The sequence below is a fragment of the Temnothorax nylanderi genome, unplaced genomic scaffold, assembly GCF_030848795.1.
Source record: "Temnothorax nylanderi isolate EJ_2023f unplaced genomic scaffold, tnyl_v1.0 TNYL_tig0289_pilon, whole genome shotgun sequence".
NCBI lineage: Eukaryota > Metazoa > Arthropoda > Insecta > Hymenoptera > Formicidae > Temnothorax > Temnothorax nylanderi.
In genome coordinates, this window is record NW_027249351.1 from 4,052 (window position 1) to 75,639 (window position 71,588).

At 48.2% G+C, this 71,588-nt stretch overlaps 4 protein-coding genes across 5 annotated transcripts; 2 read left to right on the forward strand and 2 right to left on the reverse strand.

Annotated features, from left to right (window-relative positions):
- Positions 1 to 16,637: 16,637 nt before the first annotated feature.
- Positions 16,638 to 19,791, reverse strand: LOC139780647 (uncharacterized). The gene is made up of 4 exons (XM_071719369.1): positions 18,958 to 19,791; positions 18,598 to 18,876; positions 17,670 to 18,291; positions 16,638 to 17,455 (listed from the first exon to the last, which is right to left on the reverse strand). The coding sequence occupies exons 1-4, from the start codon at positions 19,789 to 19,791 to the stop codon at positions 16,638 to 16,640; spliced, it is 2,553 nt and encodes an 850-aa protein (XP_071575470.1).
- Positions 19,792 to 27,848: 8,057 nt separating this feature from the next.
- LOC139780631 (uncharacterized) lies at positions 27,849 to 29,744 on the reverse strand. Its single transcript, XM_071719353.1, has one exon. The coding sequence runs from the start codon at positions 29,742 to 29,744 to the stop codon at positions 27,849 to 27,851; it is 1,896 nt and encodes a 631-aa protein (XP_071575454.1).
- Positions 29,745 to 33,622: 3,878 nt separating this feature from the next.
- Positions 33,623 to 36,967, forward strand: LOC139780646 (uncharacterized). 2 transcript variants are annotated; one of them, XR_011720302.1, is made up of 6 exons: positions 33,623 to 33,891; positions 33,979 to 34,190; positions 34,263 to 34,838; positions 35,051 to 35,275; positions 36,261 to 36,683; positions 36,757 to 36,967. XR_011720302.1 is itself a non-coding variant. In XM_071719368.1 (6 exons), exons 1-3 carry the CDS (start codon positions 33,829 to 33,831, stop codon positions 34,720 to 34,722), a joined length of 399 nt encoding a protein of 132 aa, XP_071575469.1. In that variant the 5' UTR covers positions 33,623 to 33,828; the 3' UTR covers positions 34,723 to 34,838; positions 35,051 to 35,275; positions 36,261 to 36,683; positions 36,757 to 36,967. The 2 variants fall into 2 exon arrangements, 1 of the variants encoding a protein (XP_071575469.1); XM_071719368.1 differs by having other exon boundaries at positions 33,979 to 34,298; positions 34,707 to 34,838.
- A 13,918-nt stretch (positions 36,968 to 50,885) lies between these two features.
- LOC139780632 (uncharacterized) lies at positions 50,886 to 52,782 on the forward strand. The gene is given in 2 exon segments (XM_071719354.1): positions 50,886 to 51,767; positions 51,769 to 52,782. Coding segments are annotated over 2 exon segments (1,065 nt in total). The 5' UTR covers positions 50,886 to 51,138; the 3' UTR covers positions 52,205 to 52,782.
- The last annotated feature ends 18,806 nt before the right edge of the window (positions 52,783 to 71,588 follow it).

The following is a 71,588-nucleotide window of genomic DNA, read 5'->3' on the forward strand; positions in this document are numbered from 1 at the left end:
TCCAAACGTTGTGTTGGCGTACGGATTGTACGTGTGTGTCTCAATCTTGACGACGCTGTCGTCAAAGATCGGTTCACCTCCAATGTTTAAGATATTAGCCATTTCGTACGACGAAACCCAATGATTTCAGAAATTCAACGTTCGACGCAGTGAGTTTCTTCTTTGGCGATCGGATTGTCTCTCTAATTTTGTTTCTCGTCTGTTGCACCTGCTCAGCTTCGTTCAGTACGAGCATCTCACGTTATCGCTGTCGTCTTCGTACATGCAGTCTAACGGTGATCTCCTCTCCACGAAAATCAATCAATCGGCCGTCCTGATCCACGACGCGAAGCGTCAAGTCCGAAATGCTCCGTACGATGATCGGAAGGTAAATGATCTGTGCCGGCGTTTCCGATATCTTATATCCTGGAGGCACACTCGGTGAAAACTCGTGTATCGTGTGCACGTACTTGTCGTTGCTGTACGCACCCGCGGTCACGTTACACTCTATGCGAATGATGTTTACGTTGATGATATTTATCGGAACATCCGATTCGTGCCATTGTCGCGACTCCAGCACGCGATTCGCTGAAAATCCCAGCAGCGATCCAATGTTGTTCGGTTTGGTGAAATTTATCCGATAAGCGCACTTGATCTCGCTCTTCATCGTATTGTTATTAGCCCGAATAATCAATGGGTGCGGTTCATCTTCGTTTATCGAGACATTATTGGATTGATCCCATAAAAGAGCGCGTTTCAGATACATGTCTATATCACGCAGTTCGTACGATCCTTCGGGAATGGTAATCTCCTTGTCGTCGTCATAGTAGAATTTATTGTTCGACGAATTTACATTCGGTATCGTGTGATAGGTTTCAAAATCTGTCAGACCGAGCTCGTAATCGCCATCGCTCAAATCCACGGCGGGAAAGTAGCTTACCGCGAGGATGCTGCTCTTGCCGGTGAGCGTAAATGTCAGTGACATGTTTGAATGAATACTGAGATTAAACAGCGTAACGCCGGTCTTTAAATTGATTGTCAGCCGACTGTAGAAAACGCAGACACAGTTGTCCACAATTGCTCTGATCGTATCGCTGATATGGCGTGCGATTGTACTCTATTACATTGTTCTTTAGATACTGCGCCAATTCTCTCGGTGGTCGAAGATTGCCAAAACTGTCGAAATATATGGCACGATCTCCCCTCTTCGCGTACGCCACCCAGTGAGTACCCGGTCCCTCAGTATTATCCAAATTCACGATACCGCTTTCGTTTCGACGTACACCGCCGATCGGTAACGAGTCGCGCATGAAAATACCTCTAAAATATGGAATGCGCATACGTTTTGCCAATTGTTGCAGTTGTACGTTGGTAGTTACGCCCTTGGGGATTTTTAGCGTCTCTTCGACGTTTTTTTTTTCTCGAGACTCCCCGTCCGCGTTTGTATGGAGGCGAGATAAAGTCCGTGACCTTCCCTGGCGCGATTGTGACGTTGCATCTCTTCCAGCTGACGTCGCGCAGGCTTTGTTATCGTTCACGGCCTTTGCGACTTCCGCCGCTCCGCCGACCAACGAACCGAGAACCCTAATAACGGCAGGATCGGTAGGATACCACCGCGTTTCGCTATCGGAGTATTCGCTTGTTCTTCTTCTTTTTCTTCGTTTTCAAACCCATACCGAGTTTCGTTTAGCCTTCATGGCCCCCAGACGGCTGTAGACTGCAGCTCTCTCTCCGAGAGTCGAATCGTTCGCGGTGACACGTTTCGCGCTTTTCGCGGCAAGTATATTGTCTGCCACGTGTCGTTTCTGCGAGATCGCTGCTACGCGAGTAGGCTATGTCGTGCTCGCGACACGCTGCGTCCAATGGATTAATACCCCGATCACCTCTTGCCAATCGTGTTTCTAAATGAGTTCCCGGACCGCAAAAATTGATAGCCGGGAATGTGTAATTCGATCGGAAGCGCGTTTATCGCGCGATTCAACAGACCTCGACCTATCTTCGGCGGCATTCGCCACAGTTTTTTATCAACGGCGGCGGACCGTCGATGTGCGTTTGCTGACACGACAAATTATAATGTATTAAACAGCGACGGTATTGCTGAACCTCCGAATCTGCCTTGATATGTTCGGGAAGCTTATCCCACAAATAATCTATATGATTATAAAACTGCCGTAGTAGAATGACCTTTGGTATATACTTTAACTGCTCGACGGTTAAATCGTAAATATCGCTGTTATCCGACATGAGCAAAAACATTTTAAAGACTGAGCAATCTCAGCTCTACGCGCCTCTATAAATAGGGCCAGCTTTCTCGATACTGTTTTTCATTCGTTGTGGAGGGGAGGTAAAATGCGGTTTGTACGACAATCGCGGACGATCAAAGTGACAAACTTTGACGATAGGATACAGTTAACGAAAGAGGTACGCAAACATAGAGACATGCTACCGATTTCTATACGTGGTATCATCTGCGGTCCGTCGAATTGCGGCAAGACAAACGTCTTGATAAGCTTGCTGGAAAGTCCGCACGGTGTACGTTTCGAGAACGTGTATGTGTACTCGAAATCGTTGCAACAGTCGAAATACCGATATTTGGAGAATATACTAACACCGATAGAAGAAATCGGCTACTTTACGTTCTCGAATAACAGTGACGTCATTCCACCGAGCGAGGCGCTCCCGAATTCTATTTTTATCTTTGATGACGTGGCATGCGACAAGCAGGATACGATAAGAGAATACTTTGCAATGGCCGGCACGCCGACGTTGACTCCTTCTATCTTTGTCAGACGTATGCAAAGATACCGAAGCATCTTATACGCGACAACGCGAATTTATTGATTCTGTTTAAACAGGATGGTACCAATCTGAAACACATATTCAACGATCACGTAACACAGATATGTCATACGATGATTTCAGCAAATTGTGTGATACATGTTGGCAACAAAAGTATGGATTCGTGGTGATAGACAAGGACAGCGCGATTTCGAATGGTCGATACAGAAAAGGATTTACGACTTTGCGATACCGAAACGCGGTTAGTTGTGTCGACGCGCCGATTGAACAACGTTATCGCAACATGGACAGCGGCGAGGAGATTAGAGAGCGCGAGAGAATAGCAAATCAAATTGCGAAAACGAGCGATTCGATTCGCAAAAAGTATCACGCCTTGAAAACGGGCAAAATGGAGGAAGATATCGCGTTGGAGAGACACTTTAAGCCATCATCGAGCCTCTAAGGCAGATTGCCGAAAACACCGTTGGCAAAGAATCTGACGTGTCAAAGATTGAGAATGAAACGGCGTGGGAAGACGAAGAGCCAAAGTTCAAACGAAAACGACCAAACGCCTCGTTTAACGACTCTGTAATGGCTTCAACTCCGGTTACGTTGAAACGATCGATAAATGTGCCATCTAATTTGAGCGAAATAACCAAAATTTTACAACCGCATAAATCGAAACGATCGACAGGTCCATTGAATGAACCACCGATAACCTCTGCGCCTTCCGTGCGGCCACAATACTCGAATCACTCGCAAACGAAGATGTTTTCGAAACCACGGATGACTCACTCGTGACGTCCGTTCGACAGCAGTTGCAAACATCTGAAGGTCGAGAAACGTTGCGAGATCACTTTGGTCTATTGGGTCAAAAGTACGTCGGGGCAGTTCTGAGCGGCGATCAAGAAAGCGGTATAGACACCGTATACGGCGTTTATTTCAGCAACGATGGAATGATGCTCGGTAATAAACGTTTTGACGTGAACAACGCGGACAACATAATTATCGACGGCATACGATACGCTGGCACACGCGGTCTTTACGAGTTGATCTTTAAGAAATTTCCCAATGACGATATCTACACGGTGGACGATATGCAAACATACAGAGCATTCTGTTGACGACGAGTGCTCATAAGCGCAATTATGATGCTCACGCTCGAATAAATGGCAACAGGGGATACAAGTACACACAAATAATCGCACCGTTGATTTCGGGTAAAAAAGCTGGAAAAGGTATACCGCGTGCCATGACATTAAACGGCAACAAGATCGACCATATAATTGCATCGTCGATTTCGGGTAAAAAAGCTGGAAAAGGTATACCGCGTGCCATGACATTAAACGACAACAAGATCGACTATGTTTCATTGGGACGATCCCAACGAGCTTGTAGATCGTCTCCGATTGCTCGAAGCTTCGCGCCTAGCGGGTCACACCGGTCACGATAACGAGATCCTGTCGATTATCGAGGAACTTCGCGAGGCTGGACTTATTATAAATTAAACCGCGCGTCGGCGAGTCGTTCAATCAACATCGAAATGCCGATCAACAAGTTTGGTATATCGCTCGGAAGAGGCGGTGCGGAACCGTACTATCAATGGAGCAGATTAATCAGAAATTACGTGCGCGATAACGCTCTTTGCATGGTCGCCACCGACTTTGACGCGAAATCGCGCAAGATTCGACGGATAGCGCCGCCTGTAGATGATGGCGATGCCGCCAATAAACGTTACGTGCAGCAGAGCGTGCAAATTTTGAAAGATCAGCAGGATGAAATCGAGAGAAAGATGGCCGCATTCCAGAATAACGTGCAAATTACCCTAAACGAACTTCAAAAGATGATTCAAGATGTAATTGCGAATCATCGCGATAGATAAGAACGTACATCTGATCTCTGCGTCAGTTGCGCGTCAGCGTCATGGCTAGTAAGAAGCAATCAACTGAGAAACGGAGGCTGGTGGAAGAACTACACGCTCCTGCGAGAAGAAATTTTTCGCGAAGACGCGTCATAGTGCGCGGATACGATGACCTGTGGCAGGCGGATGTGGTCGAGATGCGTCCATACACGCGATTCAACAGAGGCTACTACTACATACTCACCGTTATCGACGTGCTGAGCAAGCACGCATGGGCCGTACCGCTCAAGGCCAAGAGCGGAACCGAGGTTACTACGGCGATAGCGAAAATAATTCGAGACGGCGGAAGATGTCCGAAAAATCTGCAGACTGACAAGGGCAAAGAATTTTACAACGCAAACGTGCAGAAACTCTTGAAGAAACATAATATCAATCACTATTCGACCTATTCCGTAATGAAGGCATCGGTCGTCGAACGATTCAATCGCACGCTCAAGAACGATATGTGGAAAATGTTTACGCTCAACGGAAATTACAAATGGATCGACTCGCTGCCGGGTCTCGTATCGGATTACAACGCGCGAAAGCATCGAACTATCGGTATGCGACCCATCGATGTTACCCCCCGCGATCGCCGACAAGCTCCTAACAACGGTGTACAGCCACGTAAAGATCGCTGCTCCCGCGCGATTCAAAGTGGGCGACTCGGTACGCGTGAGTAAATTCAAGACAATCTTCGAGAAAGGATACACGCCAAATTGGACCACGGAGGTGTTTAGAATCGTCAAAGTGCAGAAAACTAATCCCGTGACGTATCTGTTGGAGATTCCTGCGGAAAACCCGTCGCCGGCGGCTTCTACGAATACGAGTTACATTGCGTTGCCAATCCCGACGTGTATCTCGTTGAAAAAGTTTTGCGCAAAAGGGGGGATGAGGTTTATGTAAAGTGGTTAGGATTTGATAATTCACACAATTCATGGATACACAAGAATAATGTATTGTAAAATTTTATTACAATATAAAAACATATTATACATACAAATGAGTCATTTATTTACATAAATATCTAAATGTATTTACAATTGTATTTTACAGTGGTATTTTATAATGCCCCCATGGCAGCGTCTCGGTAGAACCGGGTATAATGTATCGTTTATCATCGTACGGACTTAGAGCTATTTTCGTTTCGGACACGGTGTATACCTCGTGCTGTTTGGATCTTATGCAGGTCTGCTGTCGTGTCATTTCAATTTCGTCGCGCAGGACACCGCGTGTAATCGTCGAATGTTATCGACCTGGCTACGACGTTACTCTTAACACCTTTAGCTTTTTTCGTATCTTTCATACCGTCTACTCGCAAGGCGTACATCTTTGCTCTAAGCCCGACGAATTCGGTCATTATCGCACCGTTATTTTCGTCTTTCATTAAGCCCGGAACTTTTTTATTGGCGAGTGGGATACCGTACGCATTATCGACCGCGTAATCGCTTGTGTCAAATCTAATAATGTGGCGCTTCATGGTGTCATACACATCTTCGCACTCGATGTGATAAATGAGACTGTCAGTATCGGTGTACGTGACTTTACACTTGTCGCAATACAACGGTAACATGTACTCGTGATGAAATTCGTACAAACATGTCTTGGATATATCGAGGATGCACATACCCACGTAGATTGGTTGTCGAACTTCACCTCGAGTTTTCGCATTTCTATTGCTACTAAATTCTCCGAAAAGACGCTTCGGCTATGAAAATTTGGTTTCGCGATCAATGCCTCCGCGCCGTATCTACCCTCCCAATGAGTCACGAGTCGCACGTCAACGTGATTGCGCACATTCTCCATGGTTTTGCCAAACACAGCATTGTTCATCAATTTGTATAATTTTTCTCGAAATCATTCTTGGCCAATGTTCTAAATTTCGTATTAAGTTCTATATAATCGCGAAGCCATGGAGATTGCGCGAATTTCAATATGCGGTGAATCTTTGATATACGGAGACCGTGACGAGTACACTGCTGCAGGTTGCGATAATGTATTACATAACGTTTCTTATCGTATAATGTTGCGAGGAGCTTGTCCTGCCGCTTACCGGGTGGTTTATCACGCGTCGGACAGAATGGTAGGTCAGTGTGCGCGTCGTGAAGATGTTGCGGATATTCCAAGTCGACTTCGAGAATGTAGCCTATCGTGGAATCCACCGCAACATCCATAACATTAAAATCGGTTACGTCGTCGACCCATTGAAAATCTGCGTAAGGCAATGGTTGACACATTGCCCAGCCGTATAAGTTGTTTACGTCAAAATACATCAGATATGACGACGGTTTCGATGGATCGTACGACTGCATGTACTTGTTGTTGGCCAGCGCGTATCTGTTTGAACATTGACTCAAACCGCCGCGTATACCGCGTTCGATAAACATGACCATGTCAATGTCGGTGAGCAATTCGAAATTGATACGCGTATGCTTCAACATAGCGTCCCACGTAAAACCTGGTAGAGTATAATAATATGCCGGATCGAGTCCATAACTCGCGACGCAGCTATCGCGAAAATTTTCAAAGATATCGGCCAACAGCAAGACATCGGTTTTGAGATATAAATCGCTGTAGTCACCGAGCGTTCGAATGGAGAACCGCTGCCAGACGTTGACGGCGTGCGCGTAATCGCTCTCGGATACGGTGTCACCTGTCAATGAACTATAAAACGAGTCGCGCGGTGGTAAACACGAGTCCTCCAACTTTTCGACGCAGTCAATGTACTCATACGGAAATACGCCTTTTCGTGTCAGCAAATCAAAATTTTCTGCGGATATTTTACAAAATTCGCGTTGCAATATTCGCAGTTTATCCTTGCTTAGATAAGATGCCAATTTGTTGAGACTAGCGGTGAGAAACTTGTACGAATCGATAAATCGCAATTTGACGCAAGTTTTCTTATCTTTATCTTCGGTGCTTTTAACGTTTTTTGTAAATGAAATGTATTTCTCTTTTGTAATTGGGAGCAAGTCTACATGTCCTTCGTACGCTGTTGCTATTTCCGTTATAATAAAATGTGCGTCGTAGCCAGATAAATTATGAAAAACTATGGGAATGCAATGCGAATCTTTGTAGTTTAGATTACAGTTTGAGTGCGCGGGACCTCTGTACTGACCGGTCAGATGACAATGATCGCGTACTCGCACGTCGTCTGGCTCGAACGGTTTTTCGCACACGTGACAGTGCGTTGCGCTGTTAAACTTTTCCCACTCGTCTCGCGTGAAATTCGCCATGGGTATATTAGTGGACAAGATTGTCTTTACGTCGTGAGCTAAACGTCTTAGCTCCTCAGCGAACCACGCGACGCAATCCTTATCGCGACGAAACCGATACATTGATAGCGAGTCGTCGTACGAGCAGCGCACGTAGTACCCTATGCTAAACACGCGATGATGTTGATATGTGTACCTGGACGTTTCCGGATCCGCTTCCATCTTCTCCAGGGTACATTCAAGGTCGGCGTATACGATAAACGGAACTCGTTCCTTCCTGCCGTGATTTTTAAAGGCCAACCACTTGTCGTTATCGCTCGGTAACTTGATCGCGCAGTCGTTCATCTCCTGGCAGTCGACGGTGTGGGCTTCCAATTTCTCGCTGGAGCTGAAGTAGTGCAAGCATCTGTAAATAAAGAATTTTTTTTAAATATATTTTTACGTAAAAATTATTTTTATTATTTATTAGGATGTATACTCACCTATCGCAAAAGTATTTTTTGTTCTTTTTCTTGCTCAATTGCGAGCTCACGATGCGGGACAGGTTCTTGATCCATGCAAAATGTCCCACGTTGTCGTCCTGCATGTACAGCAGATTTACATGTCTGTTCATCTTTCGACCAGTAACCCGTATTGGCAAGATCGCAAGTTCCTTGTTTTTTTTCTCGATACCGTACACATTGATGGAGATGTCGTTGTGATCTTCAAACCGTTTAATTTGATCCAACGTCATTGGAAATTTAATGTTTGTAAGATTTAGCACCGACGTGTAATGAGGATACGACGATTGCAGATCTGCATTTCTTTGGGTTGGATGCAGAGCAGCCACCACTGACCATGCGAAACATGCATTGCCCATTGATCGCACGTTTATCACCGCTCTCTTCATTTTAATTTCTCGCGGTATTTCCACAAAACACCCCGCGTGCAATGGATTATATTTGTTTATGTTAACTGTCAAATTAAGTATACGCGACAACGCCCATCCGCTATCACGTTCCTGGAATTCCTCCAGCGATGCTAGGGTAGGCTCGATGACGTGTCGCTTGTACCACTCACACAGATCGGACTCACGAAAGAGTTCATAGTTTCTCGTTGCGATACTTTTATTCGCGCGTTTGTCACCCGCAACAAATTCACCATTAAACATTGTGTTTATTTTTACATTGTCATGTCGTTGCATGACGTTCCGCACATGAATGAGTACAATGTCTCTCGCATCTTTGAGAAATTGATGAGGGTCGATGTGTTTGGAATTTATTACCACACCGGTCAGTATACGACTTTCAAAAGCCGTATCTATCTCGCGCCATCTGAGTCCTGTCTCACTCGCACTGTATCCTGCACCCACATGCACAAAACGTTGACGTACCGAGTCTTTCAGACCTTCGAGTCGTGCGATACAGGCGACCAACGACTGTTTGAGACCGATCGATAATCGTGGCCGTTTAATTCGGCTTTGTTCTTCCAACGATTCGATAAACTCGTCGCATCGTTGCTCCCACGCGGCAAAGTCTTCCCTCGAATTTAAAAGGGTGGATTGGTCCAACAACTCTTGCTCCATGTTCCTCTTTCTGACACAATTTGTTGCACTCGCGACTTCCAGTCCTCGACTACTAAGCGTATCACCCAGATTCATCAATTTATATTCTACTAATGATGCATCGTTTGTTTTTTTATCATATCTAATTTTATCTCAGCATCCGTACATTTACGCCTTCCGAAAAATCTACGATTTGCAGTTTTGCACGTGTGCGATGAAATCATTGCGAGACACGTATGTTCATGAAAACGATATCGCGCCATTGACTTTTGGTGATTTGATCTGTATCAATGCAGCAGCCGTACATCGGCGCTATTTGCAAAATTTGCAGTTTTGCACGTGTCCGATGAAATCATTGCGAGACATGTATGTTCTTGAAAACAATAACGCCCCATTGACTTATGTAAAATTGCAGAATTTGCAGTTTTGCACGTGTTCGATAAAATCATCGCGAGACACGTCGCGACATGTTCTTGAAAACAATATCGCGCAATTGACTTATGCGAAATTGCAAAATTTGCAGTTTTGCACGTGTTCGGTGAAATCATTGCGAGACACGTATGCTTTTGAAAATAAATCATATTTGATGCTATTGCCCGATGAGGTGATCTCATCACGAATGTTCTTGACAAAGATATCTCATTTAACATATATGTGGTGGTAGTCACCATGCAGCAGCAGCCGTACAATGGCGCTATTTGCAAGATTCGCATTTTTGTACGTATAAATAGTCTACGAGGATTCTAGAGCGCAGTCAAGAGTTTGATACGGTTCGAGTACGTCGCAAACAGCCTCCAGTTACGATGTACACTCATGGTGCGAACTACTACGTTCCGATTCAGGATGAAACGTGCGAGAAACAGCACAATGAGTAAGTACCGCTAATTTTCGTATATGCTTGTGCAAAAAAAAAACTTTTATAAACATAATTGTATTTTTTCAGTTTTGATAAACCCCGCTACACGCCTCGTATTTTGGGAAGGAGATTTGCCTTGACATCGACAGCGTATAAATTTTTGGATGTCGGAATCAACGCGGGACCTATGTCCTCTGTGGATATACATATTGGTGATAACCGAGGCAATCGGATAATTCTGCCTCATGCAACGTGGGTGACATTCATCGAAAAACGTGCAGATATTCAGCGACTCGTGCAGTCATCGGCGCCATCATCGCTAGCGTTTCGAGATCTGGAACTCGTTAAAATACGTGACGCAGATATTGTAAAGTTGACATCGTGCGACACCAGCCTGTACATGAAACCGTCAACCGTACTCTTCCTGTTCGAACTAGAACATTGCGTCGAAAATGTATATTTTTAACTATGTCAAAATGTTCACGGCGTAAGTGAAAAATTTAAACAATTTGTAACAATTTTACGTCAAAATTGTATTACCGATAAATGTAATGCAGTTAGAAGCTTGCATGAAGTTTATGATAAAAATTCGCTAATAGATTGCGAACTGTTGGCGTATGCTGCCGATACTATTGTGTATAATGCGCTACATGATAAATAAATGCATATAATATGGTTAAAAAAATTTTAATTATTTTTCCTTTTCATTTACCGTTCATCTCATTCCCTATCATTAGAATTAAGCTGTCTTCGTTTATCGTTTACTTAAATGTAATATTAAAAATTAAATATATATATTAAGATCTAAACTATTAAATATCGTCGGCGAAGAAAAGATATGCGATCGTGGGCGAGAACGCGAACGGGGCCGGGAGCGAAAGAGACCGCGAACGGGGGAGAGGGATCGCGCGCGACCGTGAAGACGCGCGCGAACGGGGGACGGGGGCGCGAGAGAACATCTACGAGGGGGAGATAACGCGAGCGGGAGCGTGCCGTGTGACGTCACGCGGACCGACGCGGCCGTTGCACGCGGACTCCGCGGCGCGGCGAAAACGCGGTCGCCCCTCCCCGCGGCGCGGCGAAAAGGCGAACGAGGGTCCCCTCACCCCGCGGACCCCTCTCCCGCGGCGCCCGAAAACGCGAACGCGGGTCCCCTCACCCCGCGGACCCCTCTCCCGCGGCGCCCGAAAACGCGGTTCCCCTTTCCCCCCGCCCGCGGCGCCCGAAAACGCGGTTCCCCCTTCCCCGCCCGCGGCGCCCGAAAACGCGGTTCCCCCCTCCCCCGCCCGCGGCGCGGCAAACAACGCGGTTCCCCCCCTCCCCCTCCTCGCGGCGCCCGAAAACGCGGTACCCCCCCCTTCCGCGGTATACCCCCCGCCCCTCACCCCCCCTCGCCCACATTTCATTTAGAACCCGCCTAGCTTACCTACTTAGGGGATGAGGTTCGGGGGAAAAATTTCTCGAGTATTTCGATACTCGAGTCGGAGAAGGAGGGAGAGGGTGATCGGTCACGGTAGAGGGTGGTCGAGGTAGAGAACGCGGGGGAAGCAATTCTGTCGAGAGATTCCTCTCGGTATACGAAAGGAACCGGGGAGAAATTGAAGGTTGGTGATCCTTCCCGGAACTTTGCAAGTTCCTCGGAAGAAACTGGAGAGTAGGAAGGTTCCAGAAAGGGGGAGTGATTCTGGGGTATCGGGGAACACCCGATACGCAAGGGAACAACAGACAGGTGAGGGAGATGGCGAAGGGGGAGAATCGAGGGTAGGGTGGTCGATATGAGGAGACCGTTCGTGTCTTAAAAATGAAGCAAGGAGCTGTCGCTCCACTATACGGGCCCGCCTGTTCCGTTTTATCCGATTCCGGATAATCACCCCCAAGGACTTGTGGCGGTGCACGTGTGAGTACACTAAAATTGTTTTGTAATTAAAAACCGAAAGAGGGGGGAAGTTTTAGAGAGAGAGATATATATATGTATTCCTGTTATTGTATATACATATATATGTAAAAAAAAAGAGAGAGACTAGCAGATATTTCGGACTTACTATTGCTGACGGTGATGTAACGATTGCTCTCGGGATGTAACGTCTCTGGGTCAGTAATCGCGACGGTGAAGCTGGATCGAGGATTCTTCTGGACCCTTGGTTCGGTACTGTGACGCGATGAATTGACGCGCACAGAATTTAGTTATAATAAGGTTGACAGCGGGGGTCGAGACCAGAAGCGATTGTATAAATCCCGTAGACGCGGACTTTACCGTTTTGAGTTTCGGAATAAAATCGGTGTCCCGCTGTCGCGGTTTATATATGATTTTCAGGAATGGGTTATCAAGGAATATGTCTCAACCTTTTGGTGGGTGACCTGTTTTTCGATGATGACTCTTGTTAGTCATCGATTGAAAAACATGTTTTTCTCACGGATCGAGACGCTAGATTTCGAAATTTCTATTGTCTCGTCCTTATCTGTTTTCGTCTAGCGCGAAGTGTTTTTCCCGAATTTTCCCCGGGAGTGTATATGACGGCCCGCTCGGCTATTGACCGGCGGCGCAGGTTTCGCAATTTCTCACGGATCGAGACGCTAGATCTCGGAATTTCTATCGTCTTGTTTTATCTGTTATTGTCTGGCGTCAAGTGTTTTTTATGAATTTTCCCTGGGAATGACGGCCTGACCAGCTATTGACCGGCGGCACAGGTTTAACAATTAATACACGTATTTTGTTTGATTTAATGTCGGAAAGAATAATGATTCATTATCATCAGTAACCTGCCGCCGATCGACAAATATTATTCGGTTTTCGTCATCCCAAGAACAATTCAATTTACATCAGAGACGAATTAATTGGTATGAAAAAAAGACATAGTTGCTTTTAAGAAAAAGTATGCAGATGCGTGTTGCAAATTACATATTTTTTCTTAAAGGAACTATGCCTTTTTTCATACCAATTGATTTGTCTCATTATTCTGTGCATAAAAGTATTAAAGTAACATTACCGAAAACTTAATGTTTTACAAGATATTTTGTATTTTATGTCAAAATACTAGAACTTTCAAGCCTTAATAATTCCAAAAGTTCTTAACAAAAAAATACTTTATTATAATGTTTTGAAAAGCCCTCGAGATTAGCTATAAAAATATGCATTGAAAAATAGGGGTTTCCATTTAAGAAATTAAAGGTGTCGTTTACGTGAGCTTTAAACGACCATCCAAGGTCAAACCAATAACACCATCTTATGTCCCCCTTCGAACCAAACAACTTTTGTCTGAAACATTTTTCTCTCCCGGGCTTGGTTTTCGAGATATTCGACTGGATGGATTAAAATGGTCCACCCTGTATATGTATATAAAAGAAAATGGAAGTTTTTTAATCGATTCCCTTAGGGTTACAATTCTCGTCCATCACTACCCTTCTCCTCTCACTTAACCCTTTGGACCAAAGGCTTAACGTCTCTTCCCGAAAGACGGAGCCCAGTTTGCTCCGCACAAGAGTCTTTCTTGCACGGAGGGCGCAGCTTTCGGAAAATAAATTCCATGTTTACGTGCTCAAGTGGACTCGAACCTGGTTTCTCAGATTACGAGTCTGGCGCTCTACCACTAGACCACACTGCCGCCCTGTGCCTACCGAAAGTTCGGGGCCACCTAAATAATTTGTGAATGGTTTGAAATATAGGATTGAAATTTATAGGGATACAATGGGATCACAAAGTCTATTATTTAACCACAAAAACAACCACCACCATCCCCCCGGGGGCCGGGGGGGAGGGGGGAGCCAAAAAATCTTAAATGGCATGTGGGGTTGAGTGAGGGCTCGTTCGAAAGGGCTTTCCGAGACGAAAACAAGGCGAGGTCGTCAAGGTCTCTACAATTTTTTTTCGCAGAGTTATGATTATTTGAACATTTTTATTAAGATTTTGCGATAGCGAGGGCCCACGGCGACAACAGAAGAAAGATAAGGCTTCACGCGGGCTCGCGCGTTTCTGTGTGTGTGTGTGTGTGTGTGTGTGTGTGTGTGTGTGTGTGCGTGCGCGCGCGCGCGTGTGTGTGTGTCAGCAGAGATAATGCTGTGCGCAGAGAGGGTTTGGAGTCGTTAACTACCGCGGGAGTGACGAACCGTGGGGTCCTTATCTTTGCTGACACACACACACACACACACACACACACACACACACACACACACACACAACAGAGAGGGTTTGGAGTCGTTAACTACCGCGGGAGTGACGAACCGTGGGGTCTTTATCTCTGCTGACAAACACACACGCATACGCACGCACGCACGCACGCACGCGCGCGCACGCACACACACACACACACACACACACACACACACAGAAACGCGCGAGCCCGCGTGAAGCCTTATCTTTCTTCTGTTGTCGCCGTGGGCCCTCGCTATCGCAAAATCTTAATAAAAATGTTCAAATAATCATAACTCTGCGAAAAAAAATTGTAGAGACCTTGACGACCTCGCCTTGTTTTCGTCTCGGAAAGCCCTTTCGAACGAGCCCTCACTCAACCCCACATGCCATTTAAGATTTTTTGGCTCCCCCCTCCCCCCCGTCCCCCGGGGGTATGGTGGTGGGTGTTTTTGTGGTTAAATAATAGACTTTGTGATCCCATTGTATCCCTATAAATTTCAATCCTATATTTCAAACCATTCACAAATTATTTAGGTGGCCTCGAACTTTCGGTAGGCACTGTATATATATACAATATATTATCCGTGAAAATTCAAATTTATAATAGATTTATTTTGATTTTTATAGGTCTTCGAAGCGGCTTAGGACATTGAAATTATTAATATCATTTAAATTATAAATAAATAACAATGTTCAACAAAAACCAGAATTACGGATATATACATCTTTATATATGAAAAAAACATATACTATATTATACATATAATAAATTAGAAAAAAGTGACTTATAATTAGTATAATAAAAGAATAAGATACAAAATAAATATAGAATAAATGTAAAATAAATACTAAATAAATGTTAACAAAATTCAATAACAGCAAATGTGATATAAATATAAAATAATTTTTCTACATCGTAATTATACAGGGTGTTCCGAAATTCGAGGGTAATAAAATTGCAGCATGAAAGTTCGTACAAAATTAAGTAATAAAAGTGCATGCCATTTTTTTCATAAAATAGTTTCTTAAGTATAAAGGTTTAAAGTATAACCAATCGTAGGCATTGGATAAAAAGTCATCTGTTCATGTGTCGTGCGTGTGTTGTATTAGATGTCGAATACTTTACGTCAAACAAAACGTTGCCGCTGTATGTACGCGCATACTACCGCACAATCATACTTTTTAACCAATGCGTACGATTGGTTATACCCATAGACTTATATAGATAGACCTGCCCCTGCCGTAAGAGCACGCGTAGGAAGATAAACGGTGCAGACATAGCCCGTGGATAACTCCTCTCTCTTTCTTCTGATCGCTTGGTGGGGATAGAAGTCTAGACTAGTGGGGTGGGAACTAGTAGGGAATAGGGCTGGGTAAAACGCACACATTGCTCGTCAGTAGATGAAAGGCAGTTGGAGGAGAAGGTGCATTGACGCGCACACATAAATTTAGCTGATGCGACAATTCAAGTAAGAGGAAATAATGGCAAAAACATGCTATATCTGTATGAAAGACCTTGGCATGGCGGAAGATGTAACTTTTCATCGGTAAATATTCAATGTGTATTATATTACATTATATAATAAAGTTAACCAAAAAAAAGAACTGTTTTTCATACGTCTCCTCCGTGAGATTTGCAAGTAAAAATATTTATTTAAAACATTTTCTGCATATGCAAAAGAATATTTAGAAATTGTCGTTCTTTATTATATATGAAAAAAGTAGTAAAATGTCAAAATGTCTTAAAAGATTTGAAGGTTATAATAACTATGAACCTTGTTATGTGAAAAAAAATTGTAAACTTTTTTAGAACAATACAATTATAGATTCTGCTTTACGTAAAATTAAATTACTGTACTGTGTCTAAAAATGCCTTTTCCAACATATGCATGCGTTAGATTGGATTGTACGCGTAAATATTGCATTGTGTGTTAGTTGTTACATATTGAAAGCAATCGGAATACATTCCGCCCGCCTCGTATAGTGCAACCTACGATTAATTTTCGCGGACGCGTACGCGCTTTGAAGGCGGGTGTCAACTCGTCGGCGAAAGATTAACTTGCGTCGCGTTACCGCAGCGGCGAGCTACGAATTCGCAGAACAGGAAATGTTTCGCTTGAAGCTAGGCTTTCAACGCGACAAAAAAATCGCTGACGGTTGTACGCGGGAGATATACGCGGCTTTATTTCTTCTACGCGATATACATCAACCACGACAAATCGAGAAAGATTTCGCGATTATTCCTCGCTCTCCGGTGCGTCGCAGTCCGGGAGGAGGACGAGCTTGCTCACGGGCCGCGTGAGCGTCGATGCCGCCGTCCGAACCTTGACGACTCGGATCTGGCCGTCGTCTCCCGGGAATAGCTCCTCGATCCGAGCGAGGGGCCATTTGGTCGGGGGCGTCGTCTCGCTCCTCAAGAGGCACAAGCGGCCCGCCCGCACCTCCACATCGGCCTTGAGCCAACTCGGGCGGTGAGCCAGCGTCTGCAGATATTCCTGGGACCACCGCGCCCAGAAGTGGTCCCGCATCTGCTGGACCTGTTGCCAACGGGACAAGCGAGCCGTCTTTTCCTCCGTCAGCGACGGCTCCGGCACGGCGCTGAGAGCCGAGCCTATGAGGAAGTGGCCAGGAGTGAGTAAACAGAGGTCCTCCGGATCGTCCGTCAAGGCCTGCAGCGGACGGGAATTCAGGCACGCCTCGACCTCAGACAGCAGCGTGGCCATCTTCTCGTAGGTGAGCGTCGCTTCGCCAATCACTCGCCGCAGGTGATGCTTGGTCGACTTGACGGCCGCCTCCCAGATACCGCCAAAGTTAGAGCGCCGCGGGGGGATTAAAGCGCCATGAGATCCTCTCCTCGGCGACGCGCTCGGCGATGCGTCGGCCCTCCTGGCTGCCTGCAGAGAACAGATCGCGCAATTGTGCGTCGGCACCGACAAAATTAGTGCCGCAGTCGCTGTACAGCGTTTGGCACAGGCCTCGGCGAGAAACGAATCGGCGCAGCGCAGCCAGGAAGGCGTCGGCGGTGTAGTCCGAAGCCACGTCAAGGTGTACAGCTCTGGAACATAGACAGACAAACAAGACAATAAATGCTTTAGAGGCCCATTGGCTTCGTCCTTTGGAGGTCCTCAGCCACACTGGTCCGGCGTAGTCGACTCCCGTGTTCAGAAATGGCCGAGCGGGAGTTACCCTTGGGCCAGTGAGGCTTCCCATGAGAGGCTGCGGGGAGGCCGCCCGCCATCGCAAGCACGTCACGCAACGCCGAATACAACCTTTCACCAAAGTGCGGCCGCGAGGAACCCAGTACTCCTGACGAAGAGCTCCGAGGGTCATCTGCACTCCTCCGTGCAACGTCCGCCGGTGGCACGCCTCCACGATAAGCCTCGTTAAGTGAGACGTTCCCGGCAAGATTACGGGGTGCTTAGCGTCATAGGCGAGCATGGCGTTCTTCAGCCGACCACCGACTCGGAGGAGACCTCGCTCGTCCAGGAAGGGGCCCAGCGGGGCGATAGAGCTGCGCGCCGGCAGCGGAGCGCTCTTTCTGAGGGCCGCCGTTTCCGCCTTGAATTCCCTGGATTGGACCAAGCTGATCCAGCCTACGATAGCGTAGTCGAGCTCCTTGCGAGTTAGCACGCGGCCAGCGGCGGTATCGGGCCGATTTTCGTAGGCGGTCCGCCTCGCCCGTAGGCACCGCAGCCAACGACGGCACCACGCTGTCGTCCGTAACAAGCTCGTCAGGGACGAGTGCCTAGTCAGCATCTCAGGCTCCTCGCGGGCCTCCGTCGCGATCGCCGCGGCATGTACGTGAGAACGCCGTTCCGGGAGGTCAACCGGTATATCGTCGTCCAAGGGGGCCGTCCACGGACCGGTCTCAGATCGGAGCCAAGCAGGGCCCTGGCACCAGAGAGAGTGGTCCACAAGCTCCCTTGGTAAGAGCCCCCGGGAGGCGCAGTCGGCGGGGTTTTCCCGCCCGGGAACGTGGTGCCAACATGCCTCAGGGAGAGTAAGCTGGATCTCGCTCACTCTGTTCGCCACGTAGGTTTTCCAGGAGGCCGGGTGGCTTCAAATCCAGCCCAGTACTACGGTCGCGTCTGTCCACAGGTGAGATGGATCCTCTTCGATCTTGAGGACCCGCCGAGTGTGATCGACGAGTCGGACAAGTAAGGTGGCAGCGTTCAGTTCCAGTCGTGCAAGACTGACCTGCTTCAAGGGGGCGACCTTGGTTTTCGCCGCCACGAGGCTTACGACTACCTCTCTGCTCGAGCTCTCGGTCCGCAGGTACACGACCGCCGCGTACGCCTTTTCCGAGGCGTCGGCGACCCCGTGGATTTCGCGTTTGACACCTACTTGGTCGCTCTTCAGCCATCGAGGCACTCGGATCGCTTCCAGCAAAGGCAGCTCGGCTTGGAATTCGAGCCATCGTCGGACGTCGGTATCAGAGAGCGGCGTGTCCCAATCCAAGCCCAACAACCAGGTGGACTGAAATAAGATTTTAGCTTACACGGTAGTAGGGGCGAGCCACCCCAGCGGATCGAATAGTCGAGCGGCTAAAGATAAAACCGATTGCTTCGTAATAGTCTCCAGTCGGATTAGTTGCGTCGAGTATGAGAACTGGTCATCGTGCGGATGCCAGCGCAGCCCGAGGGTCAAGTGGCTCTCTCCCGGCAGCCACCACCGGGGCTCGCGTTGAAGGCGATCCTCAGGAGGGACTTCGTCAAGTATCGAAGCCTCGTTCGGCGACCATTTTTTAAGCGGGAAGCCGCCCGCCATGCAGATTTGCTCCAGTTGACGACGGATTTCCTTGGCCTTTGAGATCGTGTCCGCGCCAGATAATACGTCGTCCATGTAGCTCTCCAGTAAAAGCGCGATAGCGCCTAGCGGGAACTCAACTCCCTCGCCTTTGGCCAGCTGATGGAGCGTGCGGATCGCCAGGAACGCAGAACAAGCGAGCCCGTACGTGAGCGTGATTAGGAGGAATTCCAGCAACGCATCGCTAGAACTCTTGCGCCAGACTATGCGCTGCAGATCCATGTCCTCCGGGTGGACTTCGATCTGCCGGTACATTTTTTCAATGTCCGCTGCGAAAACGAAACGGTGACGCCGCCACCGGAGAAAGATCTCCGCCAAAGCCGGCAGCAAATTCGGCCCGGTCTGCAGATGCTTATTTAGAGTCACTCCCGTCGGCAACGCAGAAGAGCCATTGAAGACGACTCGCAATTTCGTCGTCGCGCTAGTCTCCTTCATCACTCCGTGGTGAGGCACATAACATACGGGCATCTTCGTCGGGTCGGCCGGGGGATCGACCGGCGTCATATGCCCGAGCTCGGCATACTGACGCATAAAGTCCGTATACAGCGCATGGAAGGAAGCATCCCGCACGAACTTCGCTTCCATGGCTTTCAATACGCGAACGGCCGCGCGGCGCGTACCGGAGAGATCCGGCATCGGCTCGATGACGAAGAGGCGCACGACGTAGCGTCCGTCGGGTTTGCGCGAGTGAGTGCGCACGAAGTGCTTACAGTGCCAGACTAGAGTCAAGCTCAACAGGGTCTTCTTTCCCCGCTAATTTTTCCAAGCCCGTTCCCTTGGCAGTGGTTTCGCTAGATAGTAGATAGGGACAGAATTGTCGTGAGTTTTACGTGCGGCACCTGCTCGTGGAGCCTAATCCACACGGCCCTCATGGGCGTGAGATTGGGATACGCCCAATCAGCGCGTACCGACCGAAGTTCGGTACTACCATGGTAGTCCTGCAGTACGCTGCAGGACTACAGGATCCGGCAGCAACCTACTGGTTGGGGCGAGCGACTATCCACGCTCTACCAGCTGTGCAGGTTGGTACCCGAGCTGTTGGGACGCAGCTCACCCGTCGGACACCCAAGTACGCAACTCGATTATCCTAGCCAGCATGCGGCTGTAAACCACGCACTGCCACCACGATGGTCCTACCCGCGACCGGCGGAAGCGAGCTCCCTGGGCCACCGGTCCCCGTGGTACCAGTCTAGATCACTGGTCGGATCTTCGTAGCCGAGACTACTCCCAGTTGGGTCTCCTGCAGACCCGGCACTGGTTAGCCGCACTCATCACGCACACCTCACACATTCCCACTCATTTTTCTCTGAAACACACATTCCGCAAACCTGCTCAGACTCTCATATCTTTTTTTGCATTCCAACACACTACTTACATCCACTCTGCCATCCTCACTCACCCTGACTCCCCATTCGCTCAGGTTCCTGACATCCTCATACATTTCACATTCAACCAGCACATGCTTCCAGTCCTCGCACTTTGCACCACACATACAGCATTCGGTCTCAGACAATCCCCTTTTATACAGAAACTCATTCAAACTGCCGTGGCCCGTCAGGATATACTTGAGCCATGAGCTCGGATCAAATCCCAGGCATTCCTCGGCAAACCTCACACTCTGTATGAAGCCATATGTCACACGTCCTTTCACACTGTCGTCCCATCTACTCTGCCATTTTTCATACAACCTAGCACTCATCAGCTCCAAACTCTCATCCACACCTCTTGCACTTACTTCTTCTTCACTCACTATATCACTTTCACCCAGTTTCCAACCATTCTTAATTCTCGCATTCACGCCTCTTCTCACACATTCCAGATCCCACGGAAGACCACCCATCAATACCTGCATGGCCTCCGTGGAGTCCGTTCTGCAAACATTCAAACAGGCGATCATGGCCACTCTTTGACACCTGTTTATGGCCTCACGCGCATACCCATACTTCATGGCTTCATACCACACGCTCGCACCATACATGACACACGCAGCAAACAAACCCTTATAGATAACACGCCAAGCTCTCTTTCGCAATCCTCATTCGCTCCTCATCACTCGTCTCAGCCTTCCCACCACACTCACACACTTTTGTCTCATACACTCCAGGTGCGGCTTGAAGCTCATTCGCTCGCTCACCCATACACCCAGATACCTCACACACTTCACATACCTCACATGCTTCCTATTCACACTAACGCTCGGGTGTCTCGCTCCAGACAAACTACCTTTCAGGAGCATCATCACTGTTTTGCTCTCTGAAACTTTCACTCCGACACTCGCACCCCATTCGCTCACTATTCTCATCCACTCGTTCCCCATTCTTTCCAGATCTGCTCGGCTCTGTCCCTCGACAGGCACGAACAGATCGTCAGCATACGCTGTTGCCATGCATCCTCGTCTGCGGAGCTCCCACAGGAGCTTATCCATCTGTAGGTCCCAGATAGCCGGGCCACCGATGGACCCCTGCGGTGCACCCCGCAGAACCTTCTTCCACACTTCCTCATTCGTTCCTATCATACATGCCCATCTCTCATCGAAGAAGCTCTCCCACAACCCAATCTCCTCACATCCTTCCTCACTCAGTCTCTCAAGCACACATGGCCATTCCAGGTTGTCGAAGGCACCCTGGAAGTCCACGAAATTTTCCAACACATACTTGTGCACGGACCCACTCACACACTCACGTACGCTGTTCCACGCACTTTCGGTCGAACGTCCCTTCACGAACCCGTGCTGTGCCTCACACATTCTACCACTCATCAGTCGCTCAAGCCTATTCACCATCAGTCGCTCAAACACTTTCCCAAGCACAGACAGCAGGCAGATCGGTCTGTACGACCCGGGGTCCGACCGCACTTTCTCTGGGGACTTCAGCAGCACAATCACCCTCGCTTTCTTCCACACCGTAGGGAAGCGGTTAGTACTCAAGCACACATCATACACTCTTTTCAGCCATCCCGGAATTGCACGCCAGACCGCACGTAACATTTCCACGGTTATTCCATCCAACCCAGGTGCCTTACCCATTTTCATCGCTTTCACCGCCACATCCACTTCATCCCATTCAAACGACCTTTCAATCATTTCTCTTTCTGCCATTCGCACATCTTCCACCTCCGCGGCCGGGAAGAAGCGATCCAGCAGCACACTCGCACTCTCTCTCCACGTACTCGTTGTTCTGTCACCCACTTTTATAGCACTCAGCCTATCTCGTCCATACTTCCCCATACACACCTTGTACACATCGCCCCACGGATCCTGATTCCCCTTGTCACTCACGAACTGTCTCCAGTTCTCCTCTTTCACTCTCCATAACATTCTCTTGTACTCTCTCAGAGTACGCTTGTACACATTCAAACGTCCTTCCACTCGATTCCTATCTCTCCCTCGCATTCGCTGGTAGGCTCGCCTACTCTTCCTTACATCCTTCTTCATGCGTTTCAATTCATCCATCTACCACACAAGCTTCCTTGCAGCCCCACACACTCGCCTTTTCATTCTATTATCATTCGCCTTCAGGATCCATGACGTGACGCGTTCCGCCAGACTATCGGCGTCCCTGTCATCCATCACATTCACACCATCCTCAGACGCATACTCCACCAAATCGCTCATGTATCCTTCCCAGTCCACGTCTTTGCACACCCACCTACGCATACCTTCCATTCGCTCAACACTCTCACCATAAGTTATACGTATCAGCAACACGTTATGGTCGCTGATACCCTAGTCATTCTTAACTTCCCATTCAAACTGCCCCCCCCCCCAGACGCATCGCTCACGAGAGTCACGTCTATGTCGCTTTCCCCATTGGGTCTGCTAAACGTATAACTCTCGCTCGGCTCATTTAACACAATCATATCATTCGCAACAATTCATTCCTCAAGCACTCTGCCACGCATCTCATTCTCTCTACTGCCGCCCCTACCCTTACTGTACCATAAGGGAGAGACGGCGTTCGCATCCATTCCTACCAACACACGCTTCCCTCTGGCAGCCATTCGCACCCTGTCCATGTACGCCAGGTACGGCTCGATGTCCTCACCGAACCGACAGTACACAGACACCACATACATTTCGCCGAAGTCTCCCTTCAGCCACACGCACACGCCATACTCGTCCGTGCACTCCCTTACACACATCACTTCGAGATTGGGATCATTCACCACCACTGCTGCTTTGACACTTTCACTCTCAGTCGCAATCACATCCATTCTTAGCGGGAGTTTAACTACTCGTCCATTCTTCACACATGGTTCCTGCAGCAGTGCCACACTCACTCGACGTTCGCACAGCATCTCACCCAAATCACACATAACCGCATACGCTCTCTGACAGTTGCACTGCACCACATTCATACCCGAGACACCCTGCGTATTCGACCTAACCATTATCGATGGTGTCCGCGTACCTTCTTCTAGCTATCTCATAGGAGGGACACCCCCTATCATTAACCGCGTGATTTGCCGGCCGCCCCCGTCTTTTACAGACCGCGCATATTTTCGGCCCAGCAGTACTCGGGCATTTGTCCCGTCGATGGCCGCCGAGGCCACAATGAGAACAAGTCTCCTCCGTTGCCCCACAATACCTCGCGACATGACCTAGGTCTAGACATCTAAAGCATCTGGTTAACGACGTGAAATCTGCGACCCTACAGCTTCTCCAGCCTATGTAAATCCGCGATGCCTTCTTGAACCTCTCCCGCATACTGGGTGTCACCTCAATTACCCAGTTCACCGTCTCTTCGTCCCCTTTACCCAATCTAAATCGGAACACGCATTTCTCTAGAAAGGTTCTCTCCTCTACGCCCTGCAGGCTCCGGGTTCTGCCTAGCTATGGCTTGGCGGACACCATCGACCTCCATCCCCTTGGGTACGTCGTACAAAATTATACGAGGTCTCCTGGCCGCCGGAAGTGCCGCCGTGAGACCCATTTTCTTGATCGCCTCGTTAGCGACTATCTTTTCGGCGTCCGCTTTCGAGTGCGCCTGCACAACGACTCTACCGTCCCTAGCCTTTCTCACGTTCTTTATTCTGATTTTAGACGCAACCGGGTCCATTGCCTCCAGCAGCGTCCTTTTAACTTCTTCTACCGACTTTGCTTTTTCGGCGCTACTGGCCACAACCACGGTAAATTCTCTATCCCTATTCCAGGGTTTAACCCTGCCCGTTTCCGACACAGCAGAAGCCCCCGCGCCAACCTCGCGACAAGGTTCCTTCTGCCTGCCCGCTATTTCCGCAAATGTTGCCGGCGGCGGACGGTTCGTCTCCGCCCTCTCCGCCAGACGTCCCCTCAAAAACGAGTTATCACAGCCAAGCTGCATCACTAACTTACTCGTTTTGCTAAAGAGTGCCGCTACCCTCTGCGCCACCGGCTTGCTAAACTTGGCATTAGGATCTCCAAGAATGCCATCCAGTTTAAGCCGTATATTGTGCATCATGGCAGCGGCCGTTTCCTTTCGAGTCATCGCACCGCTACCTTCGAAAACGTCCTCATCTTCCGACTCACTACCCGCACTGGACCCGCTTTCGCGATTGCCCAACAGGGGCCGCTCTGAGCCCGCCCGCAGCAGGTCAGTCCCTCGGGCAGTACCCCCTCCTACCGTCTCGCTCGACTCACTTCTAACATCCCTCAAGGGAGCCCGGGATTTAGGTGGGCTCCTAACTAATTTCCCGCTCCGTTCGAACGGATTACCGGTCGAGCTCTCTTCATCCGTCTGATCCGTCCTCGTGTCGTCTAACGTCTGCCTAGTCGTTCACTTTTTCAAGCCTTCCTGCGAGGCAGGCTTCTCCGGGCCCTTCTGTTTGATCTTCGTCAGAACCACCGTCATCGTCTTCGTTACAGTCCTTTGTCCGTCATCTTTGTTACCGTTCTTGTTCATGTCCGAGTTTACATTGTTAATTTCCGTTTTTGCCTTGTGTCCGTCACCTTTGTTTCCGTCCGGGTTTGTGTTTGTTTTGACGTTTTTCATATATATGTTCCCATGAGCATTACGACGGTTCGGCCATTATGGCAGCCCATAGCGCCTATGGGCATCTATCCCCGCCGGTTTAAAGCCCTAGTTAAGTGCATGAAAGCTGAGAAGCAGCTTGTCGGGCGATCACTCCTATTTATGCAAACGTGACTCTATAAAAGTGTTATATTGTTTGATGCTAAAGGTTTAACGTCACCCCTACTAAATGAGCACGTATGCTCCGAAGGCATCGTTCACTCAGAGTTCAGGCTAGACGTTGCTAGTGTATCTTCCCTCTAGCAGGATATGAGGAAATAGTGATCAGCTAATCCTCCACACATGCGCCCATGAGGGCCAACTTCAACTCCCGAATAGGCTCCGCCCAGACACGGACAGCGGTTCTTCCACATTAAACATGCGGTTTCACATGGACTTAACCATATATTACGCCGCAGAGGTCAGGTACTGACATGTCTGCATCCTACGGTTGTGGGGCTACTACTCCCCACTTGGTTAGTCTTCGGGAAATATCCATTGACACCCAGCCGCATCTCTAGCACTCGACAAACAAACCCACGCACACACACATGCACACACACCCAACTGCCCATGGGGACAGGGTATTATGACCCCCCGACGTCCCCTACGGAAAGAACCAGTGGCAGCCCGAGGGCCCGCGAGCCGGGGAGAACTCGCGTATCGCCTTAACTCCGTTGGCCTACTAAGGCCTAAGCCTGTTCGTAGTTTACAGTGGGAACCAGCGCTGGAGGTAGAGTTCGACTTGACTGTGATAGGCTAAGTGCTGCGGTTCAACATGTGTTGCGCTTCAACAGTCCTGTAGACCATGACTTTTATAAAAGATGGAAATAAGAGAAAGAAAGAAAGAAACGGTCGGTCTCAGAAGATCAACGCCGCGTGTTGCTTTGGATGGTATTCAGCAACAAAGTATTCCGCGGCGTGTTGCTTTGGAAATAGGCGAATCCCAGAATCTGCGGCGTGTTGCTTCACGCACACTCGCGGCGTGTTGCTTTGAGCGGCGTGTTGCTTTACGCGGCGTGTTTCTTCAGATGGTGGTCAGCAACTCATGCACACTCGCGGCGTGTCGCTTTAGATGATGGTAAAGCGAACTACGCACGCGGCGTGTTGCTTTCGCCGACGGCAACAACCACGAGAAACTAAGTTCGCTCGCGGCGCGTCACCCCGAGACCGACGACCCATGATGCCAAAGATATTCGCAGCGTGTTGCTTTTAAAAACGTGTCGGGGGTTGTCACCCACCGTCTATTTAAACATCAAATGATGTGTTAACGCCCTACTCTCCCGCCGCAGGTGGTGCACCACAGCAGAAGAGCAGGAAGCCCTTAGACCGCCTCTCACTCGCAACATCTGTCGGGACACACCCGGCCGGCTCTACTGAGCCCAGATTACCCATTTCGGGACTCCGGACAGACATGCGAGCGCGATTAGAGACGGCCCGTGCTTTCACGAGTAACCGGCATGATCGGGGCACAGGCGAGTGCCAACCGACCATATCCGGTCCCTCGAGTACCGCCCCAGTACTCAGCAACACTTCTCCAAGTTCTCCCTCATTTACTGACGCTGATCTTAGCGTCTTCATTGTAGCACGTGGGCGTCAAAGCGCTTTGCTACGTGAGCACCGTTCTGCGAGTGCTTTCCGACAGTCATGGCTACTCCCACTAATAGATAGGGACAGTGGGAATCTCGTTAATCCATTCATGCGCGTCACTAATTAGATGACGAGACATTTGGCTATTTGTTTCGTTCAAGGCAAAACGACTGCAATAATGCACAGTCATTCTGAACCTACAACGATATTGCAAGGTGGTTTGCTGTCGGTGTTGCAGCTGACACCCTGGAAGTGCTTGAAAGGAGCTGTCTAGCAGCTCTCACTCTTCTAATCATGCACACTCACATTCTTACTCGTCCGCTGATGCGGAGGCACCCAACTCTACGTGCCAAGCCGACGTGCACCACTAATCGCGGTTACGTTCCGCCCTGGCATATAACGGGTTGTTATACCGTTAAATCGCTTCCAATTAAGCCATGAACCCCAGAGGACGCGAGTCGTAAGCGTACGCAGTTGGGCAGGCGTTAGGCCCAGACTACGCAGCTCACCCCCGCTCCTAGGGCTCCAGACACCTCGCCATGAGATCGTAATGGCGGTGAAACGGACATTATTACGCGGCACTCCTGTGCGCTCCGCCACCCGGTCCACCAGATCATCACAAGATCGGTACTTCTCCACCTTGCGATCATGCGACACCTCTAACGCAGTTTCGCTGGATACTACCTGCGCGTCTACGACCACTGCCTCATCACCCTTAACAATGGTCAGGTCGGGCCGCCTCAAGCCGGCAGAGGTCGAATAGGCTAACTCCGCATCGACATGCCATCCCTTCTGCTGTAGGAAGCCACCGACTCGACGACAAAGGTCGTTATGCCGTAGGATTCTCCCTCCGTGCGTTCTGAAGCAACGCTGAACGCAGTGAGCCGGCGTCTCGACATCGGGACAACCAGCACGACCTCGGGAGACTCTCGCTCTAGACGGAATACAGTTGGCCCGTATGTGATGATAGTGCACGTAGTCATTAAGAGAGTCATAGTTACTCCCGCCGTTTACCCGCGCTTGCTTGAATTTCTTCACGTTGACATTCAGAGCACTGGGCAGAAATCAATCCTCACACTCTGGATCGGCCTTCGAGAGCGGCACAGCCGCCGATGGGACCTCCTCCTGCTCCCAAAATCGTTTCACTATCCGCGACAGATCGTCCTCGACACGGCACTGATATGACTGCGCGACGTGACTCGAAACACTTTCTCCGATAGCGCCGGACAGGATCCAGCCGAGAGTCGTGTTTTGCGCGACGGGCTCGCGGCGACTTCCCTTACGAAGCCCTTGCTTCAATATTACCGCATAAACGTCGACACCGAGAAGGATATCCACCGAGTCGGACGCGCTGAAGTCGGCGTCCGCCAGCTCCAGACCCCGAAGATGAGGCCACGCATCAGCGCCGGCCTCGACACCGCCAGCATATATTGTAAGCCGGGGGAGTACGAGCGCGGAGACCGACATCGCGGGGCCGTCGGTTCGCGGTGACAGCGTCAACGACACGCGTCCCTTCGCGACGGCCGTTTTCTGCCCGCCAACGCCGAATATCGACACAGACGCGTGAAAACGTGGTAATTTTAGTTTTTGCGCGAGGCGCTCGGTCACGATGAACGACTCCGAACCTTGGTCGACCAGCGCGCGAGCACGATGTAGCGTGCCGAATCGGTCGGCTAAGCGAACGCGAGCGGTGGCGAGGAGCACCGCGCCTGGCTTTACGGCAAGTCTTTGAGCCGCGTGAACTGTCTTCGCGACCTCGACCTCGCGGCACGCATCGTGGACGGAAGTATGATGGCGTGCGCCACACGCCGAAGAACCCTTCTTCGACGGGCACTCACTCACCTTGTGAGAACCGAGGCAGTTCAGGCACAGGTTTTTGTCGTCGACAAGCTGCTTCCGTTCCTGGGCCGTTTTCCTTTTATAGTCCTCGCAGAACATGAGAATATGGTCTTTTAGGCAGCAGTGGCAACGGCCGCGCTTGGCGTCAGAATTTCCCTCCTGCTTTCGAGAAAGGTGACTTCGCGTGGATTTGGCAGCTCCGTTCGCGGACTTGCTGGCGACGCCGTCGACTTTAGCGGGCTGCATCGACTCGAGCGTATGCAGCCGTCGATCGAGGAATTGTTCGAGAGTCGCGTACGTCGAAGGCTCGGTCGTGTCACTGATCGACGTCTCCCACTCGCGACGCGAACGCGGATCCAGGAGTTCGACTGCTAGATACACGAAGAGATCTTCGCTACGGTTTATAGGCAGACCGATACCCGCCAACGAACTGACCGTCGCCTTGACGCAGTGGAAAATCTTGCGAAGCTCGACCGCCGATTCACACTTCATTTTCGTTAGCCCGATGAAGTTAGACAAATACGCACGGGTCAGCAGTCGCTTGTTCTCGTAGTACGCGCTCAAGATGTCCCACGCACTATCATAATTTCCGGCCGTTGTCGCGATATTTCGGACTAGTAATTCAGCCTCACCTTTTAGACAAGTTTTGAGGTAGTGCAGCTTCTCTACTTGCGTCGTGGTCGTGTCCCGGCCGATGATGGAGTGGAAGAGGTCGCGGAATGACGGCCAGTTTTCATATCTGCCCGAGAAGTGCGGCAGCTGAATCCGTGGTAGTGGGGTCGCCTCTGGAGTCTCGGTCTTCGCGGCTTCCCTCGTTTTCATGGACCGTAGGAGATCCAGAAAAGAAGCCTTCTGGTTCAAGATAGCCTCCTCCGCCAGCATCGGCACGTCTTGCTTCTTGTACTCGAGCTCGGTTAGGACCTCGGGCGACATTGTGAGCAGTCTTTCGTGGTGCTCGGCAAACTTAGCCCAGTTCGCTTCTAGAGCCTGCAGGCGAGCCTCCACCATTCCCATGGTGATCTTCGCGAGCCCGGCATTTTTTAAGTTTTCGTAGGCTCTTGATATTCGGCCGTACAGCTCGCTCTGCGCGCGGAGCAGCCCTTCCGTCTCAGCTTTGCTCATCTCGTGTCAAGCGGTCACCCGAATGCGAGAAGCTCACCCGTTCCCACACGCACTCACTCACGATACGGATATCGGATAGCGATATCCGGCTCGAAGGACCAATAAATGTGCGCGAGCGCGATAGAGATCTCGGAGTAAAGGCGAGAAGAGAGAGATTAGACGGGATTATCGTCGATAAATTTAAGTCTGTACTTAAACGTCTATATTATGTACAATAATTACAGTATTTACAGTCTCTATACCGCGAGCCACGGACAGATAGTTTACGACCGACGAAAGCGACCGAAGTACACGAAAACCGCGAGCCACGGAAATACGAGTGACTTTATTTTCTAGATGTACGTTCGCCGAAATACTTAGGTCGAATGCGGGCTCGCGCGCGGAGGTCCGGGGTTTTATTCCCACGACTGTCGAATTTTCGCGAACCCTCCGGACTCCCGGTAACGAGCCGAAAATTCAGCCGAGCCAATCAGCTATCGACACTCCGACAATTTCGTATTTAGGGCCTAGTAAGAATTGGCCAATCACAGTTCATTATTCTTCGACCGCAAGGAGAATAATGGACTGTGATTGGTCAATTCTTACGACTTACGACTTACAACACCCATTGTAGACCGGCCCTTAACGAATGTCACTGATCTCGAGGCCGGCAGCTGATCAGCTGTTTTGAAACACCGCTCGCTCGCTTTGTCCCGGATGTATGCCTCGCGCACCGAGTCCCCGAGACAAAGGAGCGAGTCGGGATAGGCAAAAACTGAGCTTTGTTTTTCTGCCCTTCTAGTTTACCAGGAAATATACTGATATTTCCGCGAACGGATCTATTCTTAACATTGAATTTAGACAACTGGCAAACTAGGAAGGCAGAATTTGACAGAGATAATTTAAATTAATGATTACTTTAATTCGCGGTATTAATTGACCGACGGTTTTAGGTTCGATCGCGAACACTTACTAAATATAATTTAAGTAATTACATAGTAATTGTTCAAGGAGTAGGCAGGCGGCACGACGTTTCAATTAATCACAAGACGATTTGGAGACAAGATTCACTTTTCACATTTAATATGTACACTATTTACAGAAGTTCGACAATAAATTGGCACACGGAAATTGCAGTTGAGCGTGAACGAGTGGCACGGGCTGCCGCGACGAACCGTGAATTGCGAAAGGCCCGCGCGAGCGTTTTCGTCACTCTTTTATAGTCGCCCGTTTCCAGAAGTTTCTGGCGCTCAGAGGGGGTACGCGCTCTTTGTCTCCGCGAACCATCTCGAAATTTAAGCTGTTAAATGTAACGAACGTAAGCATTGCGTCAATTGGTTCGCTGAGTCAAAATGCGCGGCCGCGATAGGAGGAGAGCGGCGCCGCACACGCGCGCCGCTCGTCGACTTGTGCGCGTAAGTTCAGGTGCCGCTACCTGTTATCGCGCTGATTACGAGTGTACACGTGGTTCCGCACCATCCCGCCCGCCCCGTTAATCTAACGGAGTTGAACGTAGTCAAGTCAGATGTCATCTCAAGTCGTGCGTAGCGTTGCGAGGAAACGACCGGCGCTGTCATTCATGCGAAGTATCGTGAGATGTGAACACAAGTGTGGTCAATCAATTATATGAGTGCAGTAGCCGAGACATGGTTAAGCGTAAGTGTGTAGAACGATTTGCGACTCTTAGCGGGTGGTTACCCGTTCGTGCGTCGAGTATTGTCCCGACGTTAGCGCCGCGGTGACGGTAAGTATGCACCGGAGAAATGAAGTGATAAATGCACGCGGACGTTACAATACGCGACCGAGTTTAATTAGCCAATTGTCGCTGGAATGAGCTTTTGAGTTTAAAAAGGGACTAGAGAGACGGGAAATTCGCACGTCACGCGCGAGGGTTGTCGTCCGGGCACGGTAGGAGGACGAGTTTCGTCACGGGCCGCGTGAACTCCGACGAGGCGGTCTTGACGGTGACGACCCGGGTCAACCCATCGTCACCCGGATGGATGTTGGTGATCCGTGCCAAGGGCCATTTAGTTGGCGGCGTGGCTTCGCTGCGGATGAGGCACAGGCGCCCGACGGTGACTTCCTGATTACGCTTCCACCACTTTGGCCGCTGGGTAAGTGTGTGGATGTATTCCTTTGACCACCGGTCCCAGAAGTGGTCTCTCATTTTTTGCAATAATTGCCAACGAGTCAAGTAATTGTCCTTTGCTTTTAGGAGCGACGGTTCTGGAACAGCAACGACAGCGGAACCTACAAGAAAGTGGCCAGGAGTTAGTGCGTTGATATCGTCAGGGTCGTCCGACAATGCTTGAATAGGCCGGGAGTTCAAGCATGCCTCGATTTGAGCCAGGAGCGTGGATAGCTCCTCAAAGGTCAACGTTGAGTCTCCCACCACCCTTCGCAGGTGGTGCTTCACTGACTTGACCGCTGCCTCCCAAATTCCGCCAAAGTGCGGAGCCGACGGTGGGTTGAAGCGCCATTGGACATGGTCTGCGGCCACTGAGGAGCAAATGCGGCGGGCCTCCACACTGCTGGCCTTGAAGAGGGCTCTGAGCTGTGAATCAGCGCCTACAAAATTGGTCCCGCAGTCGGAGTACATTACCTGGCAGAGGCCCCGTCGGGAGACAAAGCGCTTGAACGCCGCGATGAAGCCCTCAGAGGAGTAGTCGGAGACGACATCCAGGTGAACCGCCTTCGTGCTCAGGCACACGAAGATGACGAGGAACGCCTTGAGCGCTTTGTTTCCGCGCCCCTTCGAGGTCCTTACCATGACGGGGCCCGCGTAGTCCACTCCGGTGTGTAGGAACGGGCGTGAAGGAGTGACCCGTGGTCGAGGTAGATCCCCCATCAGCTGGTTTTGTGGTGCCGCCCGCCATCGTACGCACGGAAGACAGCGATGGATATGACGCTTTACTGCGGTGCGCCCCTTTGGAATCCAGAATTTTTGTCTCAGGGCGCTCAACGTGAGTTGCACGCCGCCATGGAGCACTATCCTGTGACAGGCATCAATGATCAGCTTGGTGAGCTGCGAAGCGACTGGCAGGATGATCGGGTGCCTCTCGTCGTAGGCCAACAGGGCATGCTTAAGACGCCCGCCCACTCGCAGGACGCCATGTGGGTCACAAACGGCTGCAGTTTCGCCAGGGAAGTTCGATGCTTCAGCGGCCTTTGTTGGGTGCCATTCGTTAATTCTGCCTTGTAATTTGCAGCTTGAACCTTGCGGATCCAGGCCAATTGTGCGGCGTCGAGCTCGTCCGTCGTCAGAGTCCAGTCATCTCGGCCTGTCTTCTCTCGTGACTTCTCCCGCTCAGCCGGGCATCGCGCCCGGAGAGCTCGTCGACACCAAGCGGTAATGCGGAGCAGTCTGGCTAGCGAGGAGTAGCGCATCAGCAATTCAGGCTCGGGTTCCGTTGAAGTTCCGGTCGCCACATGGATCGTGCGTTGTTCTGGCATGTCGTCAGTGTTAGTAGGACTGACCGACGTCGGCCATGGTCCGGCCGTGGTAGTGAGCCATGGAGGTCCTCGCCACCACAACTCGTGATCCACCAGTTGTCTTGGAGCCAGGCCACGGGAGGCGCAGTCAGCGGGATTGTCCTTTCTTGCCACGTGGTGCCATCGCGCCGAGGGAAGCGTGACCTGGATGTTCGTTACGCGGTTGGCCACGAAAGTTTTCCACCGCGCCGGGTGAGACTTAATCCAGGCGAGGACCACCTCGGAGTCGGAATACAAGTGGGCAGGAGCTGTCAGCTGAAAAACAGTAAGTGTATGTTCGGCGAGTTTCGTTAGGAAATCCGCGGCGCAAAGCTCCAATCTGGCTAACGAGATTTTCTTCAGCGGCGCAACCTTCGTCTTCGCGCACACGAGGGTAGTGACCACGCCGTTCTTCGTTTCAGCGCGCAGGTAAAGTACCGCCGCATACGCCCGCTCGGACGCGTTCGCGAATCCGTGTAGCTCAAGCAGGCTCCCGGGCGGCCCGTGCTTTAACCAGCGTGGAATGCGCACGTTCTCTAAGATCGGCAACTCCTGGTGAAAGTCTCGCCAGCGGTCGGCCTCCTCGTCAGACATTGGAGTGTCCCAATCGAGCCCCTGCATCCATGCCGCCTGGATGAACAACTTGGCCCGAATCACCACCGGAGCGAGCCAGCCCAGCGGGTCGAATAGCTGTGCCGTAAGTGATAACACTGTTCGCTTGGTGGCCAGCGGCGTCTCTCTCGCTTTGATGAAGAATGAGAAGTCATCTCTTGTTGGATTCCAGAGAACGCCGAGTAAGGATTGGGACTCCTGGAATTGCCAAGGTCGCTGGGCACCCTGGAGCCGGTCTTCGGGTGGAATGCCCTGTAGCAGAGCCGCGTCGTTTGCAGCCCACTTCTTCAGCGGAAAGCCGCCCACCTTGCAGATGTCTATGAGCTCATCCCGCCTTTTGAGGGCCTTTGTGAGCGTGGAGGCCCCCGAGGTGACGTCGTCGACGTACGTGTCTTCTTCTAGTGTTATTGCGCCTTCCGGGAACCGAGCTCTTTCATCTTTGGCAAGCTGTTTCAGCGTGCGGATGGCGAGGAACGGAGCACACGCCTGGCTGTAAGTGATCGTGTTTAGGATGTATTCGAGGATGGTCAGCTAGGGATCGTCTCGCCATACAATCCGTTGAAGGTCACGGTCCTTCGGATGCACCAGGATCTGGCGGTACATTTTGACGATGTCGGTGACGAAAACGAACAGATGCCACCGCCACCAAAGTAGGATGTCCGCTAGAGCTGGCAGTAGATTGGGTTCTACCAGTAGATGATCGTTCAACGACGCTCCCGAGGGCAATGAAGAGGAGCCGTTGAACACAACCCAAAGTTTTGTTGTGGTGCTCGCTGCCTTGAGTACGCCATGATGTGGAAAGTAGCATACCCTACGGGGAGCACTCTCGTGTGTGTCAACGGGCGACATGTGTTGCAGTGACTCATAATCCCGCATGAATTGCACGTATTGCTGTTGCAGGTCGCCATCACGCTAGAATCGTGCCTCCATCCGGAACAGTGAGCGAACGACAGTGTGACGCGTCCCCGAGAAATCTGGCAATGGGCTTCTCAGAGGCAACCGCACGGTGTACCTGCCGTCGGAGGAACGAGAGTGAGTAGTGACGAACAAGTCCTCGCACGCCTGCTCGTCCGGAGTGAGAGGAACCGCGGCTCGCGGCAGCTCCTCCTGCTCCCAAAAGAGCCTCACCATTCTAGTGAGCTCGTCGTCGGATGCGCAGTGGTGGACGGTGGCTCGTGCCATCGGATTAGCGGCATCCGCAATGCCCAAAAGGAGCCATCCTAATGAGGTTTCCTGCGCCACAGGTTCTCGAGGGCCGCCTCTCCGAACACCCTCCAGCAGGATGGCCGAGAAGACCTCCGCAACAAGTAGCAGTTCAATGGGCTCGTTGGAGGCATACTCTGGATCGGCCAAGGTCAGGCCTGTCAGGTGGGCCCACGTTTTCTCCTTGACCTCCTTCGCCCCCGCATACGCCGTCAACCGATGTAGGACTAGCGCCTGCACGGAAATCTTGTCACCCCCCGCGGAAGGTAAGATCTCGACATTCACGGCCCCGCGCGAGACGCCGGTCTGTAGCCCGCCGATGCCGAAAACTCTGACCCTCGTGGCCACCCGTGTCAGACGGAGACGCTGTGCGAGAGACTCGGACGCGAACGAGGCTTCGGAGCCTTGATCCACCAACGCACGGACGGAATGGAACGCGCCGAACCGGTTGACCATCCGCACTCGGGCTGTCGCGAGGATGATGGTCGGTCCCGAGGTTGTCCGGGGTTGCGCCGCATGTGACGTCGTGGCGGGAGAGGTTTCCTTGACCGCTCGGTACGCGTCGTGCAACGAGGAGTGATGTTTTTCGCCGCAAACGGAGCAGGTGCGCTTTGAAGGGCAATCGGCCACGCGGTGTTTACCGAGGCAATTGAAACACAAGTTATTGGCATCGACAACTTGCTTTCGCTCGTTAGCAGTTTTCGCTTTGTAGGTCGCGCACACCATAACAAAGTGATTCTCGTTACAGGAGGGGCATGAGCTCTTGGATTTTTTTTTATTGCCCGCATGATGTACGCGCGCGGTTCGCGAAGTGGCCTCGGACTTCGTCGCGTTGTCCTCACTCTTGACGCCCTGGACGGCCTCCAGGGTATCCAGGCGGCGCTCGAGGAACTGTTTAAGCGACGTGTAATTCGGGGGAACGGTTGTATCGCTCAGCGAGTCCTCCCAATCGCGCCGCGACCGGGCATCGAGCATTTCCACCGCGAGAAACACGAACAAGTCCTCGGAGCTTGTAATAGGTCTACCGATCCCCTCGAGCGCCCCAACCGTGCTCGTCACTCGATGGTATAATTTGCGCAGGTCGGACGCGGACTCACCCTTCATCTTCGCGAATGATGTGAACGTGGAGTAGATTGATCTCACCAACAGCCGCTTGTTCTCGTAGAACTCCTGCAGTGCCATCCACGCTCGCCCGAAGTTCTCCGCGGTGGTGGGGATGTTTTTGACCAGCTGCTCCGCTTCTCCTTTCAGACACGCCTTCAGGTAGTGGAGCTTTTCCACGTCGGTGACGGCTCCATCGTGGCCGATGAGGGACACGAAAAGGTCACAGAATGAAGGCCAATCCTCGTACTTCCCGCTGAAGCTCGGAAGCTAGATGCGCGGTAGAGTCGTCTTGGGACTAGCGGTGTCTCCTGGCACGGGTTTGCAGTCCTTCGCTCCGGGCAGGGTCTTCTCCACGTCGAGCAGCACCGATCTTTGGTATACGTACACGTTTTCGGCCTGCTCGAAAAGGTCCTCCTTCACGTAAGAGTGATCAATGAGGTCCTTTGCATAGTCCCCGAGGAGGACTTCGTGCTTACGTTCGAACTTCTCCCACTTGGTGTCGAGCACCTTGAGAGATGAGGAAATGAGCGCCCGTGTGATCTTGGCTGCTCCCGTCTTCTTCAAGTTGTCGTACGTGTGGGTCATGCGCGCTTATAATTCCTGTTGTGCCGCAATTAACTGTTCCATTTTCTGTTCTCTTTAGAGTTACCTCGATCGTTAGGAGAGGCCTTTTGACGAGTGAGAAATTGCCGGACAGAACGTGACTATCCGGCTCGAAGGACCAAATGTTCAAGGAGTAGGCAGGCAGCACGACGTTTCAATTAATCACAAGACGATTTGGAGACAAGATTCACTTTTCACATTTAATATGTACACTATTTACAGAAGTTTGACAATAAATTGGCACACGGAAATTGCAGTTGAGCGTGAACGAGTGGCACGGGCTGCCGCGACGAACCGTGAATTGCGAAAGGCCCGCGCGAGCGTTTTCGTCACTCTTTTATAGTCGCCCGTTTCCAGAAGTTTCTGGCGCTCAGAGGGGGTACGCGCCCTTTGTCTCTGCGAACCATCTTGAAATTTAAGCTGTTAAATGTAACGAACGTGAGCATTGCGTCAATTGGTTCGCTGAGTCAAAATGCGCAGCCGCGATAGGAGGAGAGCGGCGCCGCACACGCGCGCCGCTCGTCGACTTGTGCGCGAAAGTTCAGGTGCCGCTACCTGTTATCGCGCTGATTACGAGTGTACACGTGGTTCCGCAACAGTAATCATTAAATAAAAAAGCAATTTGCACGTTTCTGAACATGTTTTATTTATATTAACTTTATATAAAATATTTTTTTATATAAAAAGTATGTTTATATGTTTATACATACAAGATATGTTTATGAAAAAAAGTTAATATGAATAAAACATGTTCAGAAACGTGCAAATTGCTTTTTTATTTAATGATTACCATATAATTACTTAAATTATATTTAGTAAGTGTATTCCGATTGCTTTCAATATATAACAACTAACACACAATGCAATATTTACGCGTACAATCCAATCTAACGCATGCATATGTTGGAAAAGGCATTTTTAGACACAGTACAGTACATTTAATTTTACGTAAAGCAGAATCTATAATATTGTTCTAAATAAGTTTACAATTTTTTTTCACATAACAAGGTTCATCGTTATTATAACCTTTAAATATTTTAAGACATTTTGACATTTTACTACTCTTTTCATATAATAAAGAACGACAATTTCGAAATATTTTTTTGCATGTGCAGAAAATGTTTTGAATAAATATTTTTACTTGCAAATCTCACGGAGGAGACGTATGAAAAACAGTTCTTTTTTTTGTTAACTTTATTCTATAATGTAATATAGGCTACGGTCAACTTGACGCTACAAATACTTTGAAGCGTTCTTCTTCTTCTTCTTTCTTCGTTGAAAGAAAGGAGAAGAGGAATGCTTCGAAGCATTTGTAGCGTCAAGTTGACCGCAGCCATAATATACATTGAATATTTACCGATGAAAAGTCGCATCTTCCGCCATACCAAGGTCTTTCATACAGATACAGCATGTTTTTGCCATTATTTTCTCTTACTTGAATTGTCGCATCAGCTGAATTTATGTTTGCACGTCAATGCACCTTCCCCTCCAACTGCCTTTCATCTACTGACGAGCGATGTGTGCGTTTTACCCATCCCTATTCCCTACTAGTCCCCACTAGTCTAGACTTCTATCCCCACCAAGCGATCAGAAGAAAGAGAGAGGAGTTATCCACGGGCTATGTCTGCACCGTCTATCTTCTTACGCGTGCTCTTACGGCAGGGGCCGGTCTATCTATATAAGTCTATGGTTATAACTTAAACCTTTTATATTTAAAAAACTATACTTTATGAAAAAAAAATGGCATGCACTTTTATTATTTAATTTTTTACGAACTTTTATGCTGCAATCTTATTACCCTCGAACTTCGGAACACCCTGTGTAGATGACAATAATAAATACACAATAAGAGCAAACTTGATATAATTTAAAAAATGTTAAAATTAATACCGGATCCGATTTTGCGCTAATCACAGATAGATTAAGTCTAAATAAATGTTAAATAAATGTTTTTTAAATCATTTTTTCTAATAAATTATTAATGTAAAATAAATATTAAATTAATATTAAATAAATGTTAAATAAATGTTTTTTAAATCATTATTTAACACTTGTAATTAACGTAAAATAAATATTAAATTAATGTTTAATAAATGTTTAATAAATGTTTCTTCAAATCATTACTGCAAAGGAATAATTAACGTTACGTAAATATTAAATAAACGTTAAATAAACATTAAATAAATATTTTTTCTAAATCATTAGTTCAAATAATTAATGTAAAATAAATATTTAATAAATCATATGAAAAGGGGGCATAAAACCGTAACAAGGTGTTCGTGTCAGTTTCTGTGTATATATTGTGACGTTGCAGTTTCGCTGCATCGTGGCAGCGCCCCGCCGCCGTCACAAGGCGCGGGTTTTCGATAATTATTCGTTTCGCGCCCGAGGACCGTTCACAGAGTCAGAGCGAGAGATCTCCAGGGGCATAATTATAATTGCGTTTCCGTATTTTGATCCTTTTTTTTGTTATTTTGTATTGATACGTGGCGCCTCATCGAGCTGAGACTGGAGTTCCTGAGGAGATGCAGCGGATCGTAAAATGCGGAATCGACCGAGAGGAATCGAGCCAGGATATCGATCGACGCGAGCGGACCGCGGCGAGACTCGCCGGCCGGCGGGCGCAGGGGAGCGCGAAAGGACACGCGCGCGGCGCGTGATACGGGACGGACGTTCACGCGATCGGAGCGTGATCCACCACTACTTCGCGATATTTCGTGTTATTGATGCTATTATTTCGCGTTTATTCCGGTCATTTCATATTCGGCTGTGTTGCTTTGCCGATATTCTATGTTAGTTGTAAGTTTAATTTTCTTGATAACGGCGCATTCCGCGCATCTGCTGCGAATTAACGTATTATTTTACTGTATTTCATCCAAGCTCGCGACTAAAATCTTTCATGCTACGTTATCTAATTGCGTTCCTTTACAGTCGGAAAAATTTATCCAATGTCTGAGTTTGATATTCTCATCTTTCTTTTGCTTATTAATTACACCATTAATGTCTGACCTTCATAATTGCATTCTTCTTCTGTTCATTAATAACACGACTCTTTACAATAAACTTTGTTCTCTAATTCCATTAACTCTGTGAGTATGATTTACGCGTCACCCCGCCGAATGTTGCGCTGCCCTTTATCAACCCCGCCCACACTCAGTAGTCGAGCTGGCCGCTCTCTCGCACGCCGGATCTCTTGCGTTTTGGTGTTTCCGGATTTTTCGCGGTTTTGGAGTATTTCGTGGACGCGTGTCTACGCGTCTGGCGCCCAATCTTAAAGTTTCGCGTCGGATTACCGAGCCGTGCGAGGATTCGTCGGAGAGGCCCATCACCCTTCTCTCCCCGGACCCCTTTTGATCCGTCGCACGCCCCGGGTACGACCGGGAGTGAAAAAGACGTGACAATATATATCTTAAAAGAAAGGTAAAGAAAGGCGCTAAGTACACGTATAGTAGTGTATATGTTGTTACCTAAAAAAAAAACAAAGTGGTAGTATTATACCTAAAAAAAACCTAAGTAACAAGTGGTAGACGTAATATCTTTGTACCTCGTTGTTCGAGAGCACGCGGTAGCGCGAGATAGCGCGAGGTAGAAGACGACCACAAATAACGACACAGCAAGTAACCGAAAAATAAAGTGTGTATTTACAAGTATATATGTACAGAGTTCGTTTTCTTGTAGAGAAAGGAAGCCGTGAGCGCGCACAGAGTTTAGCACGGCAACGGCGGCGGAAGCTATCAAGCAAGCGAATGCGTGTTGCAACGCGACAGGCGGCGTTAAGCGGTTTTCAAAAGCGGTCGTAGGCGAAAAAGCAGTTAAGCGAGTGCGATAGCAAAGCGGTATAGAACAGCGGGGTGCGAGCGGTGATCTGCGAGCGAAATCGTTTCCGCGGCGCTGCGGCGGTCTTTTATCACCTCCGCGGTGATGCTCCCTCCAAGCAGATCACCGATGATTTCGGGCGGGTGATTGGCCCTCGGCGGCCTACGTCATCGCGTTGACGTCACCGTTTTCACGTGCCGAGTAGAAGTGCTCGTTGCTTGTTTTCGGCAGCGGTGTTTATGGCATGAACTTTCTCCCTTGTTGGCGCGGTAGCGTGACTTTGTTATTGCCGAGCGAATGTCAGCGAATATTCCAGAATGCGACTGAGAGAAAATCCATGCCATAATCTGCTAATAATTATAGCGATTTCTTTAAAGACGAGCGAACCCCGACATGCAAAAGTCTCAATATATGCTGCTATCAAACGCGATTTCCGGCAGAGTAGCGCAATCTCAAACACTCGTAAAAAAAACCTAAGTAGGAAGTAGTACGTAATCAAGTAATCTATTATTACAAAAAAAAAATGATATCTCTTTCTTTAAATTACAGCGCCAATTACAAAGAGAGAACATATATATTGCCTCAAAAAATAATTGTTGTACTACTTTGAAAAATCTTTACATTGTGTCAATTAGAAAAAGAATCTATGATAACAATTTTATAAAATTAAAAATTTTTATTTAAATTTAACAAGGGAATACAAGATATTTAAATACAAAGTTTACATATGTATTTTTTAGTGGATATGATAACAATTTTATAAAACTAATAATTTTTAAATCCAACAAGGAAATACTTAAATAATACAAAGTTTACAAACATATATGTATTTTGACGTAGAACTACGTCTTTCCCGGAGGGGGGAGGTAACTTCGGGTGCACGACTGCAACGTTTTCTTGCAACGTTTTCTTGCAACGTTTTCTTGCAACGTTTTCCGCGAACCACTCATTTGTTAATAGACCGAATTTTAAAGAATTATATATGAAACAGGGGTGGAATTTTCCGGGAATGGCGGTGGTGGGGTTATTCTTGCAACGTTTTCTTGCAACGTTTTCTTGCAACGTTTTCCGCGAACTACTCATTTGTTAATAGACCGAAATTTAAAGAATTATATATGAAACAGGGGTAGAATTTTCCGGGAATGGCGGTGGTGGGGTTAATTTTTCGATACCGATTTTTTTTAAACCGGTTGCGTAGTTTTTTTTCTTGCAATGTTTTTTTGCAACGTTTTCCGCGAACTACTAATTTGTTAATAGACCGAATTTTAAAGAATTATATATGAAACAGGGGTAAAATTTTCCGGGAATGGCGGTGGTGGGGTTAATTTTTTTATACCGATTTTTTTGTTATATTTTTGAAAATAATAATCGTAGAGTAATAAATAAGTTGTCATTTGATAGCTTATATAGTCTCATTTTCTCTCTAAAGTCTATAAAGTCTCCAAAAGGGGTTACCGATTTTTTTCTTGCAACGTTTTCCGCGAATTACTCATTTGTTAATAGACTGAATTTTAAAGAATTATATATGAAACAGGGGTAGAATTTTCCGGGAATGGCGGTGGTGGGGTTAATTTTTTGATACCGATTTTTTTAAACCGGTTGCGTATTTTTAGTTTTCGATGCCAATTTTAGTAAAATTGTTAATAATGAAGGGGTTATCGATTTTTATCTAAAAAAGATAGAAATCGGTAACCCCTTTTGGAGACTTTATAGACTTTAGAGAGAAAATGAGACTATATAAGCTATCGAATGACAACTTATGGGTTAATTTTTTGATACGGGTTAATACGGGTTAATTTTCGATACCGATTTTTTTTTAACCGGTTGTGTAGTTTTTTGTTATATTTTCGAAAATAATAATCGTAGAGTAATAAATAAGTTGTCATTAGTGTTAAGTATAAATTTCTTGCAGAAATCGGTAACCCCTTCCCCGATTCTCGCCAAAGTAAATCGGTTACCCCTTCAACGATCTTCGGCAAATTCAATACCAACCTTTTTTTAATGATGATATATAAGAATACATGTATAACTTATACTTTATTTAAGCATAAATCGGTATCCTCTTTAACCTATTTTTATGAAACCAGTACTAAAATTTTTTTAGAAAACAAAGCTAAATTTTAAAAAATAAACGGGCACAGTAACAACTGTGCCGCAAACAACGTAGAACTACGTCAACTGTCACTATTTCATGTTAAAGTATTCAGCGAAGGAAAGTAGACGTAGGGCTACGTCAAATGTCTTTCGCTAAATAATAGTGACAGTTGACGTAGCCCTACGTCTACTTTCCTTCGCTGAATACTTTAAAACAACCTTCGTTCGAAACGCGGATCTGGCTCGCGGCTGGGCTGGGTTCGAAGGAGGTGCGGAGGAACGGACGCGCGGTGAGGTTCGGCAAAATGAAGTGTATCGTGGTTAACAACTAACGTGACAGAATTTATTATATAATGGACGGTCGCGATATTTACAGCGGATTGAGCGCACAGTGTAACAGTCGCGGTATGCACAACGGCGCGGTGAGCGCAGGACGCAGAGTCGGGGCGCACGCGGTGCGCGCGGGAGTGCACGTGGGTGGTGATCGTGACGGGCGATCGGCGTGTGACGGGTGGCGCGAGGTAAGGCGCAGGGCGCACGGGCGCGGGTACGGCGGCGAGATCGCTGCAATTCGGTGCGTTCGGTGGCAGGCGTATCCGGTGAGAAGCGCTCGGTGGAGGCAGAGAAGCGCTCTGCCCCCGTTCGGATACTTCGTGCGCAAGGACGCCGGTCGGGTACCGAGAAGCGCTCGGGGAAGATAGAGTATGCCAGAGGCTCTCTACCTTCGTCCTGACTAGCGGGCGCGGGGTGTAGGAGCGCCGGTCGCCTGACGAGAATCGCTCGGCGAAGACAGAGAATGCCGGGGGCGCTCTACCTTCGTTCTGACTCGCGGGGGTGCGGTGGAAGAAAGCCGGCCGTCGATCGAGAATCACTCGGCGAAGACAGAGAATGCCGGAGGCGCTCTACCCTCGTTCTGACGTGCGGGCGCGGTGTGGAAGAAAGCTTGTCGTCTCTCGAGAATCGCTCGGTGAAGACAGAGAATGCCGGAGGCGCTCTACCCTCGTTCTGACTTGCTAGAAAGATGCGGGAATTCAGGATCGGTGCGGTCGGTCGGAGCGGTGATCAGGAAATCGCATTTAGCGTTAAAAACGCTCGTCTTTTATACCCGGCGCGGCGGCGTTCCGCCGTGGCGGGGGTAGCGACGGCGATCGCGAGCGCCGGGATGGTGCGGCGAAACGGTCGGAAAATACGGCGTCCCGACGCCGCGATCGCGTTCGGCGGTCTTCGGTTGCGGTCGGCACCGCTCGGCGCGTTGAAACGGTTGCCGCGGCAAGCCCGTTCGCGGGCTTCCTAACGTTATATGCTAGCGTTTAAAATGTGGGCACACGTGCCCTGTCTTCGCCCTGCGGGTGGTCGGCCGGGCGGTCTCGGCGGGATGTTATGCCGGAACGATGCATATTTGGGGGTGCATCGTTACAACTTTAACATGAAATAGTGACAGTTGACGTAGTTCTACGTTGTTTGCGGCACAGTTGTTACTGCGCCCGTTTATTTTTTAATAAAATAAAAGATTTAATCACAAACAATTACAGACAGAGATATAACACTTGTGACGTGACAATGTCGCGTCCACCACCCAGACAGTAGCTCGGCCGAGGGGAAGGTCGGGGATGGCGCCTCAACTTGAGTAGGGGAGGGCTATTTGCGCTAATTAATTATAAGTTAGATTTGTAGGTACGACAGGTGGTGCCGGAGGGTGTGATTGACGACGGAGGAATGTAACGACTTGTGTCGCAACGAGGGAAGGAAGGACGCTTGGGAGACGCTGGAGGGATCGGTTGATCGACGGGCGGGTTACGCGGGGCCGCCGCCGCCAAAGCGCATGGAATGTCTCGCACAGCACATCCCTGGCCCCGTCGCAGCATAGTGGAGGGGTACGACACCGCTACCGCGGAGCGAGTGGACGCCCCGGACGCCTCCCCCGGCGGTACTTAGGGCGGATATGCGAGCGACGCCGCAAGCAGGGCGGCACGCGCGACAGATCGGCGGGGCGGAAAACTGCGAGCTTGGGGCGCATGCGCGGGGGCCCAGCGTGGTCCCGCCGGGCCGGCCACTCGTCACTGTCGAACCAGCCGTAGCCGAGGAGCCACCCCCGGGAAAGTTCCCCGACGCAGCCAAGCAGCAGTGAGCAGCAATTTTGTAAGATCTCCGCTCCGGTACTATCGCGATTAAGGGCTCGATCTCGGCCACGGCCCGGTAGCGTTGATAAATACCGCTTAGATTACCGGCTTGTTTACCAGTTTCCGTTATCGCGGGCTTGCACGTAGGTTAAACGCGTGGCCGGCCGAGATAGAGCCCGGGAAGTCGTAGAAGGCCCTCCTCGGAAGCTCTGACGCGGCCAACAGTCAATTTGCAGTATTTGGTTGTATGTTATTGCGTGTTCGTGGATAAAGGCGTGCCGCGGGTGGCGCGCATCGTGGAACGTTGTGCACGTGTCGCGATCGTGAAAAGAGTTGTGCATTCGCGTTTACTGTATAGTGTCGTGATTGTGAGAATCGTTGCGTATTTGGATTTATGGTATTGTGTATTCGCATTCATTCCCGTGCATGTTGTTTTGCATACTCATCGTGTTCCGGATGAGAACGTGTAGAGACAAATACTGCGTGTCGCGAGCGGAGGCGTACCGCGGGTGATACGTTCCGGGAGATATTGCGTTGTGGTGTCGCACATGCGAGCAGATTGTCGGGATTGCCGGACTCGCTTGAGAGCCTCGCGGATATTTTGCGTCGTTCGTTCGGACAAGTATCGTCGTGCTCGCTCGAAGGGGAGTCTCGCGGACATGAAGTTATTGCGTGCTCCGCGTATGTATTAGTTGTCGATTAGGTTACCGCGTTTCTACTTTATTTAACATTTATCTGAAATCTATTGCTTCCCTATATTTTATTATCTGTCTGAAATCTATTATTTTGTCTACCATTTGTCTGAAATATATTGTTATTATTTAATTTGTGCTAATTGCGCTACGCCCGTCTGTTTAGCAGTTAATTTGCGGTAGCGCCCCTTCGGCTAGCGAGACCGAAGGAAAACGGGTCGCAAAATTTTGGCGCCCAACGTGGGGCGATCTCGCTTAAGAAGACGGAAAAACTCAGAGGAATTTGTGGGGAGCGTGCGTGCGCAATAATTAAAGGCGTTTGAATTATTTTATGTGTGTGCTGTGTTACTTAAACCCCTTGTTTTTTTTCGTATACCGTTTTGTTTACCGCGTATGAAATTGTAATTTATACACATAAGTTCGGCTCTGGAATGTCGGTGCCAGGAGAATTGCGCGACCTTGGCTATTGAGTTCGCTCTGTTTGGTTTGCCTGCTGTTATTATTCGGGAGCCGTGTGCCTTCCTTTCGTTTCTCTCGCCAAATTCCTGCGTATAGATCACGGTCGGGATGTTATCGCTTTCAACTCTAGCGTGAGAGGTCGGGTATTATATTGGTTTGCGATATATCTTAATTCAGTAGCGCGGAGGGAAGAGATTCATGAATGAACACGGGCAAAGGAAGTTGTTTTTATTGACTTGTATATTAAACGGCTTAATAATTTAGATTAATTCAACGATTATAGTAGATGAATAGTCTCTACTTTGGTCGTCAGGTACTTTTGAGGGGGGTCGGGGGGGCCGCGCGCACGCGAGGGGAACGCCGTAAGAGATGGGCGAGGGGGCGAGGGAAGGTGTAGAGGTTCATCGGAGGGGGGAGTCACGGGGGAAAAGTCCCTAGGCAATTTACTAGTAATTGCAGGGCAAGGGGGCAGTGATGCCGCTGTGCAGACGGACCAGCATGCTACAGCGTGTGGAGGGGATGCGCCGGCAAGGCTGCGCAAGGCATAGCCACGCACACTAATGCAAGCTCCTCTGTCCGTGTACGCTGGGCGCAAAGAAGGACAGAACACGATCGTTGTCTCCTTCTCTCTTGAGCTATGACGTCGCTATGCCAGTGTCGGCTATGCCGGCACATATTTCAGATCTCGCGACTCTCCGAATCTCGAGTTGGCAAATCGACGATGGGCGACGTTATTTATTGTAAACTTATTCTTTTCCTATAAAATATTGAGATATATATATCAATCATTCTGTCGTTATTCACTGATATATGTATAATCAATTTCAATTGTGAATAATATGTAAATAAAATGTCTAAAAATATAAAAATTACCAAATGCAATGACGTAAATCTTTATAAACATAAAAAGTTTAAAGAATTCTCCGTTTTTTTTTAATTTGCAGACCTTGAAATATTTGTTTTGATTAAAGTTGAACTTTGTAAATGTAATAATGTATAAAAATCCACTCTTGGCCAATATGTACGCTATTTTATTTTTAAAAAACTTACATAATAAACTGACATTAACTTTAACATGATGATATTATCTAAATGTAAATAATAAAAATAAATATTAATTCTGAATAAAAAATTATAGCTTGTAGTATTTTTACTTATTTAATTTATTTTGTATTTACTAGGTGCGCAACTAAGTTTCCGGGTTTTTTTGATCAATAAAAAATGGAAAATTTCAAGAGAAATACAAAAAATGGTTTATTCAAAGTATCGTCCCTCGCTAGCTATACATTTTCGCCATCTCTCTGGCAATACATGAATACCGCGACAATAAAACGACGCGTCTTTGGTCCGAAACTATTCATCCAACCAATTTTGCACTTCTTCGAAATTGGTCAAGTGTAGCCCAGCCAAGCCATGCGCCATCGACCGGAACAAATGATAATCGGAAGGCGCCAGGTCTGGCGAATACGGCGGGTGCGGTAGCAGATCCCATTTCAGCGTTTTGATGGTGTCCTGGACGATGGAACTGCGATGGCACGGAGCGTTGTCGTGCTGCAATATCACTCGTTCGTGTCTCGTGTCCCATTCTGGCCGTTTTTCGAGCAATGTATGGTTTAAATTGATCAGTTGTTGTTGGTAGCGATGCCCATTGACAGTTTCGCCCGGTTTCAGCAGCTCATAGTACACGTTTCCTTTCTGGTCCCACCAAAGCGCTCCTTGTCCTCAGTGTCGAAATCGCCACTTCTGAAGCGTTTAAACCAATCTTCACAGGTAGTTTGCGATGGTGCATGTTCGCCGTAGGCCTCCTCAAGCAAACGACGTGCTTCAGCTGCATTTTTTTTTCAAGTTAAAGCAGAAAAGCAAAGCTTCCCGCAAATGCTGTTTATTTGGCACAAAACTCGACATCTCCGTTGTTAGAAAAAATATTTTTGCGTTGCGATATGTGTTTATATAACGACTGGTTATTGTTAACAGATGTCCAAGCTATAACTTCAGACAACTTCAGACATGTAAGTCGAGTACATGTGTTATTGGTGCCATCTATGTGTGAAACCCGGAAACTTAGTTGCGCACCTAGTATATACAACGTGCATACTGTTGCTCAACGGAAACCGCGAAAAGTTGGTGGTCTTTTCCGTCAGGAAGGAAATGTAAGGAATTGTTAATTTATTATTTGTTATTAATATTTTGTTAGTAATTATATACAACCATTAGGTAGCAAATAGTACAAAATAATTTTAATATTGAAATCATTGTAATAATAAAAAAACTATTTTTTACATTTCCTTGTGCGTGCGTGCGTGCGTGCGTGCGTGCGTGCGTGCGTGCGTGCGTGCGTGCGTGCGTGCGTGCGTGCGTGCGTGCGTGTGCGTGCGTGCGTGCGTGCGTGCGTGCGTGCGTGCGTGCGTGCGTGTGCGTGTGTGCGTGCGTGCGGGCGTGCGTGCGTGCGTGTGTGTGTGTGTGTGTGTGTGTGTGTGTGTGTTATTGCACACAAATTCTTAACACTTTTATATTTCTTTGGCAGATTTCTTGTATGTTTTTATAAGCGTGATGTCAAGTGCTGACAAGATTTTTTACACGCTTATCGTTTGTAAGCGTGATGTCAAATGTTGACAAGATTTTTTACACGCTTATCGTTTGTAAGCGTGATGTCAAATGTTGACAAGATTTTTTACACGCTTATCGTTTGTAAGCGTGATGTCAAATGTTGACAAGATTTTTTACACGCTTATCGTTTATAAGCGTGATGTCAAATGTTGACAAGATTTTTTACACGCTTATCGTTTGTAAGCGTGATGTCAAATGCTGACAAGATTTTTTACACGCTTATCGTTTGTAAGCGTGATGTCAAATGCTGACAAGATTTTTTACACGCTTATAGTTTTTAAGCTTGATGTCAAATGCAAGATTTTTATAATCTAAGATTTAACACTTTCAGTCTGCAAATGAAGGACCAGCAATATCATCCACAGCATGCAGCCTTAAAGTACTACGGTTTTTTCTCGCATCTCTAGCGTATAATTTGTCTGGCGACATAAGAGACAAATGTTTTTCCTTAATCGTCATATTTATAGATGTTTCTCCTCTCGTCTTCAACGCCGACTTAAAAACGCAAGTGGCATTAACAGAAGCTGACGAGTGTTTGTTACGTTTTTTCGTTTTACATCACTTAAGAGGGAAAACATTCTCTCCGGATCGGCATTTGAATTTGTAAGTGATCGAACAGCATTCAGAACATTTGTTAAATTTGGATATTTTACAGTATTATTTGGGTATTGACATTGCAAAATTTTTTTCCACATATTGTCGAAATTTAATGTAGAGAGATTTTGTTTTTCTCCTCCATTATAAAATCTAATGGTAATGCAATCCATTCTTTCTTTAAGTCATCTTCATCACAACCACCGATAGTTTTAGCTACGAATAAAACATTACTGAATGATATTTCTCTCTCAGTATTTAACAAACTTGTTTCAGCTTCAAAAACTTTTAATTTTGACAAAAACACATCATTTATAGGTAACCTTTTGCGAATTTCTTCTGCAGCAGTCACATAAAATGTTAAACAGTTTTGTCGAACTGTTGTAACAATGTCTGTATGCCCCTGCAGCATTAATTCGTTAAGATATTCGTCACATTCTGATCCTAAAGTAATTTCGTTAAGAATTTTTTGATTTTCTGTTAAAGAGAATACTGTGTTTATGGAGAAAGGTTTTAAATGCTCCTCTTTTAAAAAGTTTCGACAGACTTGGAAGAGAAAGTTTACAGATTTTGAGTGCAATAAATAGATTATTGTTTCTAATGCTTGAAAAAGTGCATTAAATGCATTGAAGAAATTTAAAACATATTTTAAGAATAGAAAATACGCTTTTATCTCTACGTTGCCCATCTGAGATAATAGATATTCTCCAGATTTTGTTTTCTCACTAACAACCATTTCAGTAAGAAAATAGTACCCCAAGATTCCAGAAGTCTTTCTACACACATGTAGTGAGAAAGCCAGCGTGTATCACATAATTTTAATATTTTGCGATATTTTTCTTGGAAACATTCACAAAATTCCTTAAAAATAACCGAACGTTTCGGACTGCTGTTAATGTAATTAGCAACTTTTTTTATAAAATCATCGCAAAATGAGGGTAATTTATGACATGCAGCACGCGCTGCTATCGCAGCGGAATGGCAAGGGCATGAAAATGTAAATAAACGTGGACATACTTCTTCTAATTTTCTTTTGAATGATAAATGTTTCCCTATCATGACAGACGCATTGTCGGATGACAAGGCAACAATATTTGAAAATGATATCTGTAATTTGCACATTTCAAATTTAAATGCCTGAAACAACTTTTCTGCACTGGAATCGTTGGCATCAATACCAATTAATTTAACTAATTGAGATTGAATATCTAACGTCTCCGGGTCAACATAGCGAACAAGAAGAGTCATCCATTTAGTATTGCAAATATCGGATGTTTCGTCAATAAAGACTGTAAATTTTGTTTTCTGAATTTTGTTAACGACACGTTCCGTTTCGACTGGACACAAAACGTTTGTAATAATATTTTTACATTTTGTTTGGCCCATGCTCATGCTTTTCAACGCAATAACATCATCTGAATCATCTATATTAACTTGAAAAAAGTTAAGAAGAACTAGCATTTTTATGAGAAATATTGTTCTCAGCAATTAATGCGCCAAATTTAATCTCCAATCTTTTTTTACGCTCATCAAATGACAAACGCGGTTTATTACTTTGCGTATTTGAATTTTCATTTAATTCGTTTTCTGTATTACAATTTTTTTGTGAATTTTCTATATGAGTTGTAGGACTTCCGTTTCCGGGACGAGTGAGTTGATAGCGTGTGAGAGTGTGCGAGTTTAAAGGGAAGATTAAGGAGAGTCAGAGGAAGCTGAGGAAGGCGAGAGTGTGCGAGAAGGGAGGAGTAAAGGTGAGTGAGCGTGGAGGAGAGAGAGGAGAGTGGTGGAGGAGTGGAAAAAGGGAGTATAAGGAGGAAAAGTGACAGGGCTCAGACAAAGCGTACGGCACGAACGATAGTTGGTGTAGAGGGGCGACGCGATAGGTGAGCCGAGACGCGTGCGGAGCGCTGGGTAGGGCGAGAACAAGAGACGGTGTAGAGGGGCGACTCGGCAGGCGAACGGAGGTACGTGCGGTTGTGCGTGGCAGAGCATAAAGTATAGCATGGGTAGAGGGAGAAGTGAGACATTGAGGAGGTAGAGATGAGCGAAGAGAAAGAAAGCGGAACGGAGATAAAGAAAGCGATAGATAAAGTAAAAGAAAAGGATAGAGCCAGAAGGGAGAGTACGGGGAGCACGGGGAGCACGGGAACCTTAGAAGAGTTTTGGAAAAGGAAGAGAGAGGATTTAGATAAGAGTGGGGGGGAAGATAAGGATGGAGCTTTCAAGAGAAACAATATGACGGCAAGGTCGCCTAAAGCGGAAACGGAGGTAGGTGAGAAAAAGTTGAGGGGGATAATTAACGAATTGAGAGAGGGCTTTAGGAGCATGAGAGAAGAGTTAAGGGAGGGCTTTAAGGAGCAAGGAAGGGAAGTAGAGAAGATAAGGAACGAGTTAAGAGTGCGAGAGGAGAAGTGGAGCGCGGAGAGAGAGGAATTTAAGAAGAGAATTGATGATTTGGAAAGAAAACTGGAAGGGATGAGAATGGAGTATAAGGAGGGAGGGCAAGAAGGAGGAAAAGGTGCAGAAGGAAGCGCAGGACTGAGAAGGGGGGAGGGGAGGGAGGAGTCTGATTGGAAGGAAAGGGTAGAAAGGCTAGAAAGGAGGTGTGAAATGAAGGAGAGGGGAGAAAGGAAGAGAAACATTGTGATTAAAGGAGTAAAAGAGAAGGAGGGAGGAATAAAGGGGGGGGATAGAGGAGGTGATGAAAAAGATAGGAGTGGAGGCTAAGATAGAGGAAATTAGAAAAATAGATGCTGGAAGGAGAGAGAAGGGAGGTATGGCAGTGGTAAGAGTAGGAAGTGAGGAGGAGAAGGCAAGAATAATAAGAAATAAGTGGAAATTGAGAGATGGAAGTATTTGGATAGAGGAAGATTTAACATGGGAAGAAAGGAGGATAAAATGGAGGGTAAATCAAATTGCATGGAAGGCGAGAAGAGAGGGAAACAGAGTGCGGATAGGGCAGGGAAAGGTATGGATAGAGGGGGAGTGGTGGATGTGGGATGAGGTAAGAGACGTGCTCAGAGATAGCAGAGGGAGGTGTTGGGAGGCAGGACAAGGGAAAGAGGAAGAAGGCAAGAGAGATGAAGGACAAAAGCAGGGGGAATAGAAGAGGGAGAGGGATCGGATAGGACAGAGGGGAGAGAAGTAGAAAAAGGGAAGGAGAAGAGAGAGGAAGTGGAGAAAGGATTGGGAGAGGAGGAAAGGGAGGAGAGAGAGAGAGGAGGGAAGGAGAGTATACAATGTGGCGAAAGATAAAGAGACAGAGGTCAGGTTTGGAAAATAAAGATAAGGAATTCTGGGAGGGGCTGAAGAAGGAAGATGTGATAGTTTTGATGGAGACGTGGATAGGAGAAAAGGGTTGGGAAAGAGTAAGGGGTAGGCTGCCAAAAGGGTACGATTGGGGAGTGCAATGGGCGAAGAGGAAGAATAAAAAAGGGAGAGCGATGGGAGGGATGTTAATGGGGATGAGAAAAGGTTTAAAGGAGAAGGGAACGGAAATTGAAATAAGTAGGGAGGGACTGATAGTTGGAAAGGTAAGGATAGGTGGGGAGAGTTGGAGAATTGTAGGGGTGTATGCAAAAAAGGAGGAAATGGAAGGGATTATGCAGGAGTTAGTACAAATAATGGATAGGAAAGAGGAAGGAAGGTATACGATAATTGGGGGAGATTTTAATGCGAGGACTGGAGGAGAAGGAACAGATGTGGAAGAAGATGAGCGGGGTAGTGGAGGGGAGATGGTGGGGGGAAGAAAATCAAAGGATAAGAAGACGGATAGAGAGGGGAGACTTTTGGTGAGGACCATAGAGGAGAGAGGATGGGAAATATTCAATGGGAGCATGAGAGGAAACGAGGAGGGGGAATTCACTTTCACAGGAGGAAGAGGAGCAACGGTAATTGACTACGTAATAGGAGAAGGAGAAGTGAGAGAGAGGGTCGTGAGCATGACGGTGGGGGATAGAGTGGTCTCGGATCACCATCCCTTGGAAGTGGTGTTAAGAAGGGGGAGTGTTGAGAGAGACAGAGGAAGAGGGTGGAAGAAAAGAAGCAGGGGGGTCTGGAACGAGGAAGTAGTAAAGGTTTTCATGGAAAAAATAGGGAAAGTGGAGGAAAGGGGGGAAGAATTAAATAGGGAATGGGAGGAAATGGAATCAAGAATAGTAGAAGCGTTAAAAGGGGTAGAGGAGGAGTTGAAGGGGAACAAGAAGGAGAAGGTGGGATGGTGGAATAAGGAATGTGGAGAAGCGAAGAAAGAGGCGAGAAAGAAATTGAGGGAATGGAGAAAGGAAAGGGGAGAAGACAGGGCATTCAAGGAAAAAAGGAAGGAGTTTAAGGAGCTATGTAAGAGGAAGAAGGAAGAAGAGAATTTGAGATGGGAGAGAAAAGCGGAGGAGGCAAGGAGGGAGTCGGAGGTTTGGGAGATAGTAAATAAAGAGAAAAGAAAAAGGAGGGGAATTGAGGAAGGGATAGAGGAGGGAGAATGGAAAGAGCACTTTATGAAATTGCTAGGAGGAGTGGAGGGGAGGGTGAGGATGGGGAAGAAAGGTGTGAGGGAGGAAAAGGAGGGAGAAGAGGAGGGGGAGATAAGTTTAGGAGAAACGAAGAGGGTAATGAGGAAGTTAAAGGATGGAAAAGCAATGGGACGGGATGGGATACCAAGTGAGGTATGGAAACGCGGGGGGATGGAGTTGGTGATTTGGGCGTGGAGATTCATTAACAGGATCTGGAAGGAAGGAGGATGGCCGGAAAACTGGAAGGAGGGAATAATCGCACCAATTGTAAAGAAAGGGGAAGGAAAAAGGGTGGAGGCGTATAGAGGGGTGACAATAATGCCGTCGCTGTATAAGGTGTATACAGCAATTTTGGCAGAGAGGTTAAGAGAGGAGCTAGAGGGGAAGGGAATAGTACCGCAAAACCAAACTGGTTTCAGAAGGAGAATGGGAACAATAGATAACATTTATGTGTTGAATTACCTGGTGAACAGAAAGTTGGAGAAGAAAGGGGGAAAACTGATAGCATGTTTTGTGGATCTTAAGGCGGCGTTTGACTCGGTAGATAGAGGGGTATTAATAAAAGCAATGAGAGAAAGAGGAATAAGGAAAGGTCTGGTGAGGAGGACGGAGGAGATTCTGAGGGAGACGAAAAGTAGGGTAAGGGTGGGAAACAAAATAGGGAAAGAGTTCTGGACGGGGAGGGGGGTAAGACAGGGGTGTCCGCTGAGTCCGTTACTTTTCAACATAATGTTAGCAGATATGGAGGAGGAAATGGGCAGAGTTAAATGGGGAGGGATAATGCTAGGAGGTAAGAGGATATATACGTTGGCGTATGCCGATGACGTAGTGTTAATTGCAGAGGATGAGGATCAAATGAAGAGTATGCTGGAAAGATTAGAGGGATATCTAGGTAGGAAGAGGTTGGAGCTGAATGTGGAAAAAACTAAAATAATGAGGTTTAAGAAAGGAGGAGGAAGGGACTGTAAGAGAAGATGGAGATGGGAAGGAAAAGAAATAGGAGAAGTAAAGGAATTTCGGTATTTAGGATATGTGTTCCAAAGGAACGGAGGGCAGGAGGCACAGGTAAGAGAAAGGATCAAGAAGGCGGCAGCGGTGATGGGGAAGGTTTGGGGGATAGGGAAGAGAAGATTTGGGAAAGACTGGGGAAAAAGAATGTGGCTGTTTGATAGACTGGTGTGGACGGTTATGGGGTATGGAGCAGAAATATGGGGATGGGGAGAGAGGGAAGGAATGGAAAGGTTGGAGGAAAGGTATATCAGATGGGTCTTGGGAGTAGATGGAAAAACGCCGTGGTACTTAGTGAGAGAGGAGCTCCAAAGGGAGAAACTAAGAGGAAGAGCGGGGATGAGGGCATGGAGATTCGAGAAAAAGTTAGAGGAGGGTAGAGGAAGTGAACTAGCGAGGTTATGCTGGGAGGAGTTGAAGGGAAGGGAGAAGGAAGGGAAAGCAGGCTCAAGCTGGGAGAGAGAAAGAGGAAAATTCTTTGAAGACAGAGGAGTAGAGTTGAAAGAACTGGAAAGGCTGAGGGAAGATGGAGACGAATGTTATTACAAACTGTTTGGAGGAGATAAGAAGTTGCAAAGGAGAGAGAGATGGGAGAGGATCGAGAAATCAGATTACAATAAATGGTACAAGCTAATAAAAGGAGACGGGATCCCGGGATATATGAAGAAGGGTTGAGGAGAGAGTAGATGGAGAAGAGTGGCGAGATTTAGATTAGGGAATGAGATGAGAGAGAGCAGGTACTGGGAAACGGAAGAGAAGAAGAAATGTAGGTTATGTGATTTTAGGGAGGAAACGTGGAAACATGTGTGGGAAGAATGTAGGAGACGGGATTCGGAAAATGGTAGTTGGCAGGAAGCAGTGGGATGGGTATTAGATGAGGAAGGGGGAGGAGAGGAATGGATGATAAAACTGGAAGGGGAAAGGAGGAGAGGAGTAGGGGAGCCGGAGGAGTTAGTAGAAGGAAGAAGTGAAGGGAGAAGGGGAGAGGGGGGAGGAGGCAGGGAGAGTGAGGAGGAGGAGGAAGGTGGAATAAAGAAGAGGTGAGCAATTTTGTTACAGATTTCCAAGGATGGAACACAAGGGGAGAGCTATAGCAGCGGCGGTGGAAAGGATCGTGGAGGAAAAAATAAGGAGGATGTCGAAGGAGAAGAAAGAGGACGATAGAAGGAAGAAGGAGAGGATGGAGGAGCTTGAGGAGAAAGTAAGGAAGTTGACGAAGGAGAATATAGAGGTTGGTAAAAGGAAGGAGGAGAGGATAGAGGAGCTTGAGGAGAAAGTAAGGAGATTGGAGAGAAAGGTAGAAAGAATGGAGCAAGGTGGTGGCAAAAGGAAGAGGGAGGATGGTGAGGAATGGGGGGTGGAGAAGAAGAAATGGTGGGCGGGAGTGGGCAACAGGAACGAGGAGGAACTAAGGAAAAGGAACGTAATTTTAAGGGTTGAGAAGGAGAAATGGGGAGGCAAGGAATCAAACTGGGGGAAAGTAAAGGAGCTATTCGCGGAGGGGTTAAAGGTGAGGGTGACGGTGAGAGAGGTGTTAGTGGTGGGACAAAGAAAAGCCTGGATGACTATCTTGGTGAAGCTGGGAGATGAGGAGGAAAAGTGGAGAGTGCTGGAGGCGAGGAGGAAAGCGGGAAGCAGTATAGGGGTAAAGATCCAGGAAGATAAGTCGGTGGAAAGGAGAGATAGAGAGAGAGAGGAGAGAGAGAGGAGAAGATGGTACAAGAAGGGAGAATGCGTAGGAGTACAGGGAGAACGGAGGACAAAGAAATCGCAAGTAGGATGGAGGAGAAGTTGCTAATGAGCTCCGACGATGAAGGGAAGGATAAGAAGAGAGAGTGGGCCAAGTAGGGAAGAGCGGAGAAGGGGAGGAGGGAGGATGAGGGACGGAGTCTCGGAGGAAGCGGAGGAGGAAGAAGAGGGGTGAAGAAGATATGGGAAGGGAGGGTAAAAAATGTTTGTGAGGTCGCAAATGGCCAGGTCTAGGGGAATGGGTTTTGTAAGAGGTTTGGGTACGTTCCTCATAAAAACGCCTTGTAAACCCTACGGGGAAATGCAATAAATAGAATTCAATTCAATTCTATTTTATTCTATATGAGTTGTAAATTTTGCATGACGATGGATTTGCTATAAACCACCAACACTAGATTTATCGCAAGTTAAGCAAAAGAATGAACTTGGATCATTTGGCACTTCACGTAACCAACATTGAAATTGCTCTATATCTAACCATTGTCGTTGAAATATTGATTTATGAACTTTTTTTCTTTGGCAAATAATTATTATCATTACTATTTAACAATGATTTTTCTTTTTCTTTGTGATATGCAGAATCCACATGTTTAAAAATATGTGTTAAATTGCATGAAAAATTTTTATTGCATATATTACAGTAATAAAGACTATTATTAGATGATACTTTGCGTATCCAAGATTTATATCGATCATCATTAAGCCAAGCTTCTACAAAGCTTCGCTTAGGTCTTTTCGTTAATTTGTCACACATTTCCATTGATTATAAAATAATGACAGAAAACGAAAAATACAAATGTTAAAATAAAAATAGAAACGAAAAAGGGGTGACGGCTGGTCTAGTGGGTAGAGCGCCAGATTCGTAATCCGGAGAACCGGGTTCGAATCCCGCTAGGCCATTGAGAATTTCTCAGCAAAAACGCTGTCCCCCCCATCTAGCGGAGAGAGGTATCCCTAGATGGAAAAACTGGGCTCCGTCTTTCGGAAGAGACGTTAAACCGTTGGTCCAAAGGAAAATGGTAATGGTAATGGATGAGTTGGATAGGGTTGGGTACGTCCCTTTAAAAACGCCCTTCCCCCTTGACTTGGATAGGGTTGGGTACGTCCCTTCAAAAACGTCACAGGATACTAGATTGCGAACCCTACGGGGATATGCAATAAAATAATAGTTTACGAGGAACGAAAAATGTTGTGAATGTAAATTTGAGTGTGTGAATGTGACTATATGAATACGAGTGGAGCGTATGTGTATGTATACGTGTGTGTGTGCGTGCGTGTGTTACCTCTAAAACTCGTGAATATGAGTTGCGTTCGTTAAAATGTACACTCAACAAAGCGGTCAACGACACGACATTTTTTAACAAACAGGCAGACACGCATAGACTAGAAGCCAAATGAAAAACGCTTGTTGACATTGTTGACTCGCGGAACTAGCGGACGAAAAACAAAAGATATGGCGAAAGAGGACAGCGTGCACGCTACGATGCAGGATACGACGGGTTAGTCAGAAACAATTCATTATAATTTATTTAGAATCGGTATCAATATATTTATAATGTATATCAATGTTATTAATGTATTGGTAATAGAGCAAGTATATCGTTTAGTAAGACTGATATTATCAGTATAACTAGATTTTTCGCCCGCGCTTCGCGCGGGCTCAAAATCTATTACCCTTTCCCCAAACTCACCAGTTCCTTAATTAGGAACACCAATAGAACCCCATAAAACCTCCAATTTTCAACCCCATAGTAGTTATCCCAACAAAATTAGTAATCTTTTGGTACCAGTTTCATCAAGATCATCAACAAAAAATTAGAAAAATTTTGGTACTGGTTTCAAGAAAATTGATCCATTAATAAAAAATTATCCATTAATAAAAAATAAAACTTATCTTTCAAAAATTAAAAAACTTTTGGCACTGTTTTCAAGAAAATCGGTTAATTAATACTTATTATTTCTCGAAATTTGAATAATTTCCAAATCGGTTTCCAAAAAATCGGTAACAAAAAATTATCCATAAAAAAAAATTCAGCTTGATATCTCAAAGTTTGCGGAAATTGGAGCAATTACTACATTTTTTTTTTACAGAAATTGGAAACCCCTTTACTATTAGCAATTTTTCTAATTCTATTACATTCTTTAGTTCTTTCTACTCCTATCTTCATATATGATTATTTAAGATTCGGTCAATTATTGAAAAATTGGAAAAATTTCGGAACCGGTTTTCAAAAAATCGGTAACGAAAAATTATACACTTTATGGCAGTCTCTGTATTGCCTAAATTATACCATCCCCGAATCATTAAACGGGTGGACGCTTTTATTCGCGGCGATGAAAAGTATTTGCTTCTTTTTTTTCCCTCTCTCCGCACTCCCCAGAAAATTCTACCTCTACTTCATATACAATTCTTTGAGATTCGGTCAATTATTTCCGGAAAAATCCAAAAAGATCGGTAACGAAAAAATATATACTTTATAGCATTCCCCGAGAAATTCTACCCCTACTTCATATACAATTCTTTGAGATTTGGTCAATTAATTCCCGAAAAATTGAAAAAATTTCAGTACCGGCTTCCAAAAAGATCGGTAACGAAAAATTATACACTTTATAGCACTCCCCAAAAAATTTTACCCCTGTTTGATCTATAATTCTTTGAGATTCGGTCAATTATTTCCCGAAAAATTGGAAAAATTTGAAAAACCGGTTTCCAGAAAATCGGTAACAAAAAACTATACACATCATGGCACTCCCCGGAAAATTCTATCCCTATTTCATATACTTTTGGTAAAAATTCGGTCCACTAACGAATGAGATTCGATCAATTATTTCCCGAAAAATTGGAAAAATTAAAAAAACCGGTTTCCAGAAAATCGGTAACGAAAAACTATACACCATATGGCACTCCCCGGGAAATTCTACCCCAATTTCATATACCTATGGTAAAAATTCGGTCCACTAACGAATGAGTAGTTCGCGTACAGACAGACAGACAGACAGACAGACAGACAGACAGACAGACAGACAGACAGACAGACAGACGTCCGGTACTTATATATATACTAGCTGGTTACCCGGGCTTCGCCCCGGAGGACATATGTAATAAGACACGCAAATAGTCTCTCTCTCTCTCTCTCTCTCTCTCTCTCTCTCTCTCTCTCTCTCTCTCTCTCTCTCTCTCTCTCTCTCTCTCTCTCTCTCTCTCTCTCTCTCTCTCTCTCTCTCTCTCTCTCTCTCTCTCTCTCTCTCTCTCTCTCTCTCTCTCTCTCTCTCTCTCTCTCTCTCTCTCTCCCTCTCTCCCCTTCTCCGAGTGGCTATATACGTCATCGGGCGTTCCTCAGGGCTCTGTACTCGGGCCACTCTTATTCTCTCTGTTCATCAACGATATAGGAGGGGTGTTACGGCATGCACTCCATATGTTATTTGCTGACGACATTCAAGTTTATCTCTCATGTTCTCCTGCCAACATCCGCCATGGATTGGAGTTAATCAATAGAGATGCAATTGCTATTTTTGATTATGCAGAATCTAATGGTCTGAAACTTAATCCGGCTAAATCGAAGGTAATGATCTATGGTAGTAATGCTCATGTGAGGAATATCGACCTTAGCCTTCTACCTCCCATTATGGTAAACCAGGTACCTGTCCCTTTTGTTAGCGAAGTAAGGAACTTAGGAGTGGTTTTTACGCCTACTCTGTCCTGGAAGAAGCACATTTCGCACGTATCGCAGAAAGTGCACTATGCGTTATATAAATTAAAATTTAACAGAAACTCTCTTTCCACCGAATTGAGAATTAAGTTAGTAACGACGCTGATTACACCTCACTTGGACTACTGCTGCCTCGTCTATGACGGTTTGAGCAATGAGTTAAATACAAAGTTGCAGAGACTTGTAAACTGCTGTGTACGCAACATTTTTAATCTTAGACGTGATGAACATGTCACGCCCTATAGGCGTCGACTGGGTTGGCTCTCGGTTGAGAATAGGAGATTGTACTTTCTAGGCTGTCAGGTTTATCGAATCTTGTTCTTACAGTCTCCTATCTACCTGAGAGAACTCTTCACTTCGCCTGACTTATCGCTTAGGAGATCCGACCGCCTTCCTGGTTCGTCGCAGACTTTTCACATACCGTTTTGTAGAACTGCAACGTATTGGAACTCTTTTCGTCCTTCTGCGATACGCTTTTGGCATTCTCTTCCTATCAACATAACATCTGCACCTTCCCTTCCATCCTTCAAAAACCTCCTCCGTTTATACTTATTCGCAACTGAATCTGGTTAGCGCTTGCTTTGTGGTTTGCCGGTGCAATTTTAGTAGTGCAATAGTATCACTACCTGGTTATATAGACTGGTAGTCGCGTTGTACATACATTAGTAGTTATATTAGTTAAGGTTATATTATGCATTTACCGGTGCAATTTCAGTTGTGCAATGGTATCACTGCCTGGTTGTAGAATTGGTGGTTGCGTTGTACATACATTAGTAGTTAAGGTTATATTGTATATCTACATGAGGTCTATATTCGGGCGGTCTACCTTACCTTAGCTCGAGTTATATTAGTGTCATCAAGTTTACACTTAGTTATATCTTGTTCATGCTTATTCTTTTCTTTTGTTTAGTTTAGTTTAGTTTTAAGCATATTGGATGCATTACAATGGTTCATTGTAATGCATTCAACGTTTCTTGCGTTTTTACCTATGTATCTATGATTTTGATTTTGCCCTTTAGCAAATGTTTGGGCATAATAAATTTAATCAATCAATCAATCAATCAATCAATCAATCAATCAATCAATCTCTCTCTCTCTCTCTCTCTCTCTCTCTCTCTCTCTCTCTCTCTCTCTCTCTCTCTCTCTCTCTCTCTCTCTCTCTCTCTCTCTCTCTCTCTCTCTCTCTCTCTCTCTCTCTCTCTCTCTCTCTCTCTCTCTCTCTCTCTAAAAAATTATACACTTTATAGCACTCCCCGGAAAATTCTACCCCTGTTTCATATGTAATTCTTTGAGATTCGATCAGTTATTTTCCGAAAAATTTGAAAAAATTAGAAAAACCGGTTTTCAGAAAATCGGTAACGAAAAACTATACACATCATGGCACTCCCCGGGAAATTCTACCCCTACTTCATATACTTTTGGTAAAAATTCGGTCCACTAACGAATGAGTAGTTCGCGGACAAACGGACGGACGGACAGACAGACAGACAAACAGTCGGGTTTTATATAATAGTATGAAAGATAAGTTGTAACAATATATTTTAGTACCCTACTGGTATGATACCAGAAATACACTAGTATTATACATGAAAATGATAGTGATATGATACTGATATGTATTATACTAGTATTATACATGAAAATAATAGTGATATGATACTGATATGTATTTTACTTATGTATTTTACAGGTCAAAAAATGAAGGCAAATGAGAAATTGGACCAGTTGTTGCACTTGCATCAGCAACAGCAAATGCAACTGCAACAGCTGGCCCAGCAAGTGCAAACACTGGCAGAAAACCAGCAGGGCCAGCCGCAGCAAAGCCAATAGCAGGAAAGGGATGAAGGACAACAGGAGGGACACACCTTCCGCAGCAGCAGCAACAACAACAGCAAGGTATATTATATATACATAGGTACATACATACATACATACATACATACATGTATACATACGTGCAATGTAATATTTCAACGCAATATTACATATATATGTATAAAGAAATATATATGTGTGTGCATGTATGTGTATATGTATATGTATATGTATGTGTGTATATATATATATGTTGTTTTTCCGCCATTTGTCATTTATTTGTACATTTTAATTTCAGATCTTTTCCGAGGACGAGGCCGTGGCAGTGGAGGTGGGCGGTCGCGTGCCCGCTGGTACAGGCAGCGGGGGGACCTCACCAAGTTCCCCTGGAGAGGACCAAAAAATGGTGAAAGAGGTGGGCGTGGAAGAGGTGGACGTGGAGGAAGGGTGGAAACCCAAATCAAAAATCATTATTATTTTAATTAATATGTAATATACTAACGCAATAAAACAGAAAAATGCAAAATGCGCATTTGTCTTATTACCTAAAATTTTTTCCAATTATATAACATGTAAGAATTATATAACATGTCAAATAATTTTCTTTAATAACTGTAACTACATTTGTGTGCCTTTCTATCATTTCATTCTATGAGATATTCCTAATATTATCATCCTAAAATAATTCTATCAAGAAATGTTTATTTGTCTTTGAAGAAAATACACTGTATAGGAAAGTTTCAAATGTTTTTTTTTCCAAAAATGTTAACAGACCGATAAGTTTATATATGAACAATTAAAGCAACTTAATCGACTGTGACTGGCAATATATAACGTCTTTCCGATATGAACATAGAAATTTATATATGAAGACAAAAGCTTATTATAATTTTTTATGTATATTTGACATTTTTGTAATGTATGTAATACACGTATCCAAAAATCCAATGTAAAATCCAATGTATCTTTCTAAATAATTATCACACATCGTAATTACTATTAATAAACAGGCATATTTTACATGTAATTATGTATATTTTTGAGATTTATGTTAACAAATTTTATCACGCAAATGTGTGCCATTTATCATTATTATCATTAACTTTTTATACAATAATGTAGAACGACACATTGGATTTTTATACTCACATGCGTATTATTAGAAATGCATTAAAGAAATGTAAAATATAATTTTCAAGTTCAAATAAGCCTTTGTCTGTATATACTGTGACGTTGCAGTTTCGCTGCATCGTTGCAGCGCCCCGCAGCCGTCACAAGGCGCGGGTTTCGCGACCTTTTTCACGCCCGAGGACGGTTCAACGAATTGATGCGAGATCTCCAGGAGCATATTGTAATCGCGTTGCATTTACTGATCCCTTTTATTTTATTTTGTATCATTTGCGTGGCGCCTCACCGAGCCGAAGACCGGAGTTTCCTGAGATGATGCAGAGGATCGCGGAAAACGGAGTCGACGGAAAGGACAGAGGCGAGAAATCGGACGACGGAAAGCGGATCGAAGCGACAGCTCGCGGGCCGCCGAGAGCGACGGAGCGCGGGAAGACACACGCACGGCGCGTGACACAGCGGCGGGCGGATCCGTGATGGCAGGGCCCCGGGACGCCGGGGCAAAATCAGCTCACCTGCCCTCCTCGCACTACTGACCGGATTCCGGAATGGTTGGCCACCGTTTCCGGACCGAAAAAGGAGGAAAACGGAGGCAATCCCGTCCCGTCCGCTGCCGGGAAGAATCCCGAAAATCGCCGCGCGAACGAAGGGCCGTTTAGCGCCCTGCGGAAAGCCGTAATTCACGGCCCTACGCAAGAATCCACCGCGAGCCTGCGAGCTCACCCCTCATTGGTTCGCGCTCCAACGTCGCGGGGCCGCGTACGCCCGGGATGGGGCGCGCTATCGATTCCGCCATCGAACGGAATTTCGGGAGCATTCTTGGATCGTCCTCGGTAACCGACGCGCGTAAAAGTTCCATCGCGATATCTCGCTCTTCGCCCTTAAGTAGCACTTCTAGGTTTCGTACGACTCCCGGCAACTACCTCTCGACCCTTGGGACGACGGCGAGGATCCTCGGGAGAGAATCGACCAACGGTGAGGTTGCCTCGGTAATATTCGATGTAAAGCCACGACACCGCTCCCCGGGTCGCGCTCTCGCTCGGGAATATTCGCGATAATTAGCGTGTTCGCCGACAAGGCATGTCTAGCGATCGATAGCGAGAGCGAGGGGCACCGGAATGATCTCGTGGCCGTGGGATCGCGACCGAAATTCGCCGACTCCTGGAGATCGTGATAGGCGCGTTAATGACGACTTTCGATATCGTGAATACGCCGTTCCTCGCGACCTTCGTGTTCGTGACCGCGGATTTCATGGTGCGTAGTAATTCGTCCGGTCTTAGATTCCACGCACGACATTAATGGCGTGAGAATATTCGCTGCGTTCGGTTGCGTCTCGCGTTGGGAATAATTGCGTTCAATCATCTGCGTTAGAATAGTATCGGCGTTGAAATGTCGTTCGCGTCGACATGTTACTTGCGTTGGGATATTCGTGTCGACTGACTTTCTCGCGTTAGAAAATCATTCGCGTTATTAATTGCGGTAGAATATTGCTCGCGTTGCCTGATTAGTTACGTTAAGCCATTATTGGCATTCGGATACTACTTGCGTTTACCACTTACTCGCGGTAATTCCGTAATCTTTCTCGCGTTAATTCGAGTATTTTGCGTTATGCTGAGTATCTCGGCGTATCATTTTTCGCGTTGAACTGTCGCTGACGATCGCGTGTGTTGCGTTCGATCAGGATTACTTGTGTTAGTCTCAGTTCCCTGCGTTAGGATAAATCGGTAATTTCGCGTTAGTTATAGTATTGCTCGCGGTAATCCCGCTTATTTCCTCGCGTCCGTTTAGTATTCCGCGTTACGTTGAGCGCCTCGGCGCCTTATTCCTCGCGTTAGGATATCCTTGGCGATATCACATGTTGCGTTCGTTCTGCCTTGCGTTGGGGACGCTACTCGCGTCACGTTCGTTCTCTGCGTTAGATTCCAACTATTACTCGCGTTAGATTAAGGTTATTACTTGCGTTAGATTAAGATTATTACGTGCGTTAGATTAAGATTATTACTTGCGTTAGGTTAAGATTCTTCTGGCGACAGAATCCCTGCACGGGTTTGAACCTGGCGTTCACGCGTTCTGAGCGTGGCGCACTATCATTTCGCGGCATTTCATGTATTATTTTGTTTATCCCAGTTACGCCGTATTCGGTCGTAATTTGACCGCTACTCTATATTAATTGTCCGCGTAATCTTCTGCTATTATTATCTGTGAACTTCTATAATCTCGGTGATTTAGAAATTTAGTTCTCTTCTCGCGTTATTTCGCTTACTAACGGCGCATTCCGCGCGTCTACAGAGTTAACGTCATTCTCCGTTTATTTCTGGCGTCCGCGTTATCATATTTTGTATTCAAAATTTGACGCCCGCGTTATCTACCACCTGCTATTTGCTTTTAATTTGGAAAGCCAAATTGGCATTTACTGTTTCATCCGAGAATTACAACAGAATAAATGCCAAATTGGCATTTACTGTTTCATCCGAGAATTACAACAGAATAAATGTTATCTTTTATTTGTTAACCGCTTGAGTTCGTGATCTTAATTATTTTGCGTCACCCCGCCAAGTACCGCGCTGCCCTCCATCAACCCCGCCCTGCTATTAGGTCGAGCTAGCCATTCCCTCGCACACCGACCTATTTCGTTTTGCGTCTCGTTTTTGGTTTCTCGCGATTTCGTGGACGCGAATTCACGCGTCTGGCGCCCAACATTAAAATCGTTTCGCGGAGTGTCGGAGGTGCGAGAGAATCACCGGAGAGGCCTATCATCCCGCTCTCCTTTCCCCTTTTGATCCGGCACACGCCCCGGACCGCTCCGGGAGTGAAAAAGTCGTGACAATACAAACTTTTACTTCCAAGTCTGTTATACATTTTTTTAGGAACATTTAAAATTTTTTGATACAGCATTTTCTTTAAAAAAGATTTCAAAATTTTAAATCTATTTATTTTTGGATGAGATTTAGGATGTGAGAAATACCTTAACAAATTGTAACGATGCGCCCTTTAATAAGGCATCGTTCCCGGCCACCACCCGCCGGATGCCGTCCGACCGTCCTCCGTCGGGCGAGGACAGGGCGCGGTGCGCCCAATTTTTTAAATCTTTCGAAACGCACCGTGTGCGCGGGAAACCCGCCGCACCGGTGCCTTCCCGCACGGCGCCGACGAGCGCCGACGGGAGCCGATCCCCGCCGAAGACAAACGCGCGGGATCGCGCCGCTCCCACCACCACGCGGCGCGCCTGACGATCGGCCTCCCTCCTGCCGGACTCGCCGCGCCGAGCGGTATATAAGCCGGCACGCGCGGCGAGACGGCACTTCGTCTATACCACGGCAATCCGCCTGTTCCTGACGAAGCCTACCCACCATATCCTAGGGCGACGCGCTAAACGAGGTCCAGAGTGTGGGCCTCGAGTGAGTGTTTTCAAGCGTCCCCGAGCTCCAGCCCACTTGCTCCCGACGGCCACGGCCCAACGAGGTCGAGCGTGCTCGGCCTCGTCGCGAGGGTTCTCACCGCCGTGACCCCGGGACTCCGCACTCCTGCGTCATCGCGCTCCGTACTCCGGCGCCGCACCGAGGGCATATGCACGCCCGCCCGCGGTAACCTACCGCGCTCCGCACTTATATACCGCGTTTCCTACCGACCCTTGTCGTGTACCGCGTCCCGCGCTTATATGTAATATACCGCGTTCCGCCACTCATGTAACATACCGCGTTTCCTACCGACCGTTGTCTTGTACCGCGTCCCGCGAGTATATGTAATATACCGCGTTCCGCCACTCATGTAACATACCGCGTTTCCTACCGACCGTTGTCTTGTACCGCGTCCCGCGATTATATGTAATATACCGCGTTCCGTCACTTATGTAATTGTAAGCCGCGTCCCGTCGAAATCCGCCGTGCGATATCCCGCGTTTCCTACCGACCGTTGTCGTGTATCGCGTCCCGCGATTATATGTAATATACCGCGTTCCGCCACTCATGTAATCTCTGGAATAAATCTTCCGTGTAAACTACCACTTGCTTATTGTCTCTGGGCCTGTCATCGAACTCCCGATCCAACGCACCAGTCCGCGTTCGATTAAAGTCAGGCCGTTACATGGCGCCCGAACAGGGACCGTTTTGATCCGTTCTGAGAGACAGTAAGCAGGGTACATTATGCCGAAAGCGTGGATATACGCGTTATCCAAGAGCCAGCTCATCGTAGAGCTCGAACAGCTCAAACTAAACCCCGACGGCTCGATCGACGAGCTACGCCGACGCTTGAGCGCCTACGTAACCGCACACCCGGAAACGGTGCAGTCCACCGCCACGGGGGGCAGCCAGACGCAGGCTGCACCCCTAATCACCGTGGATCCATCGGGAGACCTCCGCGTACCGGCGCCCGACACGCGCCCGCCGCTATCACCGAACCTGCCGTTTCGCACGCCGCCCCTAACACCGACACCGTTCGAATTCCCGCGCCCGGTCGCGAATGACCGCCCCCACGACAACCCCGCCCAGGTCATGGACCAGATACGGAAATGGGGGTGCCATTTTGACGGGAAAGACCCCGTGGCTTTCCTCGAGCGGCTCGAAGAGCTAAAGGACGCGTACCAATATTCCGGCGCGCAGCTATTAATGGGGCTACCGGAAATGTTCAAGGGCGACGCCCTCCTATGGTGCCGGAACAACCGAGCCAACTGGCGGGGGTGGGAAGACTTCTGCGCCGACTTTTGCGAATACTACCTGCCGCGCCGGTATCGCACCAGACTGGTCCGCGAAATACAAACACGCCTGCAAAAACCGGACGAGCCGTACCGGAAGTTCGCGACGGAAATGCTAACGATGATGCGACGGGCCACCGGATTCGCGGAGGAGGAGCAAGTCGACGCGCTCTATGACAATATGCATCCGCGGTATCAGATGTACATCCGCCGCGACACCGTGACGCGCACGCGAGACATATTGCGCCTGGCAGAGAAATTCGAGCATATCGAAGAGCAGACGCGCGCCCGGCAAACCGCCGCCCCGAGTCCCGCGGTCGCCGCCGCAGCATACGACCGCCGAGAGTGCTGCTGGCGATGCAAGCAGCGGGGGCACACCCGGTTCGACTGCCGACGACCGCCGCGCCGGTTCTGCTCCCAATGCGGCAGGGATGGCGTCTTCACAAAAGATTGTCACCCGCCGCCGGGAAATGCCGCTCGGGCCGGGGACGAAGCGGCCGTCCCCCGGTCCTCCGCATAGCATATACGCCCCGTCCGCACCTGACCGTGATAGTAGCAAAACAGCCATTCGAGGCACTCCTGGATACCGGATCCGAAGCCTCCTTCATCAACGCACCGACCGCCGACAAAATATCCCGCGAATTCCCGATTCAGCCGGTTAACGGACAGGTGCACCTCGCCGACGGGTCGAGCACGTCCATCCCAGGGCTAATCACCTTCCCCATTACCGTGCAGGGACGGCTATTCTGGCACCGATTCCAGATTATGCCGATGTTAGACTGCGACGTCCTGATAGGCGTGGATCTGTGGGCGAAAATGGATTTCGCCATACCGCCGCCGGGCTCGCCCGACGCCGACCCGCGGACCGCCGCCGTCGAAAACACATCCGCGGAGGACACGACAACAGAGGCGGAACGCCTCCGTCGCTTCCTGGCCATCGAACTTGCGAAGTTCGAGGCCGTGCAGGGCCCGACCGCGGGCAGCACGTGATACGCGTCAAGACCGACAGACCGATTAAGCAACGCTACCGGCCGCGAAACCCCGCCATGCAGGCGATCATCGACGCGGAAGTCGACCAGATGCTCCGCGACGGCATTATCGAGCCGTCACATAGCGCGTGGAGCTCGCCAGTCGTGATCGTGCGAAAAAAGGACGGCAAACCCCGTTTCTGCATAGACTTCCGTCTGGTCAACGAGGTCACCGAGAAAGACGCGTATCCACTGCCTCATATCACCGCGACGTTGGACAAACTGCGGGGGGCGCGCTACCTGTCCACGCTCGATCTGAAAAACGGCTATTGGCAAGTGCCCCTTTCGCCAGAAAGCCGACCCGTGACCGCTTTCACCGTCCCCGGCAAGGCGTTGATGCAGTTTAAAGTAATGCCGTTCGGGCTGCATTCGGCACCGGCCACGTTCCAACGCCTGCTGGACACAATTCTGGGCCCGGACCTAGAGCCGCACGTGTTCGTTTACTTAGACGACATCGTCATCATTAGCGAAACGTTTGACGAGCACCTCCGCATTATGCGCGAAGTCTTCCGCCGGCTCCGCGAGGCCAACCTCCGCATAAACCCCGAGAAGTGCCGATTCTGCGCCGAGCAGATTAAATACCTCGGCCATATCGTCGACCGGGACGGGATCCGAACCGACCCAGATAAAGTCAGCGCCGTCGCGAACTGGCCCGCGCCGCAAAACGTCCGCCAGATCCGGCAGTTCCTCGGGGTCGCATCGTGGTACCGCCGCTTCATCAAGGATTTCGCGACCCTCGCCGCGCCGCTCACCGCCTATAGCGCAACCGAACTGGAGTGCCTGGCAGTAGTCTGGGGAATTCGACGGATGCGCGGCTACCTCGAGGGCTACCGATTCACGGTGATCACCGATCACCAGTCATAAGGTGGTTACAAAAACTAGAGTCCCCGTCCGGCCGGTTAGGACGATGGTCCTTTGAGTTGCAACAATATGACTTCGAGATCAAATACCGAAAAGGGGTGCTCAACAAGGTAGCCGACGCGTTGTCCCGACAACCAGAAATCCTCGGCGTCACGCAAGCGAAATGCCCATGGTACACGCGCATGTGGCACGCGGCCGAAGCTACGCCCCACGAGGTGCCGGATCTCAGGATCAACCAAGGCCGGTTGTGGAAGCACGTGCTCCACAGCCTGGATTTCAAAGACACCCCAGCAGCCGAGCAGTGGAAAGAATGCGTACCGAAGGACCAACGAGGACCGCTCCTCGAACAGTACCACGACGCGCCGACCGCCGGCCACCTCGGAATAGCAAAGACCATCGCGAGAATCGCGCACAGATATTATTGGCCCGGAATGTTCCGCGACATCGCTCGCTACGTCCGCGAGTGCCCGACGTGCCTCGCCCATAAAGTCGCGCAAGAAAAGCCCGCCGGGCAATTACACCCGACCGCACTCGGCCACCCGTGGCAACAGGTCACCCTCGATCTCGTCGGCCCGCTCCCGCGATCCGCCGCCGGCCATATCTGGCTCCTCAACATCCAGGACCGGTTCACGAAGTGGGTCGAGCTCCGGCCATTACGACGGGCCACCGCGCCGGCCATCGTGAAACACGTAACCGAAGCCATTATTCTCCGACACGGATGCCCGGACGAAGTCCTGTCGGACAATGGCACCCAATTAAAATCCCGGCAGCTCGCGAAACTCCTCGCCGACTGTGGAATCCGCCACCGCTTCACGCCGGCATACGCGCCACATACGCGTTCGCAACCCTCAAGACAGTCCTGACCACCGCGCCCGTCCTGCAACCCCGTGGAGCGTACCAACCGCGTAATCAAGACCATGATCGCACAGTACGCGAAACGGCACAAAACCTGGGACGAACACCTGCCAGAACTCCAGTTCGCCTATAATACCGCAACCCACGACGCGACGGGCTACACGCCCGCGTTTTTAAATCACGGCCGCAAGTTACGCCGCCCCGGGGAGGACGCGCCGCGCGACGAACCAACGCCGCCGACCCATGAAGACCGCGCATCGGGGAGTGGGTATGGAAGCGGGACCGCCCGCTCTCCAACAAAGCAGCGGCGTTTAACGCCAAGCTCGCGCCAAAATTTATCGGCCCGCTAGAGATCCGTCGCATTATCTCGCCCGTCATAGTGGACCTCCGCAGCCGCGCGGGGAAATGGTACCGGCACGTCCACGTGCAGGATCTGAAGCGCGCCCCGGCCGACACACCACCCGACGTACCTGGCCCGGACCTCGGTGGGGGGGACGCGCTCGCGCCGACCATCGCCGCCGTGCAAACATACGCGACCGGAAAGCGCGCGTCCCGACGAGAGCGCCGACGAACGAACCGCTGTCACGCGACCTACCGCGACCCAAACATTGTCAATCGCCGAAAAATGATAACAAGCGCTAGAGCACCCGGCGTCCCGAGACAGGAGCGAACCGATCGCCAGAGCGACCGCAACCATTACGGACGAAACAGCGACGCAGGAGAGAGACATCCTCACGGAGATCGCCAAGATCCTCGGCGAAGACGAAGAGGAGTACGATCCAGCCAACCCCGGGATCGGGCAAGGGTGAGCCACCCTGTACCGGGGCGAGCCCGACGCAGCACCGCCGCCGCCGCCGCCGACCAGACCGGCCCCGCCGAGGACCGTGCCGCGGGTCGGCACGATCGTGCAACGATCCGATGCGGCCAATCGGGCGAAGCAGGCATGGCTTCTGGCCCCGCCACCACCGCCACCACGGCGCCCACGACCACTGGCCGAGGCCCCCCGACGACCGCGACCGACGCTCCAACCCGCCCGAGTGATGGGGCCGCTACCGGCACCCCCGATCCCGGTCCAGGTCGCACCCGGGGTGATCGTGGAAGTCCCCCATTTTTCGTGCCATGTCGCCCGGCAATATAAGCG

What these genes read in the sequence shown, in the direction of transcription:
- LOC139780631 (XM_071719353.1), bottom strand. Translation starts at nt 29,744, where the DNA reads ATGAGCAAAGCTGAGACGGAAGGGCTGCTCCGCGCGCAGAGCGAGCTG.
- LOC139780646 (XM_071719368.1), top strand. Translation starts at nt 33,829, where the DNA reads ATGAACAACTTGGCCCGAATCACCACCGGAGCGAGCCAGCCCAGCGGG. An exon ending in GCGGGTCGAATAGCTGTGCC is followed by an intron (nt 33,892 to 33,978) that starts GTAAGTGATAAC and finishes GTTGGATTCCAG; the next exon opens with AGAACGCCGAGTAAGGATTG.
- LOC139780647 (XM_071719369.1), bottom strand. Translation starts at nt 19,791, where the DNA reads ATGGAAGCGAAGTTCGTGCGGGATGCTTCCTTCCATGCGCTGTATACG. An exon ending in AGACTATTACGAAGCAATCG is followed by an intron (nt 18,877 to 18,957) that starts GTTTTATCTTTA and finishes ATCTTATTTCAG; the next exon opens with TCCACCTGGTTGTTGGGCTT. An exon ending in AGGTCGCCCCCTTGAAGCAG is followed by an intron (nt 18,292 to 18,597) that starts GTCAGTCTTGCA and finishes CTCTGGTGCCAG; the next exon opens with GGCCCTGCTTGGCTCCGATC.